Below are 70,011 nucleotides of genomic sequence, written 5' to 3'. Positions count from 1 at the left end.
TGCTGAATTTGTTATCCTCCGGCGATGCTTGTTTTTCATCTCGTTTTTAGGGTTTAGATAATGCCAGAGTTTTAGAGGAGCATTTTTTTAGAAATTAAGAAAGTGCTTTTGTAAAGTAATCTGGCCCTCTTAATTTTTGGTTTCAAATCATCAGTGGCGGAAATAAGTTTTTGAACTGTTCGTTGCAAATTCAATTGGTTTGGGGGGAAAGGAAACGGCGCAGTATCTCTCTCACATATCGCCGAACACCTGAACCACGCCGTAAGGGACACGGTAGAGAAGGGACTAAGAGAAGAAAGGGAGAGAAAGGTGCCGTAGTGGAGCGCTCCGGAATAATTTAGGCCACCTGGGGATCTTTAACTTGCATTGACATCGCACAGCACACGGGCGCCTTAGCGTTTCGCCTCCATCGAAACGCGGCCGCCGCGGTCGGGTTTGAATCTGGGTACTCCGGATCAGTAGCCGAGCGCCCAAACCACTGAGCCACCGCGGCGGGTGTGTTGCAACGGATGGTCTTTCTGAGTCGTCGAACTTTTTTTGCGTGAATTACGGTCGAGTTATCAAGGGGTTTTGATTTATGTGTTTTCCTGTTTTCAAGGGCACGTAGTTATAGTGACGCAATATGACACAAGTGTGTGTGTGTGTGTGTGTGTGTGTGTGTGTGTGTGTGTGTGTGTGTGTGTGTGTGTGTGTGTGTGTGTGTGTGTGTGTGTGTGTGTGTGTGTGTGTGTGTGTGTGTGTGTGTGTGTGTGTGTGTGTGTGTGTGTGTGTGTGTGTGTGTGTGTGTGTGTGTGTGTGTGTGTGTGTGTGTGTGTGTGTGTGTGTGTGTGTGTGTGTGTGTGTGTGTGTGTGTGTGTGTGTGTGTGTGTGTGTGTGTGTGTGTGTGTGTGTGTGTGTGTGTGTGTGTGTGTGTGTGTGTGTGTGTGTGTGTGTGTGTGTGTGTGTGTGTGTGTGTGTGTGTGTGTGTGTGTGTGTGTGTGTGTGTGTGTGTGTGTGTGTGTGTGTGTGTGTGTGTGTGTGTGTGTGTGTGTGTGTGTGTGTGTGTGTGTGTGTGTGTGTGTGTGTGTGTGTGTGTGTGTGTGTGTGTGTGTGTGTGTGTGTGTGTGTGTGTGTGTGTGTGTGTGTGTGTGTGTGTGTGTGTGTGTGTGTGTGTGTGTGTGTGTGTGTGTGTGTGTGTGTGTGTGTGTGTGTGTGTGTGTGTGTGTGTGTGTGTGTGTGTGTGTGTGTGTGTGTGTGTGTGTGTGTGTGTGTGTGTGTGTGTGTGTGTGTGTGTGTGTGTGTGTGTGTGTGTGTGTGTGTGTGTGTGTGTGTGTGTGTGTGTGTGTCCTGCCCAAGCCCATTTTTTTCTCTTGATTTCGACTAGGATGTCATTAACCCGTGTTTGTTCACTCACCCACTCTGCCCGCTTCCGATCTCTTAACGTTACACCTATCATTTTTCTTTCCATGGCTCGCTGCGTTGTCCTTAACTTAAGCTGAACTCTTTTCGTTAGCCTCCACGTTTCTGCCCCGTAGGTGAGTACCGGTAAGATTATGCTGTTGTACACCTTCCTCTTGAGGGAAATTGGTAAACTGCCACTCATGATCACCGAGAATTTGCCATATGCGCTCCACCCCATTCTTATCCTTCTAGTTACCTCCCTCTCATGATCCGGATCAGCTGTCACTACCTGCCCTAAGTAAACGTATTCCGTCACAATTTCTAGGCTCTCGCTGCCGATTGTGAACTGTTGTTCCCTTGCTAGGCTGTTGAACATTACCTTGGTTTTCTGCATGTTAATTTTTAGACCCATCGCTCTGCTCTGCCTGTCTAACTCATTGATCATGATTTGCAGTTCACCTTCTGAGTGACTCAGCAAGGCAATGTCATCAGCAAATCGCAGATTAATTAGGTATTCTCAATTTATTCTTATTCCCAACTGTTCCCAATTCAGGCCTCGAAATACCTCCTGTAAACATGCGGTGAACAGCATTGGCGAGATCATGTCTCCTTGCCTGACGCCCTTCCTTATTGTAATTTTATTGCTAACTTTATGGAGGACTATAGTAGCTGTGCAGTTGCTATATATATCTTCCAGTATTTTGGCATAAGGCTCTTCTACCCCCTGATTACGCAATGCCTGTATGACTGCTGAGGTTTCCACTGAGTCGAATGCTTTCTCGTAATCAATGAAAGCGATATATAGAGGTTGACTATATTCTGCGCATTTCTCTATCACCTGGTTGATAGTGTGAATATGATCTATTGTGGAATATCCTTTACGAAAGCCTGCCTGATCATTCGGTTGATTAAAGTCTAACGTTGCCCTCACTCTATTAGCGATTACCTTAGTAAATACTTTGTAGGCAACGGATAGTAAGCTGATCGGCCTGTAATTTTTCAAGTCCTTGGCGTCTCCCTTCTTATGAATCAAGATAATGTTTGCATTCTTCCAAGCTTCTGGTACAGTCGAGGTCATAAGGCATTGCGTATGCAGGGTGGCTAGTTTTTCTAGCACGATGTCCCCTCCATCCTTCAACAGATCTGCTGTTACCTGATCCTTCCCAGCTGCTTTTCCCCTTTTCATTGTTTCTAAGGCTTTCTTTACTTCATCTTTCGTTACTGGCGGGATGACGCATTGCTGTGCACTGCTGTCTGTCTTATTAACGCTCTGATTACATTGGCTACTGTACAGGTCTGTGTAGAACTCTTCGGCTACGTTAACTATCTTATCCATATTGCTAATGACATTGCCCTGCTTGTCTCTTAATGCATACATCTGGTTTTTACCTATGCCTAGTTTCCTCTTCACTGTTTTTAGGCTACCTCCGTTCTTTATAGCATGCTCTATTTTCTCCATATTAAACTTCCTTATGTCGGCTACCTTGCGCTTATTTATTAACTTTGATAGCTCCGTTAGTTCTATTATATCTGTAGGGTTACATGCCCTCATGTTTTGGCGCTTCTTAATCAGATCTTTCGTCACCTGAGATAGCTACCCGGTATCCTGTCGAACTGTCCTACCGCCTACTTCTACTGCGCACTCCGTAATTATTGTTGTCAGATTATCGTGCATTGAATGAACATCAAGATCATCTTCCTCAGTTAAAGCCGAATATCTGTTTTGCAGCGCTATCCTAAACTCCTGTGCTTTCCCTCTTACGGCTAACTCGTCAATGGTCTTCTTCTTCACTAGCTTCTTCCGATCCCTCTTCAAGTCTAAGCTAATTCTAGTCCTTACCATTCTGTGGTCGCTACAACGCACCTTTCCGAGGATGGCCACATCCTGAATGATGCCAGGTTTAGCGCATAGTATGAAGTCGATTTCATTTTTAATCTCACCATTGGGGCTCTTCCAGGTCCACTTCCTGTTTTCTCGCTTGCGGTAGAAGGTATTCATGATCCGTAAATTATTTCTATCCGCGAATTCGACTAATAACTCTCCCCTGCTATTTCTAGAGCCTATCCCATAGTCACCTACCGCGTGGTCGTCAGCCTGCTTCTTGCCCACCTTCGCATTGAAGTCGCCCATCAGTACAGTGTACTGCGATTTTACTTTATTCATTGCTGATTCTACGTCCTCATAGAAACTTTCAACGGTCTGGTCATCATGGCTGGATGTGGGTGCGTAGGCCTGCACCACTTTCAGCTTGTACCTCCTATTCAGCCTAATTACTATAGCTGCTACCCTCTCGGTAATACTGTAGAACTCCTCTACGTTGCCAGCTATATCCTTATTAATGAGGAATCCCAGGAAGCTCAGTTATCTTTAGTCAAAATTTGAATTTCAGCGTCTCTCTCCTGTCGTCATCTTTTGCGCGCTCAAAAAATAGGGGGGGGGGGGGGGAGAGGAAGCTTCCTGACCCGCCAGTAAAAACAGATTCACCTAAAACTGACCCTATCGTATCGCGCATTTTAGACTTTTAATGCGTGCCTTAGGCCCCTAACGTTTACTCATGAGTTGCCCGCGCGGAACAGCATTAGGTTTTTAGACCTGCGGCTGCGTTTCAACTACGATCATGCCTGCTGGATGTATGATATGTGTGAGCCAACAAGCCTCCTTTGCCGTACAGCTCTGCACACTCAAAGCTGGTAAAGAGAAGCACTGCTCTTTCCTTCTTGTGGAGCGCTCTCTGCAAGTCATACGAACATTCCGTTGAGGAAAGCGTACAAAAGCATGTAGAACGTTTGGAGGCGGCGAGTTATCCCAAACATGTCATTGTTTAAGTCGCTGAAAGCCTGCATTGCAGAAGATAAGTTGTATCACACATGAGCGACGAACAGAGAGCGGAGGAGAAAAGAAAATTAAAAAAAAAGTAAAGAAAAGGAGTGCAGAATTAAGCAGAGAAATGCCTGCGTGCCTTGCAGGAAGGGAGTGGTATACAAAATTCTACTTTCATGTGGTAGGCACTACAGAGGGAAACGGGCAGGTGTTTGAATGTGCGCCTCCAAGAACATAACAATAAAGTGGAAAACATCACCAAAGATGTAGCCCATTGCGAAAAATGTGACGCAGTACCACCTCGCCATTCCTTGTTCGATAAGACCGTCATTTTGTGTCGGCACCATAACAACTTGACTAGAGAAATCAAGGAATCGTGTGAGATAGCACGGGCAGGAGATCAATGCGCCAGCAGGCCATCTGTGGCGTTACCAAGGAAAGAGCTCGATTTTGTGGTATGACGGCATGTGGCACTTTTGTTATATTTTTCATCTCCTTTCCGTCAGCTATATCAGTTGAGTATATATGCTCCTGGTCTTCAATAAGTCCACTGTGTTAAAAGTTAGCTCTTGTCCCGTCTCGTATTCGTCCTGCGTTCTTCCCGCGATATATGCTGACTGTGTTACCTCAAATCTCGCGCTCTCCCACGATGTGTTCAGCGCAGGAGGGGCAATTCGAGAGACATACCGGTGGAGGGAAGGCGCCTTTGTTTCAAAAACGGCCCTTTACACGCGATGCAATTGAAAGCTGATCGCAACATGCCGCGCTCTTCTTTTCGACGAAATAATTGTACAGCGACTGACGCATCCTCCCTAGCGCTAACCCTTTTGTGGACAGAGCAGGAAGCGCAAACGCAGTGTGTGCACGCAGATTTTTGGTTGGAAAATGTTTTCCTGTTAGTCTTCCTGTCAATAAAAGTATATAATTAACCAATACACAGAAAAACATAAATATAAAAATACCTCCTGGTTTCTCCCTCCCCTTCCCACTTAAGAAAAATGTTCCGGAGTCCCTGGCTATGTCCCGAAAAAAAGTGACAACCGGTTCCCGCGCGTTTTCGGGAAGCGTCAGTGAGCGTTTCGAATCGGGCGGAAAAAGAGGACGCATGCAGTTGGACACCTATTCGGCATTGCACTTCGCGAGCAACTTTTTCTCATAATTGCCAACCATATACGGCTGCGCCTATACGAGGCTTTAGTTTTGCTAGTGGGCAGTCGGTATATGTTCCGATTTCTCGTCAACCGGCTGGAAGAGGTCGCCGTCATATACTATATAGGTGGTGAACTGAAACGCTGCTTCTGCCATTGGCAACTGTTTATCAGCGGGCTACGCTAATTAAAAAAAAGGTATGTCGCCTACACGGAAACTGAGCACTTATCGAGGAGGGGACATGGGTAGCCGAGGCTACGCTCGCTGATTCGCGTCCCCCATGAGGCGGCTACCGCATCACGGCGTCGCATTGATGCAGGATTAGCATCTGACGCAAGCCAACAATAACTTAAAAACCTGCTTTTACCCCCTAAATGTGCGTGGAAAATTTTCACTGCAGAAGTTGCGTAGCGGAAGTTTCCTTGGGAAAGAGTGCTACGCAAGGTGGAGGGAAAGGCGTTTTTCTGTCGCCGTCAGGGACATTAAATTAGAGGAGCCCAGCTGGTGGTGCGCTAATGCCAGCGCGGAGCCATCCGTCGTGTTTGTTGGATGACGCCGCTAGAGTGCTTCATCAGTGAAGAAATTCGCTTAATTTTCATCGGTGCTAAATTGTACATCATCCTTTTTATTGGTACACCTTTTGTTGTTCAGACATACGCGGGAAGGAAAAAAAGTCAACGTTACAAAGAACGAGTGTGCCTCGAGTTGGATGCCCTTTCTTTCGGCTGAAAGAGCACAGGAGGCCGGAGAACCTGCAGGCGATGGGTCGAGCACTTTTTGCGCGTCGAGCTGTTCCCTTCTGAAATGCCTGAAAGGCAAAGCAAACGGGTTGGTTGGGTCGACTGCAGTAGGATTTTTGTGTTGTTGTATTGAGCGCGATGAGCACAGCGTCCTAAAACGAAACGCCATTTCGATCCGAGGCGCGCACAGTCTAACCGTGTCCTCGCATCCACAGGACCCCTCGAGAAGGTCCTGACAAGAGAACGCTGGGTAGACGTTAACAAAGAGATACCTAAAAAATAGTAAACAAAAGGACTCTGTCTCCACCGGGCGATCTCGAGCACCGTGGCAGTCAGTCGTTCGTTTCGCTTCGGTATATGGCGGCATATTTATTTAGTGAGGTGTCCCGTTTCGTGTCACACGCGTTGGACCACTTAATTGACAAGCCGAAGGAACGCGCATCTGAGCCCGAGCAGCCACAGGCGAAGACGATAGGCACGCCGGTGAGAGCTTATTGAGTCAACACATGCGCGTCAGCCGAGTCTGGGTCCCATGAACGCCAGTTCGCTGAAAACCGCTCACACGTGCAAATCACTCCCTGCTCCGTCGCGTACGCAAGTTTTGCCGAAGTGGGTGCCTTCGCGGCGCTGTAACAAGATTAGGCGCGCGTTGCCAGAAACTGCGACTCTTTCTCGCATATGCTGGCGAGCATAAAATTTTCGGGGTTTCTCGGAATCTCTTTTCGTCCTTTCTCATGCTTCTGAAAAACACTACGCTTGGCCTGCGTGGAGGTGAAACTTTATTTATTTTATGACTCGATGGTTCTTATGGTTAATTGCTTGCGACAACTATAGCCATGCTGACACATCCCTTCTTGCTCTCATGTGGGCCTCGCGATCTTTAATTGCCGATAAATATCAGCATTTCGACGATGTAAGCACGCCACAGTCCAAACGAAACGTCTGCCGACCAAGTGATTTATATTATGGTTCATTTCTTATACACTGCAACACAGTTTTGTTTTGGCCGTCTAGCGACCGAGATTTTCAATATTTCGTATTATCTTTCACCAAAACTGTCTTGTATTTCTTCCCTGCTTGAAATGACTCACAAAATGTGGCGTTTATTGTTATATTTTTCACAAGAAATTATTCCTTCGGATATTCTCGATGCTTTTGCTCAAAGGGGGCTGTGTCAATGGACTTTGCCATTTCAATGGCCTTTCTTTTATATTCGCGATGTAAAACGTTTTTCCTTACATAGTGTTACGTGACGGCAAGCAGTACATTTGGACGTGATGAAAGATGGCGAATGATTTAATGGCTGACACCCTGGCGCGAACGCCCGTGCCCGCGCCAGTGCACAGTTGGTTGCCTTGTAGTCGGTCACAATATAATTACTGTTGTATATGTGGTTTTGGTTTCAGTTCAGTGCAATGTCTTTTGACCTGTCTTTGCAGATGTGTACTTTGTGATTGGCTGTTGATTTCGTGTGCATGAAAGTTATAAATATCGGTGACCTCGTCAAATAACGGGTCTTTCGCCAACCACTCGACCAGTGAGCCTCGCCTCTGTTCCTTCGGGGCCTTCTCCCCACCACATTGGCGGTGATGGGTCGTTAATTGGCCGGCGTTCACGGCCGCACCCATACGCGTACCCAGTATCATAATTAGGTAGCACGACACAAGTCGCCGCGAAATAATGCTAAAATAATATCCCTTAAATTCATACAGGGCAGGCATCACTTAAAGCGTCATCGGCATAACTTCTGCGCTGCAAATGTAAGTTCTTCAAATCTTTTCCGTTGTTCGCCGGAAACGCACATCCATGAACATCGTTAAATAGAGCCAGCCGGCAACATGGATTTCAGAAAGGAGTAAGATCAGAAAGGGAACCCCGAAAACAACGCTAAACGGTTCATTTCAGAAGTCTGCACAAGCAGCCACGTTTTCTGCCAAGGGACACAAGAGAGCGTCGCATCTTGCACCGGCTGCCCGGTTGAGGAAGGAGCGCACAGCGGATTGACAGGCAACGGTCACACGCGAGGCTTAACCACACCAAGAGTTCTGAATACTGCGCAGTAAGCTTGAAAGTTCTCCTTCATAAAATAAGACAAGGTTTTTGATTTCTCTGTCGGAACAGTCCTGAAATAATCCTGAATATACAACGAGACGACGAAAATGTTCAGCATTCATCAAACTCTACCGTCCCTGCCGAGGCCTGTCCGTTCCGAGGTTCCCTGGCCTCATTGGTACCGAAGGTTCCAGACATATTCGTCACTACAAGGAGGGTCGCGGCTGTCAGCCGTATCACAAAATTGCTCTCCTCATCTATCATCTCGTGGATGAGGGCAACCGCATTTATTATGCACGAAAGTCGGCGCAACCGGCCCGGTCGGAAACAAACGCAACAGGGGATGAAGTGCCAGACGAATATGAGGCTGCGGTGGCTATTCTAAAGTAAGAGGTGTTTCCACATCATCTCATGTCGTCATCGAGCGGCGACGTTCTCAGCGCAGAAGGCAAGAGCCAGGGGATACCATTTCCTAGTGTGTTACAGCACGGCGAGACTTGGTGAACGCGTGCGGCTACTCGGCGTTTGAGGAGATGCTTCGCGACCAGTTCATAACTGGAGTCACCTCTCAGCGAGTTAGGGAAACACTTGTTAGAGGGATCTACAGAGACATTCGCAACAGCTGTTCGCATCGCGACGCAGTATGAACAAACCACAGCGGACGCTCGGGAGTTTGGCGCGATGGTACAGCCGATTCAGAGAGAAGCTGCAGCACCGCTCGCATCATCAGTTCATACGCTTACAAGGCAACTGACATCGTGCAGAGAGCAGACCAACTGGTCACATAATCAATAGTTCTTTTCATCTGCCAGCCAACATAACATCTGACGGCGGAATCAGCGATAGTCCTTATCTCCTAGTCAACTGGCAGCAGCAATCACGGAGAAAGCAGCTTCAAACAAGAATGTCCCCCCTCGTCAGACTCAGAGCGAGCTTTAGCTTCAGCGTTATGAACAAAGGACAGGAACACCTCAGCCACAACAAGTGAGCACTCATTGCTTCCGGTATGGGTCAAGTAAACACACCGCACCACTGTCTACCTGCCCAGCAAGAGACAGATGTTTTTATTGCTCGAAAATAGGACATTAGCAGAGTGCCTGGAACCAACGTAAGGCGCCGATTCGCAAACTGCACGGAGAGGTGCAAGAAAACGATGTCGACGAGGAACCTCCGGGAAATCGAGTCTTCAACTTGAATAAACAAGATACCAAGTCTGCAATATAAATTCAGCTTCGAGTAGAACATGCGGTTATAAGATTTATTGTGGACTCTTATTCCGCAGCATCCATCATTGAACACAAAGGGCTACTTAAATATTTTCCGGAGAAAACATTGCTTCAAGTAGCTCCTGTAATGTTATTTGGTTATTCCAGACGGCCGATCAAGGTCGTCGCCTGTTTTTCAGCCACTGCAACATTTAGAGAGAGAACAGCACAGGTCATGTTCTGTGTGGTTCAGGAGAGGACCACTCTGATTGGGGCGGATTTCATCAGAACTTTAAACTTGACAATCATCGGAGCTACACTCCAGTGTCTTCAAACTGTGGTTCAACTAGAAGCCACCTTGCTTCCGGCATCTATGAAAACAGATTTTGAAGAAGTTTTTTCCACAGGAATTGGTCTCGCAAGGGATAAGAACATCAAGTCAAGACGAGAGGAGATGCCATTACGGTTCCAGCCAAACCGCGGCGCCTAACGCCTAAGCAGCTAGCATTCACTCAGGAGCAGGTCGCCTTAAGGCTCATCCAGGATGTGCATTTTGAGCGGGGGCGACGAACCAAAGTGGAGTCAATGTTTGAATTCATTCATGAGCGCACGAATAAATAAAGCGTTTCTCTTCCTCTGCTAGCGAGAAGAGCATACGGCGTCGACCACGCAATAAAGGCCGAAGAAAGGCTCCGCAGCGGCTGCTGAGCACCTGCAAACGCATCTCCGTGTGCGGGGCCCGCGAACTGCAGTCTTTCGCATCAGAGGCGGAACGCTGCGCATCTACCCTGCACAACACTGCGCGCGGAACGCTCGCTGAGAGGGACAAGGGAAATGTAGGCGGAAACAAGATCGACTGTAGACGCCGCCACAGTCGAGGTAGCGGAAGTTTGAAGGTCAAGTGGGCGATGTAGACAAGTATGGAAAGCCCAAAAGTCGCTAGAGAAAGGGCATTAACGCGATTATCGTTCAGTGCAGGCTGACGGCGTACAAATACGCTCGAAAACGCTCCACGCTGGTCACATTTTAGATTTTAGTTATCAAAGTTGTGCACATTTTTTTTTCCATATGCTTCCCGCATTCAAGCTTGCCTGCGCTGCGGCCGTCAGTGTAATGTATATAAAATCCGACTTCACTACGCGTAATTGACGCTTCCCCCATATGAGATGGCCGGCGTGCTAAATGCCCGCCCGGGAGCCGCCAACCTAACTGCATAAATGAAATGCATGTGCTACTTTGGAGACAAGCCACAAATAGACAGAAAGACGCACACCACAAGAGACAACTTACAACTGTTTATTGCTCTGGGATGACACGTTTTGCTACATGCAGAATATCGCCATCACAAGCAGTTTTATGCATGCAATCGAGAAGTTTCATCTTGCCCATTCCCTCGCCGCCCTACAGTGCGATCATATCGATTTCGCTCTTCGTGCGTGCGATGATGGCTCGCTTACACAAGTACGTTGCTTCAACTGCTGCTGCAATCAAATACCATTCTTACAGTTTCTCTTTCAACTCGCTCTCTTTCACGGCCTGTCATCGGTTTCTTTTTTTTAAACAATGCCTCGCATTTTGCTTTTTCCTTTGCAGCGGTTACAATGCGACGCTTGAATTCCCGGATGGGCAATTTTACCGCAGTCATTCTGATGTTTTGTAGTCCTGTGTTGACACATCTGCCAGACCGATCAAGATGAAGGAATGTGTGTAAACGATCCGTCAGTTGCGCTTACAAAAAGCGAGATCGAAATGATCACGCCAGAGTGCAGAGGGCAAGATGAAACTTCTCGGTTGCGTACACATGGCATTGCTTGTAAAATATGTGTCATTATAAAAATGTGTAAACACAGAGATGTAAGTTCGCGCTTGGGGTTTGCGTCCTTCTGTTCGTTTGTGTCTTGTCTCCTAAGTGGCGCGTACATTTCAATTATGATCAACCAACTGGCCCTGCGCCATGCAGCGTTTTAGTGTAGGAAAAATGCCAATGCGGCAACATCTGAAGAACTGTAATTGCAAGAAAAAGAGAATGTAATGGCAGCCGCTGATGTCTATGTGGCAACGAAATTTATCTCTAGGGTCTGTCGTATTAAGCTCTATAGACATTAGGAGATAAATTTCACGGACTAAATTAAAAAACTGAACAGAAATGAGGTTTGTTAAAAGTAGGGTCCAAACGACAAAAAAAAATGTTATAACGGCCGCTCACTAGTCCACTGCTCGCTTTCCCCAAAGAACACAGGAGTGAATAAATAATTTCTAAATGCGTACGTGCAAGAAATCCTATCAATGAAGTAAGAGGGCAAGACGTAACGAAAAAGTGATTAATAAGGCAAGGTACCGCAACTCCAGAGGCGAAAATTGAACTGAGCCTAAACGAAACACTGTGATCCACGCTGTTGCCACGAGAGACCTCGGGAGAAGTCGGAGGCGTGACGCGTTCGTGCATAACCGTGTCGGCGCTGTGCAGTCGCACATGGGGACGCCACGCCTGCTCATTCCTCGTGGGTTGCGCCACAGCGCCCTGTCCACTTCATTTTGGCTCCGCTTTCGCGTGTGCCCGCATATGACGTCATACTGTGGAGCAAGCCCGCCCAAAGGTCCCGTTCGACGGGCGGCCTCTCAAATACCGGGCCTTTGCCTCGGTGCCTTGCTGTAGTCTGAAATGAAAGAATGTGAAGTAGCCGATTTTAGACTTTTGCGCGGGGCGGTTTGATTGCGCACGCTGCGTGAATCTTGTGAAGTGCGTGTCCTGTCCCCGAGCATGCAGTGGCATTTGCAGCGTTCAGCAGGATGGTGTGTTGCAACAGCGCAGAATGGAGCACAAGCAGGTTTGAAGGCCCATACACGCACGTACTGTGTACACCGTGCGTAGTATGCCTGGCTGCACCTATTTTTGTCTCCCACGTTTCAGCCCCTTTCATCCGCCTCTCACTTCGCGGCGGAAGTGCGAGACGGCCTTCGCACCTCGGCTTTCATCGTAATGTCTCTCTCCTGTCATCAAGAGCAGAAAATTTTTCCTTTCGTATAGCGTTAGCGACGCCGCCTCTAATTTTGGGAAACACTAAGGAGGATTGCCGGCATATCTGCAGCGGTCAGATCTGTGATTCTTGGTCAAGCACGTCACAGACAACACACAGAGAGGATGTGAGAAGGTAGCGACACGTATAGTGTATGCTTAAAATTATTGGCAGTGTAGAACACAATATATATTCCGAGAAACTGGATTCTATCCTTTCTCCTCTTGAACTTCAACGTACTTTTGGCAGCGTGAAGAATATTTTTCGTTTTGAGGGGGGTGTTCTTGTTTACATCTGCTTTGCATCACTTGGCGGCGTCCTTTTCAGCCCCTTCGTGCTATTCTTGGTGCCGCTGAGGCACTCACTTCCGGACCGCTTCGGTGGCGTCGTTCAGTTCAAAACTACTTCCTCCACTCAAAGCCTCTATGTTACATACGGCGCTGCGATCAGTCTGCATAGAAAACTTCCGCGTACGTTCCTTACAGGACGCATATTTTAACACATATTTTTGTAATCATTACAAATAGTGTTTATTTCTTGCTATCCTCTCCCTGTTCCCTGATTTCCGCCGGCCGCAGCTCGGGAGCTTAAGATGTCATAGATTCTTTTTGCACTTTTTGCGTTAATAAACCACTACTATGACTACGTATGCACCTTGCTTCGGGTGCTCCAGACTATAGTGGTAAATTTTCAATAAATAACGCGGTAATGCGCGCATTTCGCATGCACACAAGTGGGCGTTCTTTTGTGCATCTTAGTGAAGTGTATTTTTTATATGCAAAAGGGAACTGAATGTTAATACTTCAGAAAGATGGCTCCTATACCGTTTTCCTGGTTTTCCTGGTAGCCCGTCAACAGGAAGGACTCGTTGCAAGGAAAGGAGCGTCGGAGCGTGTTAATCGCGCTGCAATGAATTGCACTTCCTCCAGAATCAAAAGAAACATCGTAACATGATGCAGACGCAAATCTAATTCACGCACCTGGCAAAACATAGTTTCTTGGACGTACTGTACCAATATCGGGCCAGGTCGCGCGAAACACTCGCCCCCCGCAACGGACAACACAGGTTCAAACTGCGCGATATGCTTCACCGCCGAGCGCCGGCGCAGTGGACCCCGTGCAGTGGCCCGGATTGACCGTCCTTACAACATGGCACTGCCGCGACGTCGTCTTCTCGTAAGGTCTGAATCGCCCTAGAGTGTGAAGCTGCCCGAGGTGGTTGGGATGGGCACACTAAAGAAACAATGAAAAAAAAATGTCAGTCTATTTGGGTAATTAGGCCAAATGCGGATATGTGCACTAGAATGACGTCAATTGTCGGTTGGAGCTATGAAGTACTAGGTGGCACCAGACTACCACCTATTAGCACCCTAACTTCTTCCGTTTAGATACTGTGCAAGCATCATTCGAATCACGTTCTCCTAACCGCTGCTCCTCATTCTGCATAGGTCGGTAAGCATAGGGGCGGTGCCGCCTAATTTGTGCCCCAGGTTCTCGCCTGGTTACCACCGGCTACAACATGGCAAGTAACCAACCCGGTGGGCAGGTGAGCAGCGGCGCCTCGGCACAAGGCAGGTGGTATGGCAGCTGTTGCTATCGGTGCGACTTGGGTTGCTCGGGTTGGTTTGCAAACCAGGTTGCTCCTCCCGAGCAGCCTCCCACGATTAAATGGACTGCCGCCTGACAGGGTGGACGGCAGGTTGTGGGCAGGTGAGCAGCCTGCCACACACACACACACACACACACACACACACACACACACACACACACACACACACACACACACACACACACACACACACACACACACACACACACACACACACACACACACACACACACACACACACACACACACACACACACACACACACACACACACACACACACACACACACACACACACACACACACACACACACACACACACACACACACACACACACACACACACACACACACACACACACACACACACACACACACACACACACACACACACACACACACACACACACACACACACACACACACACACACACACACACACACACACACACACACACACACACACACACACACACACACACACACACACACACACACACACACACACACACACACACACACACACACACACACACACACACACACACACACACACACACACACACACACACACACACACACACACACACACACACACACACACACACACACACACACACACACACACACACACACACACACACACACACACACACACACACACACACACACACACACACACACACACACACACACACACACACACACACACACACACACACACACACACACACACACACACACACACACACACACACACACACACACACACACACACACACACACACACACACACACACACACACACACACACACACACACACACACACACACACACACACACACACACACACACACACACACACACACACACACACACACACACACACACACACACACACACACACACACACACACACACACGGGGAATGGCGCAGGGAATGGCGCACTAAAAAGACAGAAGCGGCCGCTGTCAGCGCCCGCGTTCGTAAGGTCGTCGACCCTCCAAGGCAAACGTTCGTTCCAGCGCTTGAAAACAAGTACATTTTTGCGCCCCAAAAGGCGATTTGCTGTCGCGGCGGCCTTGCCCGCGACGCTTTTTGAACGAAGCTCACAAGTGTATGAACTAGATAAACGTTGACAGGCCAACACTATAACCGGAGTCTTCCGTTGGAAAAATTTCCTCATCAGTTTTAACACGCTCTTTTCTGCGACCCAAGCTAAAAACATGCCTCTCTCTGTATTTTTTTTTTGTACCTGCGAGGTAAGGCTTCGCCATGCACTCTTGAAGGCTGGGGCACCTCGCTGAGGGAAAGGCATAGTGCTGTCCGCCATTCAGGCGTTCGCGAACCCGCTTCAAGCAAGGTTTAAAGACGGTGACAACCCCAGTCCTTATAAACGAGCCAAACAGTACGTATATCTCAAGCCACAACGACAATAAGCGTACGCACGCGTTTTAAGTCAACAGCTCACATAAAAACTCCTTTATTTTGTGACGCAAACAGAGCTAAATGTATGAGACACTGCTTGTAAGTTTAAGCGACATCAAAACGCTATAAATAAATTAATTGAGACACAGTTTCTGCACATGATTCGCATAAATTGAGCTATCGCCGATGCAGACGACAGCAAACCATACACTCATCGAAGAAGAAGACTGGACCGAGTTCCCACACTGCGGCGCTGAAGTGTTTTCGGTCCACACTCGTGTAACTCGGCCCACACTCGTTCGTAGCACGGGACGTGTGCGAGCGGCGGGCTAGCCACCTCGCGTAGGCTACAGCAGCGACCTGGTATCGCTGCTCACGTGGAACTCGATGACGAGGTAGCCGAGTATGCCAAGCGCGAGCCAGACCATGAGCACCGCCACTTTGACGTACACGCGCAGCTGGCTCTGTATGGCGAACATGACGATGAAGCCCATGGACTCCCACAGGCGGTAATTGGCGAAGGCCGCCTCGCGCGCCTCGGAGAAGATGATTCCGTAGAAGGCTGCGCCGGAGAATGAGCGAGTTAGTTCCTCTCGCATCCTATTCCGCCCCAGCAACCACCACTCGGTGACGCCACTCGGGTATGAGGGAGTGCTGTCCTTCTGTTACGAAGTTGGGATTGGCGAATTATCGAAATGTTCGAATTTTCCTACGTGGACAACATGACGGTCACAGTGTCACCATAATGACTTCGTATTTCGTACTCTCTAGTGGAGGTCAGTGTTGCGCCTTTTGACATCCATCACTCCTTCAGTTATAGCGCCGTTCCGCAACGCTGCCGCTAGCGCTTCCCTGTTTCGCAAGATTATTTGTTTATAGGAGTACTGGCACATGTACCGAATATTTGCAAAATATTCGACTGGTATTAGATTCCGTTTTTAGCAGCACTGTTTACATTCGATTCGTCAGAAAAGCTGCACTATTTGTATTCGATTTTGATAGAGTACTGTCCGCACACCGCTATTAATAGGCGTAGTATACCGTATTGCCTCTCTTATCTAAAATTTTTCACGTAGGCTGCCAGTTTCAGACGAAGAAGGTGAACAGAAAGAGAACAAAGAATAAGAGGAATTGTAAATTGTGCGGTTTAACGTTCCGAAGCAGCACATGGGCTACGAGAGACGCTGTATAGTAGAGGGCTACGACGGATTAAGTTAGGCCACGTGGGGTTCTCTAACGAGCGCTGGCATCGCAAAGCACCCGGCCGTTTTTGAATTTCGTCTCCATCTATATGCGACCGCCACGGCCGGAATCGAAACCGCGACCTGGGTTGAGCAGCCGAACGCCAAAGCTACTGAGCCACCGCAGCGGATCAAAGAATAAGAGAGATAACTGCAAAGACGGCCAAGGCATACCATGCAGTTAGAGCCAAGTATGTTTGACCTCGTTAAAACCACATGACTCTGATTTCTTCCTTTCAGTTAAAAGCATTAGATGGCTGATCAACACGCAAATCCGGCGTCGCCCAAAAAGTGGCGTTACAAAACTCGCGAAATGTTAACCAGTAATTGTCAGTACTAGTGCTTACAACTGCACCAACTACAAAGGTATAGAGCAGAATTAGAATAGAAGTGAAATAAGATGCACTTGAATGTCGTGAGACGACTCCAGCCACAACCGAGGCCGTTGCCGGGCAGACGTTACACAGCATCGCTCCCGATATACACATGTGCCTCTAGAATTGCGCACCAGCTGGGCCAGTCATGTGGTTTCGGGTCAAAGATTTTGCCTTCCCAAATTGTCGCACAAGTACGTGAGATATACAAAAACGCTAGTCGTAACGCGAGTCAGCCGTCAAACGGGAGTCGAACTTTCGACCAACAAATGCAAGGGTGTCTGTCTATGGGAGTGGGGCGGCCCCGTATAATAATAATAATAATAATTGGTTTTTGGGGAAAGGAAATGGCGCAGTACCTGTCTCATATATCGTTGGACTCCTGAACCGCGCCGTAAGGGAATGGATAAGGGAGGGAGTGAAAGAAGAAAGGAAGTGAGAGGTGCCGTAGTGGAGGGCTCCGGAATAATTTCGACCACCTGGGGATCTGTAACGTGCACTGATATCGCACAGCACACGGGCGCCTTAGCGTTTTTCCTCCATAAAAACGCAGCCGCCGCGGTCGGGTTCGAACCCGGGAACTCCGGATCAGTAGTCGAGCGCCCTAACCACTGAGCCACCGCGGCGGGTCGGCCCCGTATCGCCAAGTTTGTTTTTTCAGGCGCAAAGCGATGCGGTCGCAATGTAACACGTAATCAGCCAGTATACACTTAATCGCTAATTATTTTTATGTTTCGTAAGCTTGTGTTTGGCGATGGTTATCTTCATCATAACTAGATACGTGCTGCGATATAATTATGCAGCCGGTCAAAGTAAAAGCGGAAGATTGACCAATTGTTTTCAATTTTAATTGAAAAGGAAAAAGCTCCAGCGCGCTCCAACAAGAGAAAAAAATTTCATTTTGGCCTTTCGTGCTGTACACACGAGCATGCGTACACTTGGATGCCGCAGTGCTCAACATATCCGAGATAGAGCGGTGTAGTGGGAGAGCAGTTTTGCAGCGCCATGCAGAAGAAGCCGTAAACATCAGCGCGATAAGACCCGAAACTGGACATACACGTGATGCCGAGTAGCTTCCTCGTTGTTCCGCAAATTCCTCTGTGTGTTCTCACGCTGGACACGTGTCACAACTCGTCTTTAGCTGCGGGGTTGTACGTCCTTTGCCTCAAGCCGCGTACGCAAAGACAGAGGGGTCCATGAAACGGCAACGGAGCGGGAGAAAAAAGAATCCTCGAGATCAGCGAGCGTTCGGGGACATCGGGGCATGCAGGGCAGGAATTGATATGGTGGTGGCAATAACGGGCAAGGGTGAGGAGTGTATCGATGTGGATGCGGTGAAAAACGCGCAGCTGGCGAGTGAGTGAGTGTTTTGACAAGAACACGGATACTCTAATGTGTCTGATGTTTAATAATAATAATAATTGGTTTTGAGGGGAAAGGAAATGGCGCAGTATCTGTCTCATATATCATTGGACACCTGAACCGCGCCGTAAGGGAAGGGTAAAGCAGGGAGTGAAAGAAGAAAGGAAGAGAGAGGTGCCGTAGTGGAGGGCTCCGGAATAATTTCGACCACCTGGGGATCTTTAACGTGCACTGACATCGCACGGCACACGGGCGGCTTAGCGTTTTTCCTCCATAAAAACGCAGCCGCCGCGGTCGGGTTCGAACCCGGGAACTCCGGATCAGTAGTCGAGCGCCCTAACCACTGAGCCACCGCGGCGGGGCATCTGATGTTTTTAATGTTTGTTTTTCTGATGAGATTATCTGATGTTGTCACTGTGAAGATTTATTTCGTGTTTGTAATGGATAGTAGGGTTCCTCTATGTGGCGGTCCCGGGTGTGTCTTCGGACCAGCTGACCTGGGCGCTTTATTGCTGCGTCGCAGTGGAAGTTTTTTTTTGTCTTCTCTCCATCTCGGCTGTCCATACGGCAACGCCAAAATTCGCAGGCCGTGTTGCGCATGGGGATAGACAGCCACTTTGGAGTCGTAAAGCGTCGTACAGTTTGTCAGCGCCCGCTGCAATCGAATTTTGTCAACGTATCTTATAGTACTGAGAGGCTCATCACTGTGGGGTGGTGGTGGTGTAAATGTAGAGGCGGGATTAGCCTTACAGTGGCCCGTCAGCAATTGCTCTGCCCGAGTCGCTGACTTAAATGATTGCTCCGCTACCACTGTTCCATAAGGCCAGTGCCCTCTTAAAACTTCCAGAGTGATCGTGGCACTGATCGCCGCTCAGTGTGGCAGCCCTTGGGGGCACACGATGCGAGAGACGTCGTCCAAGGAAACGTTCAGCCTCCTCAGGTTTTCCAGCGAAATGACGCTTTTGTTGTGTCTGATTCAATACTCATTATTTGTATTTCATTCTCATCAACAGCGGTGTTCATTTTGTAATGTGCTTTTATTATTGCATGTTGTTGCAAATATGCAACATAGCTATTTTGGGTCAATAGAAACTGAACAAAACCACTGAATCAACTTTCCATGTGCACATGGTGATTCTTTCGGCGGCCTACGTCTCCTGAAATAATTTTATGATGAAACAAAAATTCGTGCAGTAAAGGGTTCCTGCGAAAGCTTTATATGTGTACGCAAAACTTGTCATCAAAACTTGCCCGCCAAATGTGTCCACACAATGATGTGTAAAATCAAAAACGTTAACATCATCACGATTTAATGATGGAAAGCGACGCGCGGCGCCAAACCGCGTCCGTCGAAGCGAAATGCGGCGATGCTTGATCGACTGCACAACAGATATCGTAGGAGCAGATGAAATCCCCGCCATATCATCACTGGTGGACTCCAATGTGGTGACGGTATTCCGGTCTACATGCACCAAAATTTTGATCAACCGTTCGTCGTACAGCATTCTGGGTGGTGTCATAGCATTTCTCTTTGCATATAGCTTGCATCTTTTAGTCAAGTTGGAGGCTAGCTAGCGACAGGGGTTCGTACCAATGACATACGCACCTCGCACCTTCAATTGCATGCTTTAAGGCGCGGTAAGGTGTCCACCGAGATGTCGAGATCTGAGAGCTACTGCGTCGTTTCCTCAAAACACATGCTTTCGCATTCCTCCCTCAGATTTTTTTCTTATTGCAAAACTATATAACGCGTACCATTTGGAACACGGGTTACAGCGCCCTACTTTTATTTAATGTTGTGTCTGATTCAATACTCATTATTTGTATTTCATTTTCATCAACAGCGGTGTTCATTTTGTAATGTGCTTTTTTTATTGGATGTTGTTGCAAATATGCAACATACCTTTTTTGGGTCAATAAAAACTCAACAAAACCACTGAATCAATTTTTCATGTGCACATGGCGATTCTTTTGGTGACCTACGTCTCCTGAAATAATTTTATGATGAAACAAAAAATCTTACAGTAAAGGGTTCCTGCGAAAGCATTATATGGCTCAGTTGTGTACGCAAAACTTTTCATCAAAACTTGCCCGCCAAATGTGTCCACACAATGATGTGTAAAATCAAAAACGGTAACATCATCACTATTTAATGATGGAAAGCACATGCGCTCGTTCCATCAGCCTTGCTTTGCATACGCACGCCAGCCACTCGGATGGTTGTCATACCTTAACGAATGCCACCCTCGCAAGTGCTTCCCCTAGCCATATGAGGAGCTCGTTGTGTTCTTTGGCAAGGTGAATTCAATAACAGCTATCTAACTTCTGTATTAAATTATTTTTTGTGTGAAACGAATAAGGGAAACCCCCACCGGATCTTTTTCTGGTCGTGTCCCGTAATGTACAGTCGCTAGTAAAGAAGATTAGCACTAATGACGTGCCAAAGGAGCGGCAGACTGTAACTCTCGGCGCTGCAGTAACAAACACGCTGATAACAAAAATTCCAGGTGTGTCCGCCCCGCCAGCCGCACGATGCGATTTTCGCAGTTCCGGTTACGTCACTGTGCTAATCTTTTCTACTCTCGACTGTACTGTATATGTAGTGTAGCGTAATGTAAAGTAGCCTCCGGTTCGCTTTGGCGGCTCTACGTATGTACTACACAAGCGAAACTTCATTCCGTTAAGTATTACAGAAATTCCTTCAATGGCGGTTTTAAAACGATGAAGATTGTCGCTATGCGCTCGACGGGATGACTATTATAGCTGCGAAAATGTTCGTAACTACGGTTTCAAGACAGTCGTCTACAAAAGGACTGAAGGAGGTGTAGCCGCTAAGACGAAATGAATAACAAGGCTAATTTGCCCTCTTTCTATGAAGTTCACAGCGGAGTTATGAAAACGTTTGGTACTTCCCCGCTTGCTGTCAGCTTTTCAAAAATGCGGTGGCGGAGAGAAGAAAGGCACGACAGAAGTCTGTCTTCACTTCCGGTCTCTCTCCGTGCTGTAAGCTGACCGATAGGAACGGGCGCGTTGCGAAGAAGGAAAAGGTGGGCACCAGGCGCTGCTATGAACGCAAGAGATACGAGACGCGGCGCGGACCCGTCGCGATTGTTGCCCGGCGCGTTGTTGCCAACGAGGATCGAAAGTGCGCTTCCCGCGCTCGTCTTCGTTACCTATCACGTGCGCCTTGGCCCACGTTACCAAGTGGCGGAGCCGTCACTGGGTGCGTAATAAGCGGTTCCCTTGAAACATTTCCTGGCACGACTCCCCTCCCTCACTCAACGCGAGGCAATACAGCATTCCTCGAAGTGGACTTCTTACTCTTAAGAGCGTTAGCTCTTACTCATCGCGTTTCGAGATTTGTGGTGTCTGCTACCACCCTGAGATCACAGCGCCATCTGTGGCAGCATCTACAAAATAGCACATCTTGCATTGAGACTTGTAGCGCCACCTACAAAAGCATTGTAGAAACAACCACCTGCCGCGTGTCAATGATGACGTAATGGTGCAATGTGATGAATAGAGGTGGAACTATGTGAGTACGACGTCAGGGGACGAAATGGCGGCATAGTTTCGGTTTATCGAATCCAAGATGGGGCCCATTAAAATTGGTTGTGCCCTCCAATCCCTTCCCTTGGATTGCTGAGCATCGTGGCAATCTATGATGTTTCAATGGGGACGCTCTTATGTTCCATACATCCACCGGTTATGAGCCGTCTCCCTCGGGAGCTCCTCTCAGATGCGCTCGTTTCGCCGATACGTTCAGTACCACATTGTGTTTGAAGGAGGACATGGACGTACCTCCCTTTCATAATCATCATCATCACCAGCCTGGCTACACCAAAGGCCTCTCCCATGTCTCTCCAATTAACCATGTCCTTCGCCAGCCGCATCCACCCTATGCCTGCAAACTTCTTAATCTCATCCGCCAACCTAACCGTCTGCCGCCCCCTGCTACGCTTACTTTCTCTTGGAATACACTCCGCTACCCTCAAGAACCAGCGGTTATCGTCCCTTCGCATTACATGCCCTGCCCAAGCCCATTTCTTCTTGATTTCGACTAGGATGTCATTAACCCGCTTTTGTTTTCTCCCCCACTCTGCCCGCTTCCGGTCTCTTAACGTTACACCTATCATTTTTCTTTCCATGGCTCGCTGCGTTGTCCTTAATTTAAGCTGAACCCTTTTCGTTGGCCTCCACGTTTCTGCCCCGTTGGTGAGTACCGGTAAGATACAGCTGTTGTACACTTTTCTTTTGAGGAATATTGGTAAACTGTCATTCATGATCTGAGAGAACCTGCCATATGCGTTCCATCCTATCCTTATCCTTCTAGTTATTATCCTCTCATGATCTGTTTCAGCTGTCACTACCTGCCCTAAGTATTCATTTACAACTTCCAGGCTCTCGCTGCCAATTGTTAACTGATGTTCCATTGCTAGACTGTTGAACATTACTTTGGTTTACTGCATGTTAATTTTTAGACTCCGCGTTCTGCTCTGCCTGTCTAACTCATTGATCATGATTTGTAGTTCACCTTCTGAGTGACTCAGCGAGGCAATGTCATCAGCGAATCGAAGATAATTTAGGTAATCTCCATTAACTCTTATTCCCTACTGCTACCAATTCAGGCTTCGGAATACCTCCAGTAAACAGGTGGTGAATAGCATTCGCGAGATCGTGTCTCCTTGCCTGACGGCCTTCCTTATTAGAATTTTATTGCTGACTTTATGGAGTACTATGGTCGCTGTGCAGTTAACTGCACAGTGACCGCAGTCCTCCATAAAGTCAGCAATAAAATATATAGCAATTGCTATATATGTCTTCGAGTATTTTGACATAAGGCTCTTCTACACCCTGATTACGCAATGCCTGTATGACGGCTGGGGTTTCCACTGAATCGAATGCTTTCTCGTAATCTATGAAGGCTATATATAGGGGTTGGTTATATTCCGCGCATTTCTCTATCACCTGATTGACAGCGTGAATATGATCTATGGTGGAATATCCTTTACGAAAGCCTGCCTGATCATTTGGTTGGTTAAAGTCTTAGGTTGCCCTGACTCTATTAGCGATTACCTTAGTAAATACCTTGTAGGCAACGTATAGTAAGCTGATCGGTCTGTAAGCTTTCAAGTCCTCGCGTTATTGTCATTCATATCACTTCTAGTAAACCAAACAACTAACGATCGTTATTTCAAAGTCCTCCAGATGGTGGCGGCCTTTTTTGTCGTGTCCACAGGCAGGCATTTATGTAATAATTTTGTAGTGTAGGGGAGATATCATTACAGCCGAACCTTCCCATAGCCACTGTAGTGAAAGTAGAGAGGTCCACCGATATTCGGCGTACCCGGGAAGGTCGGTGGCTACTGGAGACGTAGCTTTTGTAGCGATAGGTACACTACGCTAGCACTTCGGGCCTTCAGCGTGGCCCCCCTTGAGCTGCGTGGCCGCCCTTGAGCTCCGTGGCTGGTCACTTGGTGCGGTGGTGCGGAGCAGCTGCCGGCGGCGCGGCGCGCCGGTGAAACCGAGTGGGTGGGGGGAGCGGAGAGGGGGGGAGAGAGTGAATCCACATCCAGATGGAGAAGGAACGCCTAGCGAAACGAAGCAGCGAAAGACTGACTTTGCAATTCGACTGAGCGAGTCCACTCTGCCAGATGCAGCTATCGCGTCACTCCAGGTTTAACCAGAGCTAAACCACAGCCATTTTTTTTTGTTTCCGCTCTCACAAAGATTGCTTCGAAACACTTATAAACCTAGACTGGGCAGTACTCGGGAACCCGATCCGATTTTTACTTGTAAACCTACTCCAAAGACTTGCCTTCATCGACTGGGTCACGAGTGCTCTTGTTTACTGCCCCATTTGTAGTACTCATGTTGTTTATGCAAGCTAGAATACGTTGTCAAATAACAAGTACCGCAAGCCAACTTTACTACACACACTAACTGAATTAGGTGGAAGCAGCTTATGAACATCGATGGAGACAGTGCTCGTTCATAGATGTTCTGTGGTAATGTGAGACAAACATTCGTTTTGCTCCGATATTGTTTAATATTTACATCACTAATTTCGCACAGGCAGTTGAGCCATGGTCCCTGTGCAAGTAATCTGGTTGCTGATGATGGCATTATTTTTAACACATCCAAGCCCAGTTATAATGACCGCAGCTATAGCGAACGCTCAGTTATTACGAATGAGGGCAGTGCTACCGTCCAAATACGCATTAGGGTAACGTCAATTCGTCTCACATAGAGCGAACCGCTGTGGCCGCAGCACTCGGTTAGAGCGAACGAGAAGGCGGCGAAAACTCACTCCTGGAGTTGGAAAACTCGCGCTTACAGCAAGCGCGGAGACCGAAGAGCGTCGCTCAGCCCCCGTGACACCGCCCCGGAAAGAAGATGGCGACCGAAGAAAAAAATCAATAAAAAATTGGCGGTTAAACCTGGAGTTAAACCTGGAGCTCTGGTTAAACCTGGAGTGACGCAATAGCTACAGCTGGCCGAGTGGAACTTGCTCAGGTGAAGTGCAAAGTCAGTCTTGCACCGCTCCTCTTCGCTGCGCGTTCCTTCTTCATCATCCCTCTTGACACACGGCGCATGCGCACAGCTATGGCAGCTTGGTTTCGCCGGCGCGCCGCGCCGCTGGCAGCAGCAGCTGCTTCGCACCACGTGGCTGGTCACGTTATCAACCACGTGACGAACCACGTGACGAGCCACGGCGCCGCGCCGCCAGAAGCTGCTCCACACCACATGACCAACCAAGTGGCAGGGTGGCGGCGCCGCCACGCTGGAGGCTCGAAATGTTACCGTAATGTAATCGCTACAAAATGCGGTATTGAAACTAGATGACCACCGGCCAAGCGCGCGCCAATGGCCTAGAGGGTGAATCTTTACGTGCGTGCGTGCCGGCGGGGCAAAGCAGACAGAGGTTTCGGAAGCAGAAGCTCGGTGGGCTGCGTCGAAAGCGAAGCTAACGCGTACAATCGTGGGTGGACTGACGGCAGCGATTTGAGAGGTTTGAATGTCTTGTTGGCCATGCTGATATACGTGATGTAAGTGAGGTACGTCGCCTGCCCACTCGGCTTTCCACCCTTTGTGCTGCTACCAACGGTGGGCACGATACTTGAAAAAAGTATCTTCCATACCGATACCCTAAAAAAGAATGTATTTCTGATACCGATACGGGATACCGAACCAAAGTGGATTTCCAATACAGATACTTGATACTGCATCGTCGATACTTCGATACACCACTGAAATCGCTAACATTAATAAGCTGGTAATATGATTTTCAAGTCAAGAAATTTCTCTGTAGTTTCTGGATTTTTTTTGTATATTTGATATAAGCGCACTGGATTTGAAAGCGTATGCACGAATCCGGCCACACGGATTTCTTTCAGCTCCTGTCTCTTTATGCTCCACTATCGGCGCAGCTGATTTCGTGAAAACCTTAGTATTGGGAAGAAGCCATGCTGACGGTGAAATTATCGCTTTCATAAGCAACCCAGAAAAATCTTTTTTTTAACGCAAATGTTCGTCATGCGAACTGGTCTCTGAGCAGTTCACTACATGAATAGATTTGAACTGTTTCTAATGGTCTAGTTACTGCAGTATGTACCGGTTGCTTCAGCCTTTGCCTTGTGCTAAAAAGTGCAAACTCCGAGTGCTTAGCAAAACAGGGCAGTTACTCTAATAGCGCAATGTATAACAGACGTTTGAAATTGACCATTCTTCGTTAAAAACCAAAAAGAAAATAACACAGAAGAACGTGAATAAAAATTTTCACTAGGCAAAACTTATTTTGCTAATCCCTGTTATTTAGATGTTTTCTCACTTAACGGTATTAAGTAGCAGCATTTCCTCAAACCCATGGTTCAAAAGAACCCCACGTTGCGGCCGTGCTTTAAGCGAAGCAACTGAATAAAGCCTTTCTACAGGAGCCACACGCTGTGTTGTATGTGATGAATGCGTCTTTTATCAACGTATAAGAGTGAAACATGGCAACTATACCTCGAGGATCCTCGAGGTATACTTAAACAAAGTTAGAGCCGATTTTGCTAACTTGACCAAATGCGATACTAGCTGATTTTATAGAAAATATGCACTGCCAAACTTAAGTTGAAACAGTGCAGAAGATTGCTGACATGGGAAGGTTCGAAAATATCCGTTACGTTACTTAGCCCTGTAAGCAATGCACGGAGGGCTCTTTTCTGAAGAGAAGAAAATTAATGGGAACCGATTTTTTGCAGGCTCCCTACAAGTGATTGCAGTATACAAGGTGGGAATGAACAAGGGCAAAATATAATTTTTTCTTTCACGAGGTGTGGAAAAAGATGCCTTATACGGTAGATCACTCAAGTAAACGGGCCATTGTCATCCTAATGCTGTTCACGCACACTATGTGTTTATTATGTGATTGTTCAATTTTAAAATTAATAAACTCTAATTGTATCTGATGGTCTAATGGTTAATTTTATGGAAATAAAAGCAATAACTTCGTTTTGTTTACATTTAAAGTTGGTTGACAGAGAGCCAAATCATTAACTGGTTAAGCCAGGCATTTGATAACTGTACTTGATGATTAGATCCGGAGAAAAGACGGTGTATAGCACAATATTAGATTTATGGGAATGTTCACAATGTCAACAATGTATACAGTAAATGAAAGTGGTGCCAAAAATCAACCCCGAGAGAACCCCCCCCCTCCCCGAAATTTTTCGAACTGTACCGCTGTTTCGAACTGACGAAAACAACCACCGGCGCCGGAAGCCATTCTAGATTTTGTCACCTACAGTGTCTTTTTCAGACTAGAAAAGACATTTTGGACCAACATTGCTAACTCGGGTTGGATTTCGTGCCAACGCCCATGCACCTGGAGTAATGTAAGGCAAGGGGCCCCATCCTAGCACAAACTTTCAGGGGCCTATCGATGGCTCGCTGTTGCGACTAAACTTCGGTGCAATTACTCGCAATACATGACTGGTGACAGCTGCTGCTGCGCAGTTTACTGGAACGTTGCATATGTAAAAAATGTAAAGGTTCTTAAACGACAAACATTCATTAAAATATTTGTCCTCTACTTGCTAATTTCATGGCCTTTACGTTTTTCATATCAGCGCCATGCACTGCTTTTCTGGTTCCGGACCGATATAGTTCTAGACTTCGTGTGATATTTTCTTTACTTAATTAATACGCAAAAACATGGAAGCATTGGTATTAGTTATGTCTCCCACAAGTGAACGATAAGTGGGGAGTTGGTATGACATGATTACAAGACAAAACTGAGCAGGGGACAAGGCGAAGAAGATTAGCTAACAGGACGAGCTCGTCCTGTTTGCTTCTCTCCGGTGTCTTGTCCCCTGCTCAGTTTTATGTTTTGTAATCATGTCTGGCACGATTTTTAAGACATATGAATACATTCTTTTATTTAGGCAAATACATATTTCACTTGTCTAGACAGTGCGTAGCGTTATCTAATACACAATGGTATTGTCAATGGCAATGACAATACAGTTAATATTGTTACGTTTGATCCTTCCACAAATCTTATGAGGAGGCAGCGCTGCAACATGAGTCCCCCCCCCCCCCCCCTCGATCAAAATTTCTGGCTACGCCACTGGCAATTCAGCTTCTATTTCTTCGGTTTTAGTTTTTAAGCTCTGATAGTTCAAATAAAGCAACATTGGGCTGCACGAAGTGTAAGTACGGGTTTTTAACATGTCAATAAATGTCTCGGAGGTAAAGTATGCCACTGCTAGCCAGGCGTGATGCGCAGCCGCGCACTTCATGCACTTAAATTATCTTCCTCCTCACAAGCTGTTCGGAGGGCGCGTGCTCCTGGTTACTTCTGAGCAAAAACCTTTCCCTCCTTCGACCAGACGAAGTTGTAGCTCATTTCCTGAGCCTTCGTTTTAGCAAGCCACAGTAACTTCTCGTTGAGAGCGATCAGATTAACGAAAAATTGAAAGTCCATGTCGGACTTTGAAATCCAGTCTGTCTTTGCGGATCGTTTGGCAAAACAGATCAAGACTACTGGTACCTTGCCCGGTTCGTAAGGAAGGCGATGCAACCCTTCAACGTCACTTGCTACAATATGCAAATCAAGGTTCATTGCAAGGTTGATTACTTTGTAGAGCAGATTTTCTCCATCTGTCACAGGTAATCCATGAATTTCCATATTTTTCCGCTGGCTGTACTCACTTACGTCATTCAGTTCCCGGCGAAAATTTCGAATTTCTTGCCTGTTATGGTTCGTGTCGACATCATCTGCTCTCGTGCGTAAAAGCTCGATTTCCCTGTCCTGCCTATTGGATGCTTCTAGCAGTTTATCGTAGATGTCAGAGATGTGTTGAACAGACATTTCAATGTTAGACAGTTTCTTTCACTTTCAGCATGCTAACGTATGCTTACCCGTGCATTAGTAGCAAAATTAACAAATATAGGTATTGGTATGAAATAAATAGTAGCACGAATAAGCAAATAAAAAGCATATACGTATCTAAATGTCACATTGACGTCCTGGCTTAAATGAGCGAAATAGAAAATTAATGCAAGCACCTCCTCGTGCAAAATCTTTATATTCCTTGAGCACCAAATGGACAGCTCTCCTATTTCCTTAAGACTTAAGCATTAAGGCTATCGTTTGACCGAGCTTCAAATATGCCGGCATTGCATATGGGACCCGCGCACAATTCACGCAGAATAACTTAACAGTTCAGCGACTAGTTCGGTTCATTTTAAACGCCATACAAATAGGCGCCTAAAACCTCCTCCTGCCATGTTGCAACTCGCAGATCCGGAACAACGCGGAGCAAGAAAAAAGCCCGCATTTAGTTACATATTTCTGCCAACTTATCATGAAACCCCACCTATAGTAATACTGCCCGAGCCTGGCGTCGTAAACGTAGCTGCAATACTACACCTTGTTTGGCTTACAAGTCCATATAAGTTCGTTTTTTTTTTCAAGCATAGAAGAAGCACATTCCACCATTTTCCGTTGATTTCTGAACGAAATATTCTGCCCAATCATTCGCCCTTTTTTTCACGCTTTGATATATTAGCTAGATTTTTTTTCACGTAAGCAGCCCTGTGTTTGTGCATTTTATTTCAATGCATGGTAATACTGGTGTATTGATATGCTGTTTGACGCACTGATGGCGAATACGTGTGCTTCGTTTTACTGCACAGATGTATTGATACGGTTTTCGCGTCCTGCTTGGAAATACCCATAATTTGCAGTATTTCATAAATAAATGGATGCACCGACACCACAGCGGGCGCCATGTTGGTGGACCAGGATCACGGTGAAAGATTGCACGCTATCTAATCAGCAAATCGCCGCTTGTTCATTTCCGCACTGCAGACCCCATGTCCGGGGTCTGCCGTTATGGTGCCAGTGACGTCACGCGCCAGCCATCTACACATCAAGCGCATAGCTTGCGCGCTTACAGCACGTCGTGCTCGTCTGAACGCTGATGCGTGTCGCCATCCCCGCGGTAGCTGTATGCAGTAGCGGAACGGTGCGCGCGTTCCCGCTGGTGTGGCGAGCAGCCTATTGCCGCGGCCGTGGTCAGCTTCATCGCACGGACCAACGTGAGCGCTCACCGTTGATCTGCGTCTGCCAGGAGGCGTCGGCCGCGCCCCACAGAAGGGCGATGACAAAAAAGTTGTACGCCTCGGATGGGCGCGGGCGCCACGTGAGCATGAGAATCATGACGCCGGCGTTGAGCAGCGCGGCCAAGAGCACGATGGGTACACGGCCGACGCGCTTGACGAGAAAGCCGAACGTCATGGAGCAGCAGGCGTCTGCGAGTCCGTACGAGATCATGACGAAGCCGACGAACTGGACACCCCAAGCACAGCTGATGTACGCCTGCGTGAAGTCCCCCGAGAAGAAGGCCTGCTGCATGCCGCTGTAGATGGTGAGCGGGATGATGAGCTGCTGGTAGCCATGCCGCATGTGATTCATCGTCTCGACTAGCAGCTGCATGGGCGGATTTGGGTCGGGCACTTCCTTGCGCACGGGGCCCAGGAAAGCGACCAGCAGCACGATGGATGAGAGCACGCAACACGTATAGACGCCGCTCAGTGTGTACCTCTGTACGCGGTTCACGGCACCCAGGTTGGTCTGGTTCAGCACGGCCAGGTCCTGGGTCGGGTGGAACGAGGCGCCGCACAGCTCGATGTCGGCGGCCACCGCGGTCACGTTGGGCGGCCTCAGCACGATGAAGGCGATCAGGTTTCCCCAGATCTGCGTCGTCTGGAAGAGCATGAAGAAGATGCCGAAGAAGCCGGCCACGAAGGGCGCCGAGTCAAGCGCCCCCGCTAGGTCAGCATACTCCTGCGCCAGGTACGCGAGGTAGGCGCACTTGGAGGTCCACAGAGGCGCGCCGCCCGTGCCCAACACGAGGGAAGCCGGCAGCATGGTGTACCAGCTGGGCTCCATATTGGCAACGAAGTAGAGCATGTACATGGTCACAGAGGTGACCATGGTGTACTTGAGGCCCAGCCGCCGGATCATGTAGCTGGGTACAAACATACAGGACACCACGAGCGCAAAGTAGATGGAGGCCAGCGAGGCGGTTCCCAGGCCCGCCTCCGGGTTAAGGCTGCTCTGCAGGTTCTGCATCGACTGGTAGGCTGTGAACAGCAGCAGGAAACTCAGGCTCACCACAAGCAGATTGCGTACTATCTGCTTCTTGGCCTCCGACGGGGACGGCCGCATGTCCTCCTCGGCAGCACGCACGTTGGAGTGCGACGCGCGGGTTTTGGACGAGTGCCGATGATCCCGCCGATGCTCCCGCGTATGGGCTCGCTCCTGCGCCCTCTCCTGCGTCCGCTCCTGCTCTAGCTGTTGCTCCTGCTTATGCTCATGCTGCTGCTCCTCCTGTTGCTCCAGCTGCGACTGCTCCATGGCACTCCCGTCAGCCAAACCTGAAAACCACAAGGCCCCGCTCAACCGAAATGCACGACCACCAGGTACCCTATCTACGCCACGGCGCCTAAACACTTCACTGCCGCGGGTTCCTGTTTTGCGCCTCCTTGGACAGTGCAGCAGGATCGTGCAGTGTGTAGCAAGCTACAAAAAACGAAAGTATACAGAAGCTGACTGTTTTCAGGCAATGTGCTCGAGCCGACTTGACTTTTAAGTTTATGTGGGTCTACTTCCATGCGAGATTCTGTACGCACGTGTTGCGTCGAGAATCTGCTAGCTGCTGCCAGGTGTCGCTGCATTGGCAGAGCAGTCCGGCCCTCTCGCGTTCTACACTAGTGTGACGCCATCTGTACACGCTGAAAATAGCTACCACACCTTGCTATCATGCAGTAGGATTCGTTCAGTTATATGAGCTGCTGCAATGACGTATTTATCACTAACGCGTTCCGCAACGACAACGTATCGAAGAGAACCGGAAGTGGACTTGTACAGTTCTCATGTGAAGTATTCTGTGCGTGAGGTTAAAAAAATTATGCACCGCTGTTTTAAAATAGGGCAACGTTAATGTTCAGACAGGCAGTATGCCTAGAACAAAACATACTACAGACAAAAAAATGAAAGCGCAGTAGCATGTTCAGTTTTAGCATTGAACAACAAATGATGCAGTATATATATGTTACCCACGGTATTGAACGAACTGTACTGCCGTGAACGTCTTGTTCCGCAATAAATGTTTCTCAAAGAAATTCGCCAAATATTCACATTCTAGTTTCTTGCTGCTATTGCCGCTTTGCCAACTCGTGCCCTTTTTCATTGTTTGATTCCCTCCTCCCCCGTAGTCTTCTTGAGTCAACACAGCATAGTGGGCGAGTTGGTATTGCATCTTAAGGAACGAAACAGAGCAACTAAAACGAAGGACCAGAAAAGGAGATACACGGACAAGCGCTGGCTTACAGCTGACTGTTTTAATCGAAAAACCACATATAAGTAATCTCTAATCACTGCGTCACATCCTCCCGTGATCTCCACAAACTACTAACATAAAAAAAGGAAATAACAATTTCTGAACCTTAAGAACCTACAGGCTCCCACATTGTTGCAACAGTCAGATCTCACGCTTAGACAAGGCCATGGAAGTGCTGCTCACACACGAGTCACGTTCTGTGAACATATGATAAGCCTTTAATACTTCCCGTACTAGTTGCTCTTTATGATGATACAGCACAACAGTTTTGTCAAAGTACGGAGAGCGCAGGCAAGATTTGCAATGTGCAACCAATTTTGACGAACAAGAGCCTCGCAAAGAATTAGCGTGTTCCAACAGGCGTTTATTTAGGCGCCTGCCTGTATGGCCAACGTAGATATGACCACATGAGAACGGAATCCTGTACACCACTCCTACTCTGCTCTCCACAAATTGAGCGCCGTGACGAACGCCACACCCTTCTGTGACGCTACCATTTTCTTTCTTGCGTTTCACAGACGCCGGAACCTTGCTCAATTTGTTTTTTTATGGTTTACGGGGGTTTAACGTCCCAAAGCGACTCAGGCTATGAGAGACGCCGTAGTGAAAGGCTCCGGAAATTTCGTCCACCTGTGGTTCTTTAACGTGCACTCACATCGCACAGTACACGGGCCTCTAGAATTTCGCCTCCATCGAAATTTGACCGCCGCGGCCGGGATCGAGCCCGCGTCTTTCGGGCCAGCAGCCGAGCGCCGTAACAACTCAGCCACCGCGGCGGCTGCTCAATTTCTTTGGCGCAGTTTGGTGGAGAGGTTCTGTTTTCTGCATATTATGTTTTAGAACCCACCATTCTGCTTTGCCTGAAGTTGTTGATCATGCTTTGCAATTCATCCCCTGAGTAACTTAGCACGGCAGTGTTATCAGCGAATCGAAGATTAATTTGGTTTTATGGTTTTATGAGGCTTAAAGTGCCAAAGCGACCCAGGCTACGAGGAGCGCCGTAATGGAGGGCTCCGCATAATTCCGACCTCCCGAGGTCGTGCACTGACATCGTGCAATACACAAGCCTTTAGCATTTCGCCTCCATCGAAACGCTACTGCTGCGGCCGCGAAAGAACCCGCCTCTCTTGGGTCAGCCGCCGAGCGCCATAACCACTAAGCCACCGCGGCGTCTTAGGAAGGAAAAAGTTTACGCATTCGCTTTTAAAGCGCGTAAGTAGTCTTAAGTAGATTAGTAAGGTATTCTCCATTAACTCCGCTGTTCCCAATCCAGGTCCCTGAATACCTCCTGTAAACAGGCGGTGAACACTGTAGACATCGTGTCTCCCTGCCTGACACCCTCCTTACTGGAATTTTATTGCTGTCTTTGTGGAAGGCTACGGTGGCTGTGCAGCCGTTATAGCTATCTTCCAGTATTGTTACATAAGGCTGTTCTATACCCTGATTCCATAACACCTGCATTACTGCTGAGGTTTCTAGTGAGTGAAATGATTTCTCATAATCTATGAAGGCTATATATAGGGGTCGGTTATATTCTGCGCATTTTTATATAACCTCACTAATATGTGAGTATGGTATATTGTCGAGTAGCCTTTAAGGAAGCCTACCGTGTCACATAGTTGATCGAAGTGTGATTTTTTTACGGTTTTACATCGTTCAACGTCCCGAAGCGACCCAGGCTATGAGGGACGCCGTACAGAAGGGCTGTTGGATAACTTTGACCGCCTGAGGTTCTTTAACGTGCACTGACATCGCACAACACACGGGCCTCTAGCTTTTCGCCTCCATCGAAAGGCGGCCGCCGTGGCCGGGAACTAACCCGCGTCTTTCGGGTCAGCAGCCAAGCACCATAACCGCTAAGCCACTGCGGCGGCTATTGAAGTGTAAGGTTGTCCTTATCCTACTTTAACCCGTCACTCCCCCTTCCTCCTTGAGAAAGAAAATAAAGTTTGATTTTATTTGACTTGATTACCTTAGTCAATAACTTGTAGGCAACGGGCCCATCCGTCTGTAGTTTTTCAAGTCGTTAAGGTCTCCTTTCTTATGAATTAAGACAATGTTAGCGTTCTTCCAAGGTTCCAGTAGGCTCTTGTTCATAAGACATGGCGTTTACAGTGTGGATCATTTTTATTTTACGATGTCCCCATCGTCTTTCAAAAGATGTGCTGTTACCTGATCTTCACCGGATGCTTTCGCCTCCTTTGTGTTACTGCTAAGTCTTCCTTCACTTTTCTGCACTAATGCCTCTCTCATTAGCGCCCTGATTACGCCTGCTACAGAAGAGATTTTGTGCAGAACTCTTCGCCTACTTTAAATATCACATCCATCTTGCTAATGACATTGCTCTCCTTTTCTCTTAGCGCATACCTTTGATTTTTTCCTATGCCTAGCCTGTGAAACCAAAGTGGTTTCACCTAACAATGAATTGTCAAATGAAAGTGCTCAAATCTGGCTCGTTTCGCTCTAAAACGACGTTTCTCATCGTTCGTTTTTGACCTCACAGGCAACAATGACTTGTAAAACCAAAATGAATAAATCTGGCTCGTTTTCCTTCCCCTTGAACGCTTTTAGGCTACCTTCGTTCTTTAGAGAATGCTAGCTTCTCCCCACATTATACTTACTTATGACGGTTACCTTGCGCTTATTGATTAACTCTAATAGCCCCCCCCCCCCCCATGCATGTAGTGTTTAAAAACGGTGACCATGACCACTCAGTGGCAGGCATGGGCAGTATCGATGATGCATGTATCTTCGATACTACCTTTCGATACATTTTATGTATCAGTATCAGTCATCGCGTGCCAAAAACGAATGTTTCAGCGTATCGCTATCGAAAGTACATTTTTAGTGCACCGTGTATTTCAACGATACTCAATAGTAAAAAAAAAGTGTGCCGCAGATTCTGAGGTTGTTGTGAGCCAGAATTTGGGCCGACGGACGACGACGCATATGTGGTGCTTCTGTACGCTCAATGACCGAAGGGACGAAGAGACAGGCTCACCAATGCGGTAGAAACAACACCCAACAAAAATAAAGACTTTTACCATCATGCTCAGGAGCTAACAAAACTCTTGTTTTCGGCTTTTTCAGCTTGATAAAGGTCACGCACTCTTCCAAACGCGGGTCGACGATGAAATCGGCACCAGCAGCGTGAAGTGCATCAGCTGACGCATTTCTTTCCTTTGGAGAAGCAAGCGCTACATAAGCCGTAGTTTTCATGAAGCGCTAGAGGATCCTCAATTCGACGTGTCTATGCTTCACTATTATCGATCGAAAAAAAAAACACATCTTCATATTATCACACGGCAACTTGCTCGTATCTTCCAGTAGAGAGGCCTTTTCACATGGTTCGAGTGTAGCAAGGCTGCATCGCGGGCTCTTTCGGACCGGCGGGTTGAGCAAGTACTGTTACTTAATACCGTTAAGTAAATGCAGCATCTGTTTAACAGAAATTTCGAAGATTTGTTTGGGCAAATAAAAACATATAGCTGTTTTATTTTTGTTGTTTCCCTTCTAGCTTTTAACGAAGGATTTTGAACATCAAACGTCTGTTAAACACAGCGCTGGGGAAATAAACGCTCGGCTTTCCCAATCGCAACGAGCTTTACACCTTTATCACAGGTCAAAGGCAGAGGAAACCGGTAAATACTGCCATAAGAAACGAAAAGCACCAAAAAAGTTTTATATTCATTCCTATGAAGTCAAGTGCTCACATACCGGTTTGAATGGAGAACATTAGCTTTAAAAAAATTTGCCACAATGGAAGTCATCGTATCAACGTCACCATGGCTTCAGTCCAATGCTGAAGTTCTTACGAAACCAGTTGCGCCGACAATGTACCTTGAAGAAATCAGTGCGGCCAGATTCGTTAAAACCCTTTCAAAGACAGTGGAATATACTAAAGATTCCAGAAATAACGAAGAAATTTCTTAAACTATCTAATCATATTACCAGCTTTCTTAATACGGGCGATTTCAGTGATATATCGAAGTATTGTCGATATAGCGTCGAGTATCTGTATCGGATATCGATATCGAAGATGCTCTTCTTAAGTATCCTGCCCAGCCCTCCTCAGTGGGGGCTCTTCCCTTCTTCTCACGCGCTGTTCGACGCACATCGCTGAGTCATCCGATCCACGATGCGCATGGCCTCCCGCATATACGCGAAGGCTACCCGCCGTGTCGCGCATCGAGCAGGCATGCTCCGCTCTATGGTTGGGGCCATTAAGCACACGTTTACTTACCGTGGAGTACGTTTCAAAGCGGAGACGGAGCGGTTGTCCACCACTGGTTTTGGGTCTCCTCTTCCTCATTGTTGTTGCTGCTGTCCTCCCGTGGAAAATTGATCATATACGCAGGGGGAAACTGGCCAAGACTCGGGTGCCAACGGCCTTTAGCTGCAAAATATTTCCCAAAATTGTAATTGAAAGCACAATAGTGACTTATTAAAGCAAACAATGAATTTATTTCTACGTTTCTCGGTGTAGCTATCACCCGGCGTAACTTTTCTTTTTCTTTTTCTTCTCACTGCTCGACAAGCGCGTGCACTAAAACCGCAACTCCACCGAGCTTCGAGCCAACCTTGGGCCGAATTCCTGATGTTGGATTGCTGACGCCGGGTGGCTATAACATGCCTTTAACCACCGCGACTAGCAAACAAGGCGTCGTATACACTCTTGATCATGAAATCCTGGTCCTATGCATTTGTGAGAGTGAATGAGCTGCAGTGCTGGAGAGCTAGTGTTCATGACGCGAAGTGCTTTCAAACAACAATGTTCCACGAAACACTAGCTCGTGCATGTAGCGTCTTTGCCAAAGAAACCAGGCAACGGGGTTTTCGGCCGTGTAGCGAAGCACTTATGGCACTTCTTAAACTCTGAATGTGTGTAAGGTAAGGAGAACCCTTGTCTTTAGGGGTACCGTAAGGGCTCTGTAATAAGGCCGAGAAGCAAACCCCGTCGTCTGGTTACCTTTGGCTAAGAAGGTACGTATAAAAAGGCATTACTGAACGCGATATGATCTTTCAAGTGCCTCAGCAAAATTATGATGTGCTTGTTTATATGTGTACTCCGAGGCTACTGAAGCTAACACAAATAAAAAATACTTCTGCTCGTATTAGAGCGTTGCGACTAAGCTGAATGAAGGGACACATATTGCGCACTTTGTTTGTGAAAAGAATTGGGCGAAATGCTTCACGGCAGTACTGAGGGTTCACGCTTATGTTTTCGGCGAACGAGCACCGAAAAATCTCCACATTCGTTGCAGTTCTTCGCGAATAACTCTCTTCAAGTCATTGCGGTTGCCCAAATGTCTTGTTTAGTATTCGGCCGGGTACAAACATGTAGGCTATCGGTCCAAATATTGTGTACAAATTTTCTTTGAACGAGCAAATAAAGTTTTCTTTGATTGATTGATCGATTGATTGATTGATCGATTGATTGATTGATTGATTGATTGAAGAGTGTTATCTTGTATATATGCAAAGAATTCCATTTGCTTTCAACGAAAGAGCGCGCAAAGACTTGTGTCGATACCATATAGTCTTGGATTGCTCGCATGTGCCGATAACGCGCGCAAGCACAGTGAAGACCTGTCTTAAAGCAGCCAGAGTGTGAGAAAAGAAACGGGCGACTGGTGCTCGCAAGCCGTACTCTCTGAGATGAAATTAGCATCATTGACCAGGTTACGACCGCTGAAGGGCTGAGGCCTCTTCTGCTGATCAACAATCAACCTTCGGCCAGTGCCAGCCTACGCCACCCTGTCCGCACAGATTTCCTAAGATCCTCTCCTCACCTGACCGCCGACGGCAAAAATTTAATTTCCTTGGGATCCACTTATGGAGCTAACATACAATAAGGTTGAGTGTTCCCATCGTTGTATGTGCTAACCAAGTCTGTTTCCTCCTGCTTTCGCACTGTAACAGCCTACGAATTTTTTCTTGACAAGTCTGATTGGTTGAACTTTTTTGTTTTGTTTTTTTTATTTTTGGAAGGTTTTTGACAACCCGCCACACGATAAATTATTGCATAGGTTGAAGTGCCCGGGTCTTCCGTTGGGTGCAATAAGATTTATTTGTGCATATATCTTAAAGACAGACCACAAATTGTTCGAGTACAAAATTATTCTTCCGGCATGCTTTCTGTCATTTTTGGAGTTTTAGGGAAAGTGTACCGAGGCCCTTCTTATTTTCGACTTAAAATAAAATCTTCCAGATGCATTACCAGACGATGTCCTATGATGCGTTCTCAGACGTTGTTGCACTAAATCTGTCCTACGCGTCACAAGAAAGAAACATCCCAGCAAATTCAATTGTCGCATTGGCAATAGGTCGATTCTTGAAGTCCACGAAGACAAGCTCATAGGAATAGCCCTTACGAATGCTCTGTCATGGTCTGTCATATCTAAGATATTTGTGCCTCTGCTTTTAAAAAGTTCTGTTGTCGAAAAAAAATCTTTAAAACTCTGCCGCGAGGACAACACTTTTAACATATAACGCATGCTTGAAGTCCAATTTGGAATATACGTAGGTCTTGTGGTACCCTTACAAAGAGAAGGACACGGTAAAACTGGAACGTTTCCAAAAAAAAAAGTGGAAGGTTTGTATATGGGTAATTTAAAATACTTGGCTCTCCTTTGCTCATGCGAGAAAACCAAATTTCAACGCTGTAGATATGCCGAGAAATAAGTCGGTATGTGCTCCTTGAAAAATGTATCTCAGGAGAGATCCCACTAAACCTTTGGAATTGTGTTCAGCGTGTAATTACAAGGCGAATAAGGCATACTACGCAATACATACTGGCTCCGATTTTCGCAACAAACTCTTACAAGAACTGTATTTTCTCTAAAACAGTGAAAGAATGGAACAAATGACTAAAATTATTTTTGAGGCCAACTACATATCGAAAAAGAATGGAATGTGTGCGTGTGTTTTCTTTTTTCATGCGAAGATGGTCTTTCGTTGCATTTTACTCCCCATTTGTGCCCTTTTTCTCGCGAGGATACTTTTGAGAGTCGAATTTGTGGCTTCAGTTCTCTTCCTTTTTGTTGTATACTCTATTCACTTTTGACATTTTTGCTGAAATTCCCCTCGTGCTAAGGCCAAAGCAATGGCCTGCAGTATGGGTAAACGTATAAAAAGCGTCAAATAAAACCACGCAGTCGGATTGCAGCTTGCATGGCAACTTTTTTTCGTGTCTTCAGTCGTTACTTTTCCCTCGTTCATATGCGCAGGAGGCGCGTCACTGAACACATGATTGCACGTCTTCGCAGTTCACCTCTACGGGAGCGTTACAAAGCATCGCCGACAAGCTTGTCTTCGAGTTGTAAGGACAGCGACAGCATTCCTTGAGGAGCGCTTCTTTTAGCTGTTCCTGTTCACTGGCCGCGTTCCTTTTGCAGCACCGAATATTATTCGCCCATCTTCCTCGGGTATGAACACAACGTCAACCGGTATACGTGCATTGTTCGCGGTCAGCTGTGCAACAGAATTCAATCTCTAGTGGCAACAAAAGTGGACAATTCAGTTTTTTACTAGATCATTCGCCCGTGAATAACTTTCATCAGATTATGATGACGAAATCCTAATGAAAGGCAGAGCCGTCGGACTGTAGCAGTTCGTCCAGCTGGCCGCGGCAGAGGCGTGCGCGTGCGTGTGTAATGAAAAAAAAAACAACATAACGTTGTCTACGCCGGAAATGGTAGAAAGTGGACAGAGAAGAGAGGGCTAGAGCGTACAAACAGAAGGGCCGATTTTCCCCGCGTGGGCGAGCCCAAGGGAGACGTCTAGAAGAAATGAGGCTCGAAGTGCCGTGTTGCATCCGACAAGGGGCGTTGAAGGTCCACACGCTCTGTCTCTCTCGGTCCAACCACCGGATATCCTTCCTCTCCCCGCACGCGACAGAGCGGTGTAGGGCTTGCTGGGAGCGTGGCTGTGTCCACCCAGCATACACCCGTCGTCAGTCTGCTATGTGAATACTCATCCCCACACGAGGTGGCGTGCAAGGTGCTTCGCAAACTGGTCGCCGCCGCAGCAGGCAGAAGAGTGATGCGCGCATACAGGGATGGCAGGAGTGGTTCGTGTATGCTTGGGTTAGCGCTTTTCAAACAGGTTGATACGGCCTGATTTTATCAGAATTGAGTGCGGCCTGGCAAATGGAAGTGACGTTCTCGCGGCTTTGCTGATCGGAAGCTGGAGATCACGGCTTGCAAGCTCTGAGAGGGAGGGGGGGGGGGGAGACTGTGCAGATTAAAGCGCCATTTCATGCACTCATTTGCAGCAAGAAGCAAATACAGAAAAAACTGCTGCAGTGTGTGGCTTGCAAGTATATAAACGACGAGGCCACCGGCAACGTTGCCCGACATTTCCGCGGAATTAATCACAGTGACAGCGTTGTCACAGCGCGCTTTTTGATTTACGAAATGTACTGAGAAATCAACGAACACATACGCACGCTAGCATGGCGTTGACTTAACAGTGCCATAGAAACCCTGCAGCGTCCGAAGCCAGGCAAGAGCTTGTGTCGGTCCGGGACGCGTGCTCTATGCGTGATTGGCGCTCACGACAGCGCCCACAGTGGGACGTGGTCGTTATTTATGCCCGCTGCCAACCCGTTTGTTGCCGCCGCCGTGACGGGAATGCGGCCCGCCGTCTTGACTCCCCGCGCGCGCTCTGCATGACGGGCAGGCGCCCGCTGCACCGCGTCGTCGATGTGACAGTCTCCGCGCAATCCAGTTAACCAGATTACGAAAGAGCCAACGATGCTGAAAAACACTGGGCGAATGGATCGCCGTCGCGATACATGAGGCAGAAGTGTTCAAATTAAGCTTGCCATATCCCTGGGGAAAAAATTACACACACACACCCACACACGCACACGCACACACGCTATATATATATATATATATATATATATATATATATATATATATATATATATATATATATATATATATATATATATATATATATAAATTTAGGATTGGTCACTGAATACACACACACACGCACACACGCTATATATATATATATATATATATATATATATATATATATATATATATATATATACATTTCTAGAGAAAAAGACACTGAACGATTTGTTTCGCAGCTCGATGGTTTCCGCCAAAAGTACGTTTTGCTGCGCTCTATATCACGCGTCGTACCTTTAACGCCGTATCAAACTAAAATTAATGCCTTTAAATATTCTTTTTTATCCACGCACTATCGAGTAATGGAACAAGCTGCCTTCTGATGTCATCATGTCCATTGATTCCATTGAAAAATTGTTGTCTTCTACCTCATAGTCGTGTTTCGTATTTATGTATGTTTTATTGTAAGAGTTGAACATGTCTCAGTGTACTTTACTTACTTATATTTCGCGCGATGAATTGATATTCACAATGCTGTATTTTTTTTCGTCCCTCCTGCTAGGGCCCACTTAAGGCCTGCATTATTTGTTAAATAAATAAATAAATAAAAAAATAAATAAATAAATAAATAAATGTCTCATTTCGATGAAGGCGAAATGCTAAAGGCCCGAGTACTCTGCGATCTCAGTGCGTGCTAAATAAACACAGGTGGTCGAAATTATCCGGAGCCCTTCATTACGAGGTTCCTCATATCCCGAGTCTCTTTGGGACGTTAAACCCTATAAAATGAAACCAACTTCCTCTTTTTTTAAAACACATTTAAGCCTTTATTTTGGTCCTGATTACTAAACGAGGTTGGACTCGCAGGCACTAGCAATAAAATCCTCACGCGCCCATGCCATCGCCCGTTCTTGGATAGCCACTAAAACGGTCTCATTTAAACCTTAAGGATACTGAAGTTTTTGCTGTTTTACTAGTATGGCTACTGCATAAGTCAGCAAGCGATACAAAATGCTAACAGTATAGGGGTGTGCGAATAGCCCTGTTCTGAATGCGAATCGAGTACGAATAATCTAGCTTCGCTACCGAATCGAATATGAATAGAGGCGTTAAAATTCGAATCAAATATGAATCGAATAATGAAAGAAACGAATGGAATGTGCGTTGAACACATATGTGACTATTCGCTACTGGTGCGAATATTCGTCCAAAACGAATATTCAGGCGAAACAGCGGAGCGCTAGCGGCGTCGCTATAAGTAGTGGCGTTAAATCTGCATTAGCTGTCGAAAGAAGCGACACTGATCTCCGCTGATCTCCGCTGAACCCTCCTTGATGCGATTCTGCGGCAGCATGCTGTGCGGCGTTGGAGTGGGGCCTGTCTCTCAATAGCCGTCGAACTCAGTGCGAATTACTCGAAAATTAAAAACTTCGCAACGGATTCGATTGGTTTCGAATAATTTTGAAAATACATTATTTGATTCGTTCAGCGAATCGAACGAAAGGATATTCGATTCGCTATTCGAAAATTTTGAATATTCGCACACCCCTAGTAAATTGGTTGTTTTTTGACGAAAGGAAATGACGCAGTGAGACTCACACATATATGTCTCGATATATCTCGTTGGACATTCCGACCCGCGCCGTAAGGGAAGGGATGAAGGAAGGTGTGGAAGAAGAAAGAAAGAAAGGGGTGCCGTAGTGCACTGATATCGCACAGCACACGGGCGCCTTTTGCGTTTCGCCTCCATCGGAACGCGGCCGCTGCGGTCGGGTTCGAACCCCGGTACTTCGGCTCAGTAGATGGTAGCCACCACGGCGGGTCCCCTAGTAACACAGAAACCGCATTTTCAACCCCTTAAAGTGTGAGGTACCAGATTTGCAGATGGCGAGGTGTGTGATTACTGATTGTAAAAGCTAACCGTCTCAACCAAATTTCAGCGGGTGCATTGCTACATCAGGAGGTGATGGAATTTTTACACGACAGCTGTGAAGGGCCCGTTCACTGGTCTTCGCGTTGTAGTAGTAGTAGTAGTGGTGGTGGTGGTGGTAGTAGTAGTAGTAGTAGTAGTAGTAGTAGTAGTAGTAGTAGTAGTAGTAGTTGTAGTTGTAGTAGTAGTAGCAGTAGCAGTAGCAGTAGCAGCAGTAGTAGTAGTGGTGGTGGTAGTAGTAGTGGTAGTAGTAGTAGTATTAGTAGTAGTAGTAGTAGTAGTAGTACTCGAAGGCGTAACCAGAGGTTGGTTGCCACGGGAACCACTCAGAGGGCCTCGCAAAATATTTAAACGCATGCAGACACAGACCACGATAAAGACGCCACACACACACATGTGCTATGTATATGTATATATGTGTCGTGTCTCTCATTATACGCGTCTGTTCGCGCTAAAACTTTTTACAAGATCGACATGCACCAAATTACCCAAAAGTAGGTTTTCATGACACTCGGAGAGTGGTTACCGTTGCGGAGGAAGGTACGGCGACAGCATAAGAATGCACTACAGGAGAGAGATTGCCACGGGAACCACCCGGAAACTGGTTACCGTGGAAGGAGGTTGGTATGCATGGAGGTTGCAGGAGGAGGAGGAGGAGGGAGGAGGAGAGCATGGTTAGAGCTGAGTTAAGCAGCACGGTCCGTCTGCGGCGGCTGCTGTCTACGAAACGCGCCTCCCGAGGAGAGGAGGCACCTGGAACGGCGGAATCGAGAGGAGCGCTGTAGTCAAGGAACGAGTGTGAATGCAAAACTAAGTGGAGTGCTCTGTAACCATGCATAATATGCAGAAGCTCTCAGACTCTTTTTCCTCAATATATCGTGAAATGAAAACCCCTCAACAGCTGTCGCTGAAACTCGCGTTACATACCTGGTAACAGTCCTGTGAGGTTTTTTATATTTATCGATTTTTTGTTAAGACAGAAGCAATACGAAAGGAAAGACGGGAGCGCATGGCCTCTGCACTTCACGAAGCACTGAGCCGCGGAGAGCCGGCAAGAATTTGCGGCAAAGGCACATGCCCTGTAAGCATGGTCGGCTGCTCCTTTCCGCGCGTCTACCTCGTGCCGCCCATTCTCGGCAGCACTGCGCCACGAAGCACGGAGGCCATGCGTTCCCGTCTTCCCTTTCGCATTGCTTCTACCTGCACGTGCTTCAGTACGCGCGCTCAACTTAGTCATTTCTGTGCTTTCGGAAATAAGATTATTCGCTAATTTTTATTACGCAGTACTGATCTCTTTTTCGGGAAATCTGCCAGCCTTTCAAATTACTGCAACGTGGGCATCGATAATGAAGAAACGCTTGGAGCTTTTAGTCGCATTTTCTTTGCCTGTACGTGGCCTGAAAAAAAGAATACAGGCAACACTGGCTGTTTCCTTCGTGTTTGTCGCGTCACCGCGCGTGTTGAGAAGTTATCTTTGAGTGCACTCACTCTGTGCAGGCGTACTTCAGGAGGGAAGGATTCACTACTGCTCCACCTCATCGGTGGATAAGCTGATGCTGAAGTGAGGTCTCTGCCACGACGCCCCTTCAAAGCCTGTCTCACCGACATACTGGGACGCCTTCGTTTAGTTTCAGCGGATACCTGTCTGTCGCGGCACTAAATATATGACGACTGCCACCGGCGCCTCTCGTTCAGAGCAAAACTTCGATGCATTCAGCCTGCTGTCACGAACCAATAAGTCATTTTCATTTGTTAATCTACCAATGAACTGTGTTCGCGATACTACGCATGTTTACAACGTGCAATTCTACCTCTAGATAACAAGCCGATGTCTTCAGCAAAACTTAATGCTGGGCTTGTTCGTTCATATTGTTGGAAGGGTCGGTCGTAGCACAACCGGACGACACAGTGAAGACAACGCTGCTAGCGCTGTCCTGTTGTCTGCTCGTTGTCGTACCGTTAATTCCGCTACGGAAGATGCTTTTTAGAATCAGTGGTGTTATTTAGGATTCGCCCAATGTGTACCGGCCACGCATAATTTACACCGGAAGCTTTCAGAATTTACGAGGAATAAACTTTTCCTCGGGTGCCCAGTATCTAAGCGACCTTTTAAAGGGATTCTCAGCATTTCACTGGGCACAAAATGCGGATCTCGCTTTCCAGGCAAGCGTTGCATGAAATCCAAACGCTCACAAAGGCACTCTGAGAACAGGGAGATGACTCCGGTCCCCCAGGCGGCTCGCGCGACTGAGCCGGCGCGGTGGTGGCGCGCGGACCCCCAGCGGCCGCCTATTTCGGTGGCTCGGGAGGCGTGCGTCAGCTGCCCGCTACCCCTGCTACGCGTACCACGATTTGTACGAGAATCTGTGCTTCGGTTACAGCCAGCATTTCTATTTTCAGACTAGAGGAAAGGAGGTGACCCTTTTTTCTTTTTTTTCCGGCATCGCATGCATCCACAGTGCACGTAGAATTTTTGAAAGTTTTTTTTTTCTTTCGTGTTCACTCGTTTACCCATCGCAAAGCTTGGTCGATGAAAATTTTCACTGCTGAGCTGAGCCACTATGCACTCGAAGGGTGAATTCGAGGCTGGCTTTGGGCAAGCGCGAGCCGATCCGGGCAAATTTGGCGAAAAAAGAAAAGCTATTATACCGAGGCGGGATAAATCAAACCCGAGATTTTTTTTGTTTTGAGCAGAAGCGTTAGTTCATTCACGGCGGACCCCCAGCCCCCCTCAGCGTCATAGCGTTGAGGCTCGCGGTGGCGTTATCGCTCGCCATCGTGCGAGGAGAAGGAGCTGGCTCTGGCGGGCGCTAGCACGAAGGTTGATTCAAGATGTCTCTCCATTAGCTATTATAGGGTCTGTGAACAGAAAACACGACACTGACGAAAGCTGAAAAGACGGCTCAAGTTTCGTAATCTCAGCGGTAGTAAAATCGAAAGTTAATTAACACGTTTTACTTGGTTTTCGATTTTAATAGCATTTTTCGCCTTCGCGACTCGCTAACCAGTGGCACTTGTGAAACTGCGAGGACGTAGCTAAACTATAGTTGGTTCCCTTTAAAACCTTGCGGAGACCAGACAAAAAGAACGTAAAATAAATAAACAACGGCGCGCTGCAATATTCCTCTCCCTAATCATTAATACCTACTTCCTCCAAGCCCGCAAAAAAAAAAGATCCTCTCACTCCCTCCTACTTCGACCTAATTGTGGTTCGCGGTGTGCAAATAAATAAATGCGTAAATTAAACCGCACCACTCGAGCTTGACGAGCATTGTTTCTAATTAAAGCCCTGGGCATTCTCAAGTGGTTTAAATTTAAACAATTAACTTTTCTACATAAATAAACTACACATACAAACACGTTTCTGCTTGTTTGCTCGGCTGCTCACCCGAAAGACGCGGATTTGATCCCGGTCGCGGCAGTCGAGCTTCGATGGAGACAAAATTCTAGTGGCCCGTGTAGTGTGTGATGTCATTGCACGTTAAAGATCCCCGGGTGGTCAAAATTTCCTGAGCCGTTCACTACGGCGTCTCTCACAGCCTGAGTCACTTTGGGACGTTAAACACTCCTGAACCAATTTAAATCAAACCTCTCTGCTTGCTTCCAACGGACCTCTCACTAGCCTCTGGCTATTGGTCCGGAAAGTGTTTTGTAATTTGTAATGCTACAATGAGAATAAAATATGATGATGAAGATTATGATGATGATTAACAACAATACCGCCTTAGTACAATTTCCATATTATTCACAGGATTGCTTTTTTTTAACCCTTGGGCAGGGTTATTGCTCGAACACCCAAGTAAAAATATTTCAGTTACTGTCACTTAGCTAGTAAGGCACAAACGCCTTCGATATACAGGATGTTTCACCTAAGACTTTAGGTCTTAGGTGAAAGCTTAAAGATACGTACATAAACTTAACCGAATTATCTCAGTAAGCGCCTTGTAACAGACCCTCTGTGTGCCACATCCGTTTCAGGAAGTGTTTGAGAGCCGGGACATGGAGCGATGTGCGGATTGTTCGTTGTTGCGCTCTTTCAGCAAAATAAAAAGAAAAACAGTGCTTTCGGTACTTGAGAGAGAGAGAGCAGAAGAAGGAAGCTAACCAGCGTACAAGCGCGTAACTAACACTCTGGCTGGCATACAGTCTAGATGAACAGTTTATCTTAACGCATGTTCATAAACCCACGCAGGCAAACTTAACTATATACAGGGTGTTTCACCTATGAGTTTACACATTTTTTTAATAGGCTTTTTGCGTTAGAAGAGCGCTTTTTTTCGGCATAGCATTGTCAGTGCTGTAGTACATCAGAATTCAGCTAATACGTGCTAACTAGCAGGCTCGTTAACTAATATAGAAAAGTTAACTTTTTACACAATTACTGTTAGGCTCCTTCATTATTGAGAGCCATGTAGCCCACCGTAAGTAATATCCATATTATTTGATAAATTCCGAAAACGCGGCTACCCTCGGCGCTGTGGCCAAACAAATTTTGGCTACATCGCGCCAATACGCATGCGCTTTCGAGAAGCTTGCAGGCAAAGCAAAATATCCAATGTACGTAACTCGTTGAAATAGCAAAAATTTTTTGGTCTACAGCGCCGAAGGTAACGGCGTTTTTAAAATTCTAAAAACTGGTATGGATATCACTTACGGTAGGCTACACGCCTCTCAATAATTAAGGGGAATAACAGTAATCGTTAAAAAGTTAACAATTCTATGTTAGCTAACCAGCGTGCTAGTTAGCACGTCATATCTGTATTCTGATGTACTACACCGCTGACAATGCTATGTCGAAAAAAGAGTTCTAACTCAAAAAGCCTATTTTTAAAAATTGTGTAAATCGTAGGTGAAACGCCCTGTATATACTCAGCTGAAACGCGTGTCAGCTTACGGCACGAGAACTTCGGTGAATTCAGGATATGCTAGCAGCGAGCGTCGACGTGAGCCCGATTGTTTCACCTGCATGCCCATGCAGTTGAGTGCCGCTTCGGTATACTTTGTAAAAGCACCAATTCAGAAGTGAGTTCCCGGCATCACTTAACCGTGCCAGCGTCTCTCATAGCATGAATTAAATTAAGCTCAGAAAGAAAGCGTAAGCAGAACCTGTTTTTCCTGAACTTGTTTCGTTGAATGCATGGCTCATATCCTTAGCTAACGGCTCAGCATCGCGTGCAAATAGAGAGCCGTACTGTTGTCTTCCAAACAATGCGCACAACACTGTGTCTGGTTCATCCTGTTCCCAGTATTACGTAACATTAATTCGCCACGCGAAAAGCGCATGTGGCTGCATGCTGCGCTTTCTGCTGCAATTCATCCGAGGCGAATCCTGTAGGGTTCCCGCTTCGCGACGCGTGGCCCAGACGCTTCGGAGAGCTTAACCCGGATCCGCGATGCGACGCACCGGCGCACGTCGCGGCCTTCGCTGCAAGGGAGTCGGAGTGCCCATTGCATCGATGCGCGAAGCCCTACAAAGAAGGCTTCCGAGGAAACCGTGCAACCGCCTCCTACTCGATACCCAAGGCTGACAGTTTGCGTGCACGGTTATACAGTGCCGTCGGTCAAGACTGCGTGCAGGTTCTGTTTACGTGTACGACAGCGATAAGATCCCTACCGGACGGCGGGCTTCAACTTAAAGCTGAATCTTCGTACTGCGTACAGTCGCTCATTCAGTTGTCGATAACGCAGAAACGATTCGCAGCATCAACCAGTTGGTTTACGCCAGTTGGCTGGTTAGCGACCAACTGGCCCAAACCACTGTGCTGCTGCTTAGTTGTCGAGCATCGATGGGATGCTGGTTGGGGCTCACAATATTACGGAGCTACTGAGTGTTTTGGGTGAGCCATTATACGTTTAAAATGTCTGCTCTCGCTGTAACCCTGGCTCCCTTTCGTGGTGAAATGTGGTCAGTGTTTTTCCCGCGAGGCAATAAGAATCGCTCAAAAAGCGACCGCGGTCGACGAACACAAGCGGCATCATTGTCTTTGGCCCAATAAGGCCCCGCAGTGATGGTGCAGGCTTCGGCGCTTGGTTACACTAAGGTTTCAGCCTCCCTCGGGCGTCGAGAAAAGAGCGCATGCGTGGTCTCAAGGTCAAGCGAAGGGCAAAGCCGGAACAAGTGTGGCTCTGGGGGAGGCTCGCCGAGGAGTCCATGGTCGAAGCGCAAGAAATGGCTTCGCAAGTGCGGTCTCGTCCGCCTCTAAATCTCTGCTGGCTGTAGAGACGTGTCCGTCCTTGAGCTGTGCCTGCAGCCCACACTAAAGCTTAGCTTCGACTTGCTACTGCCTACAGCTCAGCGTGCATCTGTGACCTCTACAGCGAGCACAAACTTTGAGACTATACAAAATTGCAAAACTCCGGAGAACTTTCGGCGACCTCCAGGGCTACGTGCACTGACATCGTACCGCACACGGGCGTGTTTGCATTTGGCCTCCATCGGTGTGCGCCGGGATTCGATCCTGCAAACTCGAGCTCAGCAGCAAAACGCCACAACCAGTGAGTCAACAATTTATCACTGTACTGAATCATTGCACTCCTCTCGAGGGCTGCACTTGAAAATCCCAGGCAGCGCTTGAGGAACCAAACGTCCCAAGTAGGTTTCCCCTCTCTTTATGAACTGCGGCTTGATTGTGGGCGCAAAACTCTCCTTTGCTTGGTCAAGTAATTAAAAAGATAATAATTAAAATAGAGTCGGCTGCGCCGTGACAGATGACATATTCGCGTTATGGAAGCGGCGACGGCAACGCAACGACCCAGTCAACGCTCCGTCACCGCCGTCAGTGATGTAGCACGCGTGTGGCTGTGAAGTGTCGCCATATTTGCGGCACCTCATGTGGGAATGCGATCGAGGTGCTTCAGACAGTTCGTGACAGGCATCTTCTCATGATGATGACATCTTATGAACACTGTATTCGGCCGCCAAAGACACAATAACTCAGTCTGCAGCTTCGCATGCAAGGCTTCCATAGTGGGCCACTCCTAGCCCTGCCTTACCTTCCTTACACCGGTTAAGCCTCGAGCCAACCTTTTTCAATAAATTCATCTCTCTCCCTCTCTCCTTGCTCAAATAATTTCCTTCATTTGGGTCTGGCGTATTGCAGTAGTAAGTGATTCGGTAATCTAATCGCGTCCTTTTTGCTAACTCATTAGTTAAATTGTTGAAAAGTAATAAAAACTTGACTGAAACTTTTTTTTAGAATTCCTTGTTCTCGTTGTGTGATGTGCATTAATAGGTGACGCCAAATTCCGCCAAGTTCTTTGGGTCATCACATTATATTGGGGGAAAAATTGAATTCACGGTGTACACAGCTCTACAAACCACTCCGATGATGCTCGAAGAAGAGATACGCGTGGTAAAGAGCACCTGAAAAGTTTGTCCTCTCCGACCTCCGTTTAAGGCCGGCTTCCAATGACATCGTTGACGATGCTACGACGAGTGGCTGTTTTTGACCTCGTGACCTCACCGATAGTGTGCATTGCAATTCTTGTTCACGCCACTGTGCATTGCTACTTCATCCTCGGCTGCCGCCAGCCCGTAGGGCGCCTTCTGACTTTCAAAGGCGCCATCAAATCTTGGCTTTTCTTTCCGTACAAAAAGATGGATGAAAACTTACGCCCGTATTCCGAGTTTCTCCGTTTTGCGAAACCATCGTTTTCGGCCACATCCGATTGGTCGAAACGCCAGAAGATGTGGTGGTTCGGATGCAGCGAAAAGTGTCGAAGAAACCGGATGGTGTCTTCACTCCCATAGTGTATGCGCACCCATTGCAGATGATCAAGAACCTGCGGGTTTCTCTGTAGGCACAGGCCACTACCCACCGCGGGTTCGAGCTTCGCGCGAGCCAAGGGCCCCGATGAGCCGTCACCACACGCACCCTGGGGACCGCTGCGGCGGCGTTCAACCTCTGCAGAGAGGAGAGCGGCTCGCCGCAAGAAACAGGCCTCCAAGTTCTCAAAGGAGATGTTTATTGACGCCGTCTCCAGCGGTACACACACACACTCAACAGTCACCCCGTCCCGGGGCGCGCTCAGAGCAAGGCTCCGGTGCGCGCTCGGGGCAACAAGAGAAATGCGCGCCGCTAGCACGCCGCTGCAGGAGATTGTCCCCGAGGCAGTGTTGTGATCTCTCGCGTGTCGGCCGTTGGGCCGTTTGCGAGATAGAGTGGGCAGTCAACGCAAGGTGCGCCTGTCAGAGGTCGTTGGACCCCTGGACAGGCTCGAGCCGCGGCGGATCGAGGACCCACGCTGGCGAGCTCGAGTATGAACTGGTCCGAACGGCAGAGGCCGGCCCGGACGAACAGCAACGTACGCACGTAACGCTGTCTCGGAGGGGGGTCTCTCTCTCTGGGCCCCGCTCGGACGGTCGCGCGCCGCGCGATCACCCAAAACGGGTCCCGAATTCCCGCCAAAAGTCACCAATGGCAAAGGCCCTTGGGAAGCCGGGGGCGGAGCTGCGGCCGAATGACAGCGATTAGAAACCAGCCGTCCCTCCGCCGCCCGAGGCGGGAGAAAGGGAAAGAGAGCGACGCGGGATGCCGCGCAGACGCCACGGCGGGAATCTAGCAGGCTTCCCACAAACCCCAGTGAGTTAAATAGCCAACACGGCGATGCACTCTGGAGCGGAGCCTCACGCTTCGGCAAGAACTCATTGGTGGTACTGCGTTTTTCGGTATGTCAACTGGCTATTAATCAGGCACAGGGCATTCGCTTCGTATTATCTTCATAACAAATCGGACTATTCGGTTTTTCGCAGGCCTAACGCCAGAACACCAGTTTGTTGCATAAATGGTTCACTTAATGAAGGCCAGATGATAATAATAATAATAATTGGTTTTTTGGGGAAAGGAAATGGCGCAGTATCTGTCTCATATATCTTTGGACACCTGAACCGCGCCGTAAGGGAAGGGATAAAGGAGGGAGTGAAAGAAGAAAGGAAGAATAGGTGCCGTAGTGGAGGGCTCCGGCATAATTTAGACCACCTGGGGATCTTTAACGTGCACTGACATCGCACAGCACACGGGCGCCTTAGCGTTTTTCCTCCATAAAAACGCAGCCGCCGCGGTCGGGTTCGAACCCGGGAACTCCGGATCAGTAGTCGAGCGCCCTAACCACTGAGCCACCGCGGCGGGGCAGGCCAGATGGCGCCAATATTGAAAATTGGTGTGGTGCAGTAGTCCGGTGCGGACGCTTGTTTAGGTGCTCTTCGGATTACGCGTGGTGACCGTGACCGGACGGACGGGCGACTGCGAGAGCGCCGTGACTACGACAAATAGATGAGTTATTTCCTTTAATAATTTCAGAGTTAGATTTAGGCTAGTTTTAGATCTACGCTAATTAGGTGAAGTGCTCGTGAAAGAACAGGCCAATGCCCTAACGGCTTGGTCTGTTCCGGCCGGCAGCTATAGATTTGCAGGGCTGATTTGTGAGTTAACTAATTAAGACAGGTGGTTAGTAGTTCTTTTCTAGGTGATCGGCTTTCGCGGTAGGCAGAATTTTTTGTTGAGCATGTGGTTGCAAGTGGTTTTTTTTTTCTAGCATTTTGTGGTAGTAATATTAGAGTGCTGCTAAGATGGTCAAGCAACTGAAGGTTAAGTGCAAGGTATATGAGGCGTCGGTGAATTTGCAACAAAAAAAAACGCGGTTCGAATCTGTAGAGGAGGCCGAAGGCGCGGATTTTATGTGCAAATGTTGCGTATTAAGTGCACGCCTGGACAGGGCTGACGAAGCGAACACCTGCCTAGCGCTACGCATAGATGCCCTAGAAAAAGAGCTGCGGGTAGAGAGGGCAGAGAAGCCCAAACTCCAAGAGCAGCTTAGTGAATTTTTTGACGCAAAAATGGCTGGCTACGCCATGCGAAGTCACAATAGCGGACATACCAGCGCCAGCCACGTGGATGGGGCCTGCACTGGCGTGGGCAGCGATAAGGAAGTAGGTCAGGCAGGTTCAGACAGGAACAGCTACGCACACGTGGCAGCTAGGAAGTCTGGAGGTGGAGAGGAGGGGAAAAAGCTAACCCCAAGGAATGAGGTCACAGTCAATGATAAGAGGCAGCATTATCCGGAAGTTAGGAGGGAGGAAGGAAATACCTTAGAGCTTATCGGTGGTGACTCTATTATGAGTAGGTGCAAACGAACTATAATGGAGCGTGTAAAGGGTGATAAGCGGGTAGCAGTCCGGCATTCCCATGCAGAACAATGCACGCAGAACTGAGAGATACAAAAAGCGAACTTTCTAAGAATGTTGCAAAGCGCAATTTGACAGCGGTGGGGCTAAATAATGTCCTGAATGGCGAACCCGCAAAAGTAGTGGAAAAATTAGCGGAGGGAGTTAACGATATAAGGGCGATAGCACAGCAAGTCCAGATCGTACTGTGCACAGTGCCGGAGGTGCAAGGACGGAACGTAGAAATTGCCAAGGGCGTTGTCGCTGTTAATCGAGACATAAGGAAGTTAAGCCATGAGAAAGGCTTTGAAGTGGCAGACATAAACAGGGAAGTGCATAGAGCAGGCTTTGGCGGAGGCTTTACACGAGATGGCATCCACTTTAATGGAATGCTAGGAGCCGAGTTCAGCTGGCGCCTAGCAGGCAGGCCAGTAGCTTTTTAAGGAGGTCCACTGCGGCTCAGGGCGTAGGGGTAGGTAGTAGCAAAATAGAAAGTGTAACAATGGAGGCTGACGCCAATAAAATGACCACTAGGAGGTCCAGGAAGAAAACTACAACAAATAATAAACCTAACATCAGGATCAGGTACATAAACATGCAAGGCGGTAGAAAGAGAGCGAAGTGGTCAGAAATAGAACAGTAGTTAAAGGACGAAGAAGTAGGCGTATGCGCGCTATGCGAGACACATCTCAGGGACCTAGAAGGCCCACCGTTTATTGATGGCTACATCTGGGAAGGGAGCAACAGAACAAAAACGCAGAGGAAGGGAGGAGGAGTAGGTATGCTGATACATCAAGGAAGAAATAGGCAAAGAATGAAGTCAACTTGCAACTAACCTCTCTGGGTATCAGGTACAACTGCCGCTAAAAGGGCATGGCTAGGAGTAGTTTAATTAGGGACAGGGGACGAATGCATGCAAGAGAACAAGGATCTAGTTAAATGTCTGAATGACAATATAAAGCAGTTTAGAGAAGGCGCCGATATTATTCTGCTGGGTGAGATGAACGGCCACATCGAGGATCTGGGTGGATATAGATATTGTAACGGGAAGCTGATGCTAGACTTTTGTGAGTGACACAACCTAGTTATTGTAAATAGAGAAAATAAGTGTGAGGGACAAATCACGTGGGAATCCCGTAACAGGCAAACGACCATTGACTACGGCTTTATGTCGCAGGGGATGTATAGCAAGCTCGCAATAATGGAAATACACGAAGAGGGGAAGTACAGCCTCGGAAGTGATCATAAGCGTATTAGTCTACAGTTGGGAGCCCTGCTCAAAAGAGAAATGAAGGGGAGTCAAAAAGAGTGTGGAAAATTAAATGACGAACAAATAGCGCCAATAGCGGCCGGCATGGAGGAAGCAATAGAGAAACATTCCATGGAAAAGTAGGATTATAATGACTTAGAAGTACTTATTAGTAAAAAAATAAAAAAAGTAAAAGGAGTTAACCGCTGGAGAGGAAAGAGGAAGCCACGAAGTTGGTGGAATAAGGAAATTAAAGAGGTCATCAAAAAACGACGGTTGGCATCACGGGAACACAGAGAAGCAAAGAGGGTGCAGTTATCTGTAGAGGAAATAGGCCAAAAATGGGAATCTTATCGACAAAAGAAACAACAAGTGCAGGTCCTCGTCCAGACTAAAATGAAGCAGTCCTCTGATCGCTGGCTGGCGGAAGTTCGCAATGCAACTCAAGAGGGGTCAAGAAAATTCTGGAGTCATATAAGCTGGCTGGGAAAAGCGAATCACGGAAAGCAGGAACAGATTCACGATGCCGAGGGAAAACGTTGAGAAAGAGATGACGCTGTGAACTACATTGCGTCAGTTATAGCTGAGTCATTTAGGAAAGACGATACAGTAATCGCCCCAAATGAGGGAGCAACACAGGATAGCACAATAGAAAACAGTTTGGAACTGATCAATCTTCACTGGAAAAAGGCGCAAGCAAATATTCCAAAATGCACGTCTGCAGGGATAGAAGAAATTCTAATCAAGTTAATTAATGAACTTGGCCCAAGCGGCAGGGAAACGCCGATAAAAGCATTGGAGGCTATCAAAACAAATAAGCGAATTCCGCACAGCTGGAAACACAGTAAGAAGAATTTGATTTATAAAAGGGAAGGCGGTAAGACGAACATAAAATCCATCCGACCGATTACGATAACATCAGTTATATACAGGCTGGCGATGCAGGTGGTGAAATTAAAGATGCAGTCATGGGTACAAAGTAATAGAATACTCGGAGAACTTCAGAACGGGTTCAGAAGTGGTAGGCGCTTAGATGATAGCCTGTTCGTGCTTACCGAGTGCATAGAAATAGCTAAGGCGGAAAGCAGACCTCTGTATTTGACCTTCCTGGACATAAGCGGTGCACATGACAACGTGAACAGTGAACTCCTGTGGAAGGAAGAACTGTGTCCCTGCTAAAGTGGCTGCACATCGCTCTTCAGAAAAACCTCGCCATTCACGTAAATACGTGCCCTATCTCAAGACGACTGCATCCTCGCCTTCTGAAGAAGCTCCGGACGTCCTCCCACCGTCTGAGGCCTCCTGGGAACCATGCATGAGTGCCGCTGAGCTGGGAGCTGACGCTAGGCTCAGTGCCTCCGCTGCCACGCTGGCGCAGATAGCTCTGCCGGCGTCTCTCGTGGCAGCACCTGCCACGCAGTCGACACCTGATCAGCGGCGCCAGGTCCAGCTTTGTGCTCCCGGTTCATCGGCTGATGCACCCCTCCTGTCTTCCCGAAATGCCGGACTGCTCATGAGTGACCTGCCACCAGGGCAAATGGCCATCAACTCTACACCACCGGATGGACCTCGAACCGCACAGTATGATGAACCGGGCATTCCAATGGACCTATCAGCACCTCTACCCGTGCAGAAGTGTCCTCGTGCAACTCACAAGCGTCCCTCAAACGACAGCCAACCGATTCCATCTTCGGCAAGTCATGGCTGCCAAGGTAAGCGCACTTGTCTTACGATAGAGAACTCGGTGAAGCCTACACCCGGATCGTCTTCTTACAAAGTGTCTATTAAATCACTGGCCAACAAAAGCCTCAAGGATATACCGAACAAGATTTTACAAGCTAACTTGGACGCGTGCCTCGGAACCAAAGGTTTTCGGAGCTTCACAGCCAGGACAAAGTCCAACACCATTGCAGTGTGGCTTCCGACTCTGACTGCCGTAGAACGGCTGCAAACGCTCACCAGTATATCACTGACAAACGAAATATCAGTGCCAGTACAAGTGTATTTAGTTGAAGGCTCCTACTTCCAGCGCTGCGTCGTCTACAACGTCGATATCACTGAGGATAAAACTGCACTCCAGCGTGAGCTGTACTGTCCCACGCACCGTGTCATCCAGGCCCAACGCATGGAAAAGGGGCGCTCCTGCATAGTCACCTTGCAAGGCCCTCTGACACTACCAGCCCATCTGTACTATTATGGCTGTATTTTACGGCTTCGGCCATATAAACCGAGTGCTGTATATTGCTATAACAGTGCTGTATATTTCTGCTTCCGTACTGGATATATGCGCAAATCCTGCCCCTTCACTGCTGCCGGTGAAAGTACATCGGAAGGGAAAGTGGCTTATCGATGCGGCCGATGTAAATCCGACGACCACGAAATACCATCTCCAAGCTGTCCGACCAAACAAAAGGCAGCACAACAGGCTCGTCGTCGAATGACTAAGCATTGGCCAATACAAGACAGTATAACTTCATTGCAAACATCCAATCGGTTTGCAGCTCTCCAGTGGGATGACGACGAGTTCCGGAGCTCCCCTCGCATGATCCTTCAGCTCAGCAGCCTTCTAACGGTACTGCGCGAAAAGAACGCCTCCGAAAACAGCAAACAATGCAGCGCAGTGTGCCTGAACTACCGCAGGACGATATGGCCGCAGTCGACGAACAAATCGAACGTCTTTTAGCGGAGGTCGCCAAGCTCCGGCAACACCGTGAACTGCTCGCTCGACGTAGACGGGCAGCGGAATCATCCGCCACATCTATCAATGGCGCAGCAACATCGCCTTCCTGTCGCCCACCAGTGTCATCTCCTGCCGTCTCTTCCCAGATTACCGCAATGCCACTGGACAACTCTGCGACTTCTTTGCTCCGGTTTATGGTCAACCAGTTGTCCAACCTGACATCCGTGATTCTACAGCGCTTGGGCTAGTAACTAGAAATGGCAAGTTCCAGTCGTGCTGGTGTGCTGCAGTGGAACTGCAGAGGCATTTCCACGAAGGTGGGAGAGCTCAAGACCCGACTACAAATTCGCAAGCTCCAGGTATAGAACATGTTTTTACAGGAAACAAACGCCTTGCCATCGATTCCAGGCCTCAGTGCCTACATGTCTCCTTCAATGGTAGACCGTCGTGTACAAACTGCTGCTCCCCGGGAAAGGCGGCGGTGTATGTGGACTCACGTTTTCCGCATGTACGCCTTGCTCTCGAAAACTGGTGCACGTCGTATCAAGAGGTAGTGGCAGTGGTGGTGGTGGTGAAAAACTTTATAAAGTAGAGCAAGCCTTAATTGCTACATCCTAGTGATGGGATTGCTCTTGGATGCGTGTCGTGGCCGGAAGGTGATGCTTCTCAGCGACTTCCAAAGCCCAGTCCACTAGCTGCCATTGGTCAGCCAGGTCAGAACTGGACACCGCAGCCTCCCATCGCTCGAGGTCTGTGAGTTGCCAATCGGCTGGTGGAAGGAGCTCAGAGCAAGAATAAAGAATGTGTGCAAAATCCGCTTTCGGAGCGCCGCAGAGGATGCATACTGGCGTGAACAGTCCCGGTTGAACCAGGGCTAAGTGGGCAGGGGAGAGGAAGGCGCGGGATTGTAGCTGTCACCACGTCGCCTGCTGCAATTTAGTGAGAGACTTGTGCGGAGGGGGATACGTTAGCCGTTGCTCACGGTAGTGTAGAGTGATCTCGTGATACGCGACCATTCGATCTCGAGCGTCTCTCCAGGCGTCGGCGGCTCCTGCTCGGCTGACGAAACCTCGAGCTAAAGAATGAGCCGCCTCGTTATCTGGGTGGCCGGCGTGGGCCGGGACCCAGAGAAGCTGAATAGGTCGGGTAGGGGCGGGAGACCGGCATAGAAGCCGGAAAGCGGGTTCGGAGATGGGGCCTTTCGCAAAGTTACGGACCGTGGTCTTTGAATCGCTGAAAATGTGGGTCGCCGATGTAGTAGCAATGGCTAAGGCTACGGCTGCCTCCTCCTCTTCCGCAGGAGTGGAGGAAATGACAGTGCCTGCCGTAATAGGGGTGTGCGAATTGGACACTACTGCCAGGGCAAAGGCGGAAGAGGAGGTGTAAGAGGCTGCGTCGACGTAGACGCTCTCCGGCTGTGCGCCATAGTGTTTGTGTAGGGCTGCAGCCCGAGCAGCACGAAGAGCCGCGTGATGCTCGGGATGCATGTTCTTGGGGAGGGGGTGAATGGTGATGAGGTCCCGTGTGCGGTGTGGGATGGAGAAGGTGTGGGTGTAATAGCCAGGGGGGTGCAGGCCAATGGCGTCAAGAATGGGACGGCCGGCTAGGGTGCAGGAGAGCCGATCAAGTTGGGCAGACCGATGGGCCTCGGTGAGCTCGGCGAGGGTGTTCTGCACGCCCATCTTGAGAAGGCGTTCATTCGACGTGTGCGGGGGAGGTTGAGGGCCGTCTTGTACGCCTGACAGATGAGGCAGTTGACTTTGTTCTCCTCTACTCGGGAGAGGAACAGATAGGGCAGGGAGTATACTACCCGGCTAAGGACGAAATCCTGGATCAGGCGGCGGAGGTCGTGTTCCCGCATGCCTCGGTGTTTGTTAGCGATTCGTCTGATGAGGCGAACGGTTTGTTGAACGGTAGCAGTGAGCTTGGTGATTGTGGAAGTGTTCTTGCCATTGTTCTGGAGAACCATTCCCAGGATGCGAACTTTGTCTACCTCTGGTATGCGGGTGGCATCAATGGTGACCTCGATGCCAGGTGGGGGAATTTTGTCCAGTCTTCCCCGAGGAGGGCGAAGGACCAGAAGTTCCGATTTTGTAGGAGAGCATGCAAGGCCGACCTGATGGGCATAGGAGGTCACCACATCTGCCCCCGCTTGTAGTGTCTCTTCAATGGTGCCGACATTACCCGTGGAGGTACACAGGGTGATGTCGTCGGCATATAAAGAGTGCGAGAGGGCGGGAATGGCTGAAAGAGCCTTTGCCATGGGGATGAGAGTTATATTAAATAGAAGCGGGGAGAGTACCGATCCCTGAGGGGTACCTCGGCTACCGAGGGTGTAAACAGGGGAGGAGAGTGAGCCAAATGTTATTTCAGCTGTGCGGTGGCGGAGGAAGGCTGAGATGTACTGATGGGTACGAGTGCCGACGTGTAGGGACGACAGTGCGTCCAAGATGGCCGAATGATGTACATTGTCGAATGCGTGTTTTAGATCCAGGGCCAGGACCGCGCGCGTGCGCCTCGTGTTTCGGGGGTGGAGGACGTCTTCTGAGAGCTGAAGCATGATATCTTGGGTGGAGAGGTGGGGACGGAAACCAACCATCGTTGGGGGGAAGAGGAGGTTGTCGTCCATGTGTTCCTGGAGGCGACCAAGGACGACGTGCTCAAAGAGCTTGCCGATGCAAGATGTAAGGGAAATGGGACGGAGATTCCTTATCTCAAGAGGCTTTCCTGGCTTGGGGATGAAAGTTATGCGGGCATGAGTCCACTGCGAAGGAAGGGTTCCCGTTCGCCAGCAGTGATTGAACTAGTCTGCAACAGCCTCCACGGACTGGCCGTCGAGATTGCGGAGCGCCTTGTTGGTGACTCTGTCAGCGCCGGGGGCGGTCGGGGTCCGAAGTTTGTGCATGGCCGCCCGAACCTCCGACGGAGAGATGTCCGCGTCGAGTTCCGGGTTGGGGTCTCCCGTGTACGGAGGGAGGGGGGTGGGAGGGGTGGTGGTGAGATAGTGATCTTTGAGGGCTTGGAGGAGTGCATCGTCTGAGAGGGGGAGCTGGTGCAAGATGCGTGTGACATGCTTGCGTTGTGTGGCCTTCGTATGACCCGGGTCCAGGAGATATCTGAGGAGGGACCAGGAGTCTTTGAGGCCTAAATTGCCACTCATGCGATCGCAGACCTGTCCCCATTGTTGATGGGCCAGATCGCGTGCATGTGTTTCAATCTCGCGTACGAGATGAGCGATATGGCGTTTGAGGGGCCGATTGTGCTTTTGATTGAGCCAGCGCCTTTGCAGGCTGGCATGTGCTTCCCACATGTGGAGGAGCCGGCTGTCAGCAGCCGACGTGTCCTCAGGTTCGGGAATGGTGGAGGTAGCGCGGGCGACATCGCGGTTGAGACTGGCGGTCCATTCGGAGAGGTCCGTGATGGTGTTCGGGGTTAGGCGCCGAAGTTGGCGGAATTTTTCCCAATCCACCACCTGTGTCCCTCGTCGTTTTGGCGAGATAATGGAAGAGATATTGACCTCTGTGGAAATGATATAATGGTCGCTGCCAAAGGAGTGTGTTGTGTGTATCCATCGGCTGTCGCGAATGTGTTTGCTAATTGTGAGATCCGGGCTGGTGTTGTGCTGAACACTGGAACCAATACGGGTGGGGATCGTGGTGTCATTGAAAAGGAAGAGGCCTTCGTCCTGAATGAATGCCCACAGGGAGGTGCCTTTGCGACAGTTCTTGCGGTACCCCCAACTGATGTGATTGGCGTTAAAGTCGCCCACTACCAACAGGGAGTTGTTCGAACAGATCAAGAGCGTCTTGCGGAAAGCGGCAAGAAGAGGGGCAGGAGGACCTTTTGGGGGCTATAGAGATTGAGGATGATGAAGAGGCTAAGTGACTTGCTGTGGGAGAGAGAAGCTCCAGCAGGACACCGTCTATGTCGTCTACCTCTAATGGGTGCTCTATCGCAGTGAGATTGCGATGTACGAGCGTGGCGACCATGGTCTGTGGCTGGGTAGAAGGTTCGTATGCGGTGTAGTTCCGGAGCTTGACTGACGTCAGAGTTTCCTGAAGCGCAATGACCGTGGGGGCGTCGCGGCTAGAGAGGGTTTGTAAGTAAAGCTGCAGATAATCTCGCTTTGAGCGAAAACCCCTGCAGTTTCACTGGCACACCTTAATGCGTTGGGGTGTCGCAGCCATGTTGGGCATTGACGGAGAGAGCGGAAGATGCAGGGGGTGGCGTATGACCTCTTGGGAGAGGCTCGTGAATCTTAGTTTGGAATTGCGCGACATTGGCCTCCAGATTTCTCTGGCGGGTTTCGAGCGCCGCCACGCGGTCAGAAATGTTCTTTATCCACGTTTGACTTTCGGAGCGGAACGTGTTTAGCGTCGCCATCATGCGTTTCTCAAAATCTTGCATGAAAGACGTCACCTGGTGTACAAGGTTGTCAGTGACTGATTGGGAGGGAGAATTGGCGTCATCGGCGGACTTGCGTTTAGCGGGGAGCCCACGTGCCGTTGACGTGGCGCGCGAGGAGGAGGCGGAGAGGGAAGAGACGGAGGAGGAACGGGGCACGTTTGGATGTGTCGGGGTTTGCACCACTGGGGGCAATGTCGGTGGGGAGTGTTCACGCCTTAAAAGGTTTTGCAGTTGCTCTTTTATAGCAGCAATTTCGCGACTCTGGGAGGACAATTGTGTTTTTAGCTCCGTGTTTTCCTTCTCGAGCGAGGAAGACTGCGGCCCCCAGCTCACCTGTTTCGAAGAGTCTTGGACCCTTTGGCCTGGAAGTGGTGGGAAGGACACGGAACGGCTGCGAGTGCAACCAGTTCTTGGGCGGGAGGTGGAGCGTTGGCGGCTTCGCGACGCCCTGGGACTTTTGGGTGACGAAGACGGTGGTGGACTCGCCGGGGGCGTTGTCCTTAGAGTAGAGACCGGCGTGCTGTTGCCGGAGCGTTCGAAGCGTACTATGTACTTGAGCGTCCCTGTGAAGTGCGTTCCATTACACAGGATACATTTGGGAGTGCAATCCGGCGTTTCTTTGATGGGATGAGACGCACCGCATCGAGGACAAAGGTCGGTGCACTCTTTCGGACACACATCAGCACGATGGCCTGGCTTGCGGCAGTTGAAACATGCTTCAACTTTCGCCTTGAAGGGATGACACGTGTAGAGGGTGCCGTAGAAGACGAGCTGTCTTGGAACTTCCGTGGTGTCAATAAAGGTGACCAAGATGGACTTAGTGCGGCCTAGCTGGCGGGCGTCGGTGATCGTGAACTGGCGGCTGGGGTTCAGCGCCACGAGGTCGGAGAAAATATCTTCTTGAGTCTGGTTATATACCGCGTTGTAGAGTATCCCTTTGACGGCGTTACGGGGGCCGCGACGTATGTCTTCATCGGATACTGTTGGTCGTGGAGCATGAGTTCTTGAAGTTGGACATATCGTTTCATTCGGGCTTCCGAAGGCGTACTCACGGTGAACGAGTTATTGTAAGGGTTGATTCGGAGCTTGTCCTGGCTCCGCGCTTGCGCGTGGACGATCTCTGCACCAGTGCAGAGAAGCTGGAGAAGCGCTCCGCCGTTCACGGGCCACAGGTCGAGACCACCGCCCGGGCGGAACACAATCTCGAGGTATGAAGCTGGTAGACGAGGAAGTGGAGCGTGCTTCTTGATTTTCGGTGGAGTAGACTTGCCTTGCGGCGGTTGAGCGGGCTTGCCTGGACCTGCCCGGGAACTGGAAGCTGGTGACGCGTCATTGGACGATGACGGCTTCATGGTGGGGTAGAGCTTGTTGTGGGCCCGGACGGTGCGGGACCACCGTGGATCATTTTCGAATTCTTCTGGGGAAATCGCTTCGCCATCGACGCGGTACTCCATCTGTGACGATGTAGACCCGGAGACGAACAGGGCGATGAGCAGCCGGGGGCTTTAGGCCTAACCGGTGACGGCGTTCCACGCCTGGCGCAACAGGAAAATCTTCCAAAATCGGTTCCAATGGGCGAAAAGGGCCGAAAAATGGTGCGTAGAGGTGCACAACACCTTCACTGACTGTGTCCGATGGAAAGCAGGCCCCTTCAGGTCGATATTCCGCCACCACGAGCAAACGTTGACAGAGCCCATGTGATGCACGGCCTCATGCCTCAGAGAGCGGGATTTGAACCCCTTAGTGGCAGTGGCTGCGAAACTTAAGAAGGGAACCGTTGTGGTCGTTTTATTTTACGTTAGACAAGCCGGTGGTGCTTCCTCCCGTATTAATCTTGGCTGGTTAACAAGTGTCCGTCGGCAGTATCCCGGGTTTCCGATTTTAGCCGGAGGCGACTTTAATGCCCCTCACCAGGATTGGGGGTACCCCACTTCAAGCCCTCGTGGCAGGCGTGTGCGGGACGCCTTTACGGAGGCCCAATCTGTGCTGCTCAACCATCCTGGGACACCAACACGGCCAATGCGTCAAACTAGCAGTGCTTCCTATGCTCCAGACTTGACGTGGTGGTCGGGTCCGGGTACTCCCTCCTGGCACATGGAGCCAGACTCCTGGGGAAGTGATCATCACCCTATGATCATCGGTCTTCACACCTCACATTTCCGACCTTTACGCTACAAATGTTCTGTGAGCAACTGGGACAGTTTTCGCTCCTGTATCGACAATCTCTCCTCAGATTCTTCGCCAATCCTTGTTGAATGCATACAAACAGCGCTCAATAGTGTTACAACTACCAACTGGACTGATGTTGGTCAACCGGCACCAGACCTCGGCCTTATTAACTTGTCGGCGGCACGCCGTCAACCCGAGCTGGCTGCTACGCGAGACCCTACTTCGTCGCAGGAACGTACGCGGATCCACTATCTTACAGCTAAGGCACGCAAATATGAACGCGACCTCTCTCGGCGACAGTGGCATACGTGGCGCGAACAATTTTCTGCAAAATCCTCGAATGCCTCTCTCTGGCGAAAATTCCGTACAATGGAACGCGGTCGCCGTTCGACTGACGCCGCGGCAACCGCGTGCTTCGCGGCTAACTTGTCACCAGATGATTTCGCCAAAGACGCAGCGCGAACGTTTTTCCCAAAATACGATGCTGTGCCTTCTTCATCCGCTAGTTTAAATATGGCAGGTAACCCTGCGCATGTATATCAAAGGCCGTCTGATGTCGACGTAGATGGAATTGCGTGTCCATTATCAATGCCTGAGTTGCTGGCTGCTATAGATGATGCGAAACGGAAAAGAGCGCCCGGCCCGGATAATTTACAGCACGAGGTGTACAAGAACCTCAGTGGCTGCACTCCCGCAACTACTTGACAGCATAAACAAAGTATGGTTGGATGGCGTGGTGCCCGAGAGCTGGAAATCCGCTGTCGTGATTCCTATACCGAAACCAGGAAAGCCTCCGACGGACTTTGCCAACTTGCGACCTATGTCCTTAACTCCTACGCTGTGCAAGCTGGCGGAGAAAATGCTAGCTACACAATTTTCATCGTGGCTAGAGCAGCACGGTTTTTTATCACCCAGCACAAATCGGCTTTCGTTCATATATTGGTTATGAGGACGGGTTGGCTGCCTTAGCATCTGCAGTTTTGTCATCTACCCACTGCCGCAATGTGCGTACTGATTTAGCAATGGACGTTGAAAAGGCATATGACAACATCAGTCATGCAGCCATTCTGAACTCCATTGACATGATTCATCTCCCTCTGAGAGTGCGTAGTTTTGTCCAATCATTTTTGGAAGGCAGAAAATTTACAGTGAGCCTCAGCGGCGAAGCGGTCGGATCATTTGTTCCTCTCTGCGGCGTGCCCCAGGGATCAGTATTGTCGCCGACGTTATTTAATATTGCTTTCATCCCGCTTTCTTGGCGCTTACATAACATTCGTGACAAAATTTCTTCAGTACGCTAACGACATCACGGTGTGGAGTACTCACCAAGATCTTCGTACTCAGCAGGCTGCCCTTCAATCTCCCTTGGATGTTACCAGTAATTACGCATCATCCATCAGACTTCAGCTATCGGTGCATAAAACAACATACACGTCAGTCGCCAACCGCTGGGGATGCCGTAAACTTGCTGCAAGTCCAATCCGTCTTTGTCTATCAGGCACCCCACTACAGGAAAGTCCGAGTGTAAAAATGCCTGGCTTAATGATTCACCAATCATGATCAGCGACTGCATGGCTTTGTAAGGCAAAAATGCAAGCTATTGACACTTTGGGTTTGATTAGAAAAATTGCCCCTAAAACTGGTGGCGCAGGCTCGTACGTTGCACGGCAGTTGGTGAGGGCAGTTCTCCAGCCACGTATTGTTTATCAAGCCCAGTTTCAACATCTTACAAGAACCCAATGGAATCGCCTTGAAGCCGTGAACCGAGAGGCTATGAGGACCATTACGTGCCTTCCACGCATCACACCGGTCATAGCTTTACAAGAGAATGCGCAGCTCAATACCATTGATGAGCTGGTGCAGCAGCGCCGTGAAGCGCGCTGCCTTAAGGACAGTCTATCCCACTCCACGCATGCACTGAGGACTTATGCAACGGCACACTATTCTTCAGCCACCAACGGCAGTTCTTCCCCCATGGAAGTTTGTACAGCTCAGAGACAACAAGCCAACAGATCATCGCTGGCCAACATCTGCTCATTCGGCATCGTTGCTTCGCCAGAAATTTGAGGAACAAGATGCTTGCCTGCCTGATGGATCCATTGTTGTCTACGTAGACGCAAGCATACAAGACTGCAAAGTAACAACAGATCTCTACTGCCCGTGCAGACCTGCCCTGAATCAAATCTCTTGGTTTACGCTTACAGAACCCCCTTCGTCCTTTTGTGCTGAGCTCGTTGCAGTTCAAGAAGCACTCTCCTCCGTGACAGACATAACTATGCTCCCTGCGGCCCGCGTTGTCATCCGCACTGACGCCCTTCAAGTTGTACGCTTGCTACGACGTGTTAGCCGCTGTCCAACGATATGTCAGGACATCCACCATCTCGCGGAACGCACCCCGCAGCCAGTACGTATTGAGTGGGTCCCACGGGATCTGCTGACCTATCAAAGCCAGGCAGATTTAGCGACCCGCTATGCGAATACAAACTCATCACCGCCTCGGCTCCTTCATTTGGACAATTTTACCCTCCTTTCATCAAGAAAGGTGCAGCCCTTACGCCACGTACAGCAATCTTGACACTCGCATCCATGCCGGTGCTAGACCGCACACCGACAAGCACGCCCGCAAGCACGGACACTCAGTACACCGCGATAGAGCTCAGCTCACCCGGGCACACATATGGCCTCACTATTCTTAACATATACAGCAATCCCAAAGATAAAGGCAGAGTTATTCCGGGCATTCTCGGCTCCTTTCGTTCTTCAAAGCTGCTTGTGGTGGCTGATTTTAATGCCCGTCACACGCACTGGGGATACACCTCGGATACCCCCAAAGGTAACCTCATTTCTACCCCAATGGCTGATTACAAGCTTAGCCTGATAACAAACCCCACCGTACCCACTCGCATTGGCACAAGTGTCACCCGCGACACCACACCCGATCTCACATGGGCCACACCGAACATAATCGTTAACTTTCACGCGGTGCTCCAAGACAGCTTTGGAAGTGACCACTTCCCAGTCTCCACTACTATTGCTTACGATTCCAAGATTTTCAGTCCTCGTTCACAGCTCCTCACTGACTGGGATAAATTGCACTCATACTTGGCAGCTGATTCTACCGAACCCCGTACTGTCACCGACTGGACAGACCGTCTGGTGGAGGCTATCCAGGCGAACAGCAAACGCATTAAAAACACTCCTGCGGCACCGCAGGTTGATCCGCATCTGGCTCATCTATGTGATGCCCGACAGGGACTTCTCAAGCGCTGGCGTCACCGGCGACACAATCGTAAATTCCGACCCCGCATAGCCGCTCTCACTCGTGAGACAGAAGAATACGCGACCACCTTAGCCCGCGCAAACTGGGCAACCTTTTGTAACGACCTCAAGGGTACATTAAGCACTAAATGCACGTGGTTCCTCCTACGCGCTCTCTTAGATCCAAAAACCACTAAATATGAGACACAAACAAGCACACAACGTCTAATACAACTAGAGCTTCAAAAGGGCACAGACGTAATTGACCAACTACGGGACACTTATATACCCCCATCCCTTCAGTCAGCAGATCCACCCAATCTACCTCCACCTAAGCAGGAACTTGATGCCGACATTACCTTAACCGAAGTCCGCCGAGCACTCTGTAGTATTCACCGTTCTACGGCGCAGGGGCCGGATGGCATAACGTACAAGGCACTACTCAATCTGAACGATGTCTCGCTTCAGGAACTCACGGAGCTCTTTAATAACCACTGGCACGCTGGGACGCTCCCGTCAGCCTGGACCCACGCCAGAATGCGATTTATACCCAAACCGTCCAAACCCCTCCCCCTTCAAAATTTGCGCCCCATCTCCTTAACGAGCTGTGTCGGCAAGCTCTTCGAGTATGTCATTCTCAATCGTCTGCAACCGTTCCTAGAAACAGCAGGCTTCCTCTTCAACGTTCAATATGGCTTCCGTCCAAACATCTCGGCGCAAGACGTACTTCTCGCCCTGAAAGAGTCTCTCTTTTACGCCAAGCGCCGTTCAGCCGCTACGCGAGCCATACCGGCCATGGATATTCATAATGCTTTCGACACTATAAGCCGTGACCACATCCTGACGACATTACCCACCACCGGCTGTGGCACCCGCATATGGCAATATGTTCGGGCCTTCCTTCAGGGACGCACGGCAAAACTCTATCTTGGGGATTTCGCCTCCCAGCCTTTCCCCCTGCCTAACCGTGGAACCCCACAAGGGGCGGTCCTATCACCTTTACTCTTTAACATTGCCCTAGCGCCACTGGCAAAGGCCCTTGCTGCTATCCCAGGGCTCCACACGGCCATATACGCAGATGATATAACCATCTGGACAACGGGAGGATCCATTGGAACAGCCCAGGATATCCTGCAATCTGTCACCACTCAATTAGCAAACACAGGTTTCCGTTTCTCTCCAAATAAATCGGAACTCTTGAGCTGAAACCCCTGCCCAATGACCCCCCCCCCCATTGAGCTGCATATGTACCGGAATTCAGTGCCCATTGTGTCTCAGGTGAAGATTCTCGGCCTTCTCATTAACAACACACTCGATGATACCCCCACCCTTCAGCTCTTGCAAAGGCAGACCAAACAGGTGGCTGCAGTAATCAAGCGGGTGGCAGCACGCAATCATGGGCTGTCTGAACGCGAGACCCTCAATATGACAAATGCATTAATCATCAGCCGCATTACATACCACCTCCCATACCACATACTCACTCTGCGCCAAACACAACAGGCAGACATCCTAATACGCTCGGCTGTCATCTCCGCCCTACGTCTTCCACGGATGGTTAGCACGAAATGCCTCCTGGCCACTGGACCCACAATACCGTGATCGAATTAATAGAGGCTCAACGCACCAACCAATTAATCCGCCTGAGTCGCAGGGAAACAGGACAATGCCTACTGCGACAGCTCCGTCTCAATCCACTCATTCCAACCCCAACAAGTCCTACACCTTACATGATTTCTCTGCGCATGCAGGACCACATATATCAGAAGCCCCTACCGCGCAATATGAGCGCTAGCCTCCATCAGAGTAGGCGGCAGGCTCGAGTGAGCTATTACACCAAAACATACAGCAACCGCTCCGATATACTTCATGTCGACGTGGCAGAAAATTCTAAAGTAGGATTCTTCACGACAGTCGCAGCCTATGAAGACGGCACTGTGGGGGCCGCCGCCACTATCCGAACGAATTCACCTGCAGAGGCGGAAGGAGCCGCCATCGCACTTGCGCTGGCCCACTCCACCATTGACAAAAACATAACCGAAATTTGCACAAATTCCCAGGCCGCATACCGCCACTACCTAAAGGGCGTGGTGACGCCGGACACACCGTATTCTTGCCACAGCCGCCTCTCTCGACAGAACGGTTACTCTGTCGTGGATCCTTGGGAATGCCTCGATCCCGGGTAATGAGCGCGTTCATGCGCTTGCCCGAGAACTCTCCTCGCGGACCCCGGACGATCAGGCACCAAACCCTACGTAAGAGGCCCCATCGGTCCTTTATACATATCATCAAATCACCACATTCTACAAACTCAGCCGCATGACATTACCATAACCCCAAAGTACGTTGTCGCCCTTATCCAGAGCGACATGGCGACAATTACAGACGGGCTGCTTTATTTCACCATACCGTCTCTGATGCTTTCACCCCACCTTTCCTCCTCATTGTAACACCTGTGGCATGCCCAGATCTGCCCCTTTCCACTACCTTTGGGAATATCCTTCCCCACAGGCAGTGCACCCATCCCCAATCCCACTTATTCATCCTGGGAGGCTGCTTTACGGACCGCTCAGCCCGCCAGCCAGAAAAGGCTGGTGGATCGGGCCATATGCGAGGCACAAGCCCGTGGACTCCTGGACCTGTAGGAGACCACCATGGAAGATTTTTTTCTTTACTTTTTTTCTAATAAAAGTTGTTTCCATCCATCTACCCATCAAGAAAGGATCTCCTCCGGCGCCGAACACGTGCTCTCATCCCTCCGTGTGCGGTAACCCTCCCTCGCGGTCTCACCCGTGCAGAGGAGGTTGCGCTTAGGAGGATCCGGGTCGGGGTTGCTCTCACACCAGCAATCACTCGGAAGTGGCCTCAGTACCGAGAATTTGTTTCCTCGGCCAGGGTGTCCGATATGTAAACACGAGGGCATTGAGGCCGACATTCATCACTTACTGTGGCACTACCCAGCTCTCAAGCCTACAAGTATCCGGCACCAGATGGTAGAGGGTCTTTCACCAAGCA

At 48.8% G+C, this 70,011-nt stretch overlaps 1 protein-coding gene across 1 annotated transcript; it reads right to left on the bottom strand.

The window, feature by feature from the left end:
- Window positions 1-15,749: 15,749 nt before the first annotated feature.
- LOC144114170 (protein unc-93 homolog A-like) lies at window positions 15,750-36,598 on the bottom strand. The gene is made up of 3 exons (XM_077647726.1): window positions 36,518-36,598; window positions 29,981-31,309; window positions 15,750-15,964 (listed from the first exon to the last, which is right to left on the bottom strand). The coding sequence occupies exons 2-3, from the start codon at window positions 31,287-31,289 to the stop codon at window positions 15,750-15,752; spliced, it is 1,524 nt and encodes a 507-aa protein (XP_077503852.1). The 5' UTR covers window positions 31,290-31,309; window positions 36,518-36,598.
- Window positions 36,599-70,011: the final 33,413 nt, after the last annotated feature.

Source organism: Amblyomma americanum, chromosome 1 (assembly GCF_052857255.1).
Source record: "Amblyomma americanum isolate KBUSLIRL-KWMA chromosome 1, ASM5285725v1, whole genome shotgun sequence".
NCBI lineage: Eukaryota > Metazoa > Arthropoda > Arachnida > Ixodida > Ixodidae > Amblyomma > Amblyomma americanum.
The sequence above is the reverse complement of the archived record's forward strand: the minus strand, read 5'-3'. Positions and strand labels throughout refer to the sequence as shown.

Excerpts from the sequence above, each read along its gene's own strand:
- LOC144114170 (XM_077647726.1), bottom strand. The coding sequence starts at position 31,289 with ATGGAGCAGTCGCAGCTGGAGCAACAGGAGGAGCAGCAGCATGAGCAT. Across the intron at positions 15,965-29,980 it reads CTGGCAGACGCAGATCAACG|CCTTCTACGGAATCATCTTC; the intron begins GTGAGCGCTCAC and ends TCTCCGGCGCAG.